Source organism: Lolium perenne, chromosome 3 (assembly GCF_019359855.2).
Source record: "Lolium perenne isolate Kyuss_39 chromosome 3, Kyuss_2.0, whole genome shotgun sequence".
In the NCBI taxonomy this organism is placed as follows: Eukaryota; Viridiplantae; Streptophyta; class Magnoliopsida; order Poales; family Poaceae; genus Lolium; species Lolium perenne.
The window spans coordinates 182,479,372-182,551,181 of NC_067246.2; the positions used below are offsets into that span (position 1 = coordinate 182,479,372).

The 71,810-nt window shown below is 45.6% G+C and overlaps 4 protein-coding genes and 1 pseudogene across 5 annotated transcripts; 2 read left to right on the top strand and 3 right to left on the bottom strand.

The window, feature by feature from the left end:
- Positions 1 to 9,169: 9,169 nt before the first annotated feature.
- LOC127342791 (protein ALP1-like) lies at positions 9,170 to 11,693 on the bottom strand (annotated as a pseudogene).
- A 2,543-nt stretch (positions 11,694 to 14,236) lies between these two features.
- On the top strand, positions 14,237 to 15,262 carry LOC139837607 (uncharacterized). The gene has a single exon (XM_071826970.1). The coding sequence runs from the start codon at positions 14,291 to 14,293 to the stop codon at positions 15,131 to 15,133; it is 843 nt and encodes a 280-aa protein (XP_071683071.1). The 5' UTR covers positions 14,237 to 14,290; the 3' UTR covers positions 15,134 to 15,262.
- A 196-nt stretch (positions 15,263 to 15,458) lies between these two features.
- Positions 15,459 to 18,137, bottom strand: LOC127342792 (uncharacterized). 2 transcript variants are annotated; one of them, XM_051368800.2, is made up of 3 exons: positions 17,931 to 18,137; positions 16,487 to 17,111; positions 15,459 to 15,997 (listed from the first exon to the last, which is right to left on the bottom strand). In XM_051368800.2, exons 2-3 carry the CDS (start codon positions 17,032 to 17,034, stop codon positions 15,931 to 15,933), a joined length of 615 nt encoding a protein of 204 aa, XP_051224760.1. In that variant the 5' UTR covers positions 17,035 to 17,111; positions 17,931 to 18,137; the 3' UTR covers positions 15,459 to 15,930. The 2 variants fall into 2 exon arrangements, with proteins under 2 accessions (XP_051224760.1, XP_051224759.1); XM_051368799.2 differs by having other exon boundaries at positions 16,487 to 17,116.
- Positions 18,138 to 33,450: 15,313 nt separating this feature from the next.
- Positions 33,451 to 34,866, top strand: LOC127342795 (uncharacterized). The gene is made up of 2 exons (XM_051368802.2): positions 33,451 to 34,047; positions 34,592 to 34,866. The coding sequence occupies exons 1-2, from the start codon at positions 33,614 to 33,616 to the stop codon at positions 34,704 to 34,706; spliced, it is 549 nt and encodes a 182-aa protein (XP_051224762.1). The 5' UTR covers positions 33,451 to 33,613; the 3' UTR covers positions 34,707 to 34,866.
- A 679-nt stretch (positions 34,867 to 35,545) lies between these two features.
- Positions 35,546 to 38,784, bottom strand: LOC127342794 (putative pentatricopeptide repeat-containing protein At5g09950). The gene has a single exon (XM_051368801.2). The coding sequence runs from the start codon at positions 38,764 to 38,766 to the stop codon at positions 35,587 to 35,589; it is 3,180 nt and encodes a 1,059-aa protein (XP_051224761.1). The 5' UTR covers positions 38,767 to 38,784; the 3' UTR covers positions 35,546 to 35,586.
- Between the last annotated feature and the right edge of the window lie 33,026 nt (positions 38,785 to 71,810).

Here is a 71,810-nt window from a genome sequence, read left to right on the forward strand (position 1 = left end):
GGGGCCCGCGCCGGCCTATGGTGGCACGCCCTCGTGCGTCTTTTCCACTCCGTTTCGATCTCGTAATTTTTCATATTTTCCAAAAACAGCAAAAATATTGTTCGGAAAGTAAATTGCGAACTTTTCATTACCGATCGTTACCTATTCAAAGTCGAGTTCTGGCGGACTGTCAATTTGTCCTTTGATGAAAGCCTCCGGTGTTTCCACTTGAATAATATCAACATCAACATTATAGGAATCACCTAAGATATAATGCTTGAGTCTTTGTCCATTCACCACTTGTGTGGCATTCCCTTGGAGAGAGCTAATTTTAATTGCTCCTGAACGATACACCTCCTCGACAACATATGGTCCTTCCCATTTCGAGAGTAATTTCCCTGCAAAGAATCTGAGACGAGACCGATACAATAGGACTTTATCCCCAATATTAAATTCTCTTTTGATAATCCTTCTATCATGCCATTTCTTAACTTTCTCTTTAAAGAGTTTAGCATTTTCATAAGCTTCACTTCTCCATTCATCTAGAGAACTCAATTGCAACAACCTCTTATTACCGGCAAGTTTAGGATCTTTATTTAATTCTCTAACAGCCTAATAAGCTTTGTGCTCTAGTTCTAAAGGTAAATGACAAGCTTTCCCATAAACCATTTTATAAGGTGACATTCCCATGGGATTTTTATAAGCAGTTCTATAAGCCCATAGTGCATCCTTCAATTTACTAGCCCAATTCTTTCTAGTTTTATTAACAGTCTTTTGCAAGATAGATTTAATCTCTCTATTTGATAATTCTACTTGCCCACTAGTTTGAGGATGATAAGCGGAAGCAATTCTATGATTAATACCATATTTAGCAAGAGTTTTCCTAAAACCACCATGAATAAAATGAGAACCTCCATCAGTCATAATATATCTAGGAACTCCAAATCTAGGAAAAATAATATCTAAGAGCATTCTTAAAGAGGTCTCACCATCAGCACTTTTTGTAGGTATGTCTTCCACCCATTTAGTAACATAATCAACAGCAACAAGTATATGAGTGTTACCTTCTGAAGAGGGAAAAGGTCCCATGAAGTCAAATCCCCAACAATCGAACGGTTCAATAACAAGAGTATAATTCATAGGCATTTCATTGCGTCTGGAGATATTACCAACCCTTTGGCATTCATCACAAGATAAAATAAACTTCCTTGCATCTTTGAAGAGAGTTGGCCAATAAAAACCTGATTGTAAAACCTTTTGCGCGGTTCTTTCTCCGGCGTGATGTCCTCCATAAGCACTACCATGACATTTACTCAATATCTCCAGTTGTTCATATTCGGGAACACATCTTCGCAGAATACCATCTACTCCTTCTTTATATAAGTGTGGGTCATCCCAGAAATAATGCCTCAAGTCATAAGAGAATTTCCTCCTTTGCTGAGCTGAAAAGGTTGGAGGCAAGTACTTGGAAACAATAAATTTAGCATAATCAGCATACCAAGGACTGTCTCGCGAACTCACCTTTATTGCAGCCAATTGTTCATTTGGAAAACTATCATTAACAGGAACAGGATCATAAGCAATATTTTCCAATCTAGACAAATTATCAGCAACGGGATTATCAGCACCTTTCCTATCTACAATATGTAAATCAAATTCTTGCAACAGAAGTACCCATCTAATAAGCCTTGGCTTAGCATCTTTCTTTTGCATAAGGTATCTGATTGCAGCATGATCAGTATGAATAGTAACTTTTGAATCAACAATATAGGATCTAAACTCATCACAAGCAAAGACTACAGCTAACAATTCCTTTTCAGTAGTAGCATAATTTCTTTGAGCAGCATCAAGAGTTTTACTAGCATAATGAATAACATTCAATTTTTTGTTTACCCGCTGTCCAAGAACAGCGCCTACAGCAAAGTCACTAGCATCACACATAATTTCAAATGGTAAATTCCAATCAGGAGGTTCAACTATAGGAGCGGTTGTTAAGACTTTCTTTAGAGTTTCAAAAGCTTCCTTACAATCAACATCAAAAACAAAAGGTACATCTTTTTGAAGAAGATTAGTAAGAGGCTTTGAAATCTTGGAGAAATCTTTAATAAACCTCCTATAAAACCCAGCATGACCAAGAACACTACGAATACCTTTAACATCCCTAGGATAGGGCATCTTCTCAATTGCTTCAACTTTAGCTCTATCAACTTCAATACCTCTCTCGGAAATTTTATGTCCCAATACAATTCCTTCATTAACCATAAAGTGGCATTTCTCCCAGTTAAGAACAAGGTTAGTTTCTTCACATCTCTGCAAAACTTTATCAAGGTTCCGCAAGCAATTATCAAAAGAATTCCCATAGACAGAAAAATCATCCATGAATACTTCCACAATACTCTCGCAAAAACCATGAAAAATAGCAGACATGCATCTTTGAAAAGTAGCAGGAGCATTACATAAACCAAAAGGCATACGTCTATAAGCATAAGTTCCATAGGGACAAGTGAAAGTGGTTTTCTCTTGATCCTTAGTTTTAACAGCAATTTGTGAAAATCCAGAATAACCATCAAGAAAACAAAAATGAGTATTTTTAGATAACCTTTCTAACATTTGATCAATAAAAGGCAAAGGGTAATGATCTTTTTTAGTAACCTTATAAACTTTTCGATAAACAATGCACATTCTATATCCTACAACTACTCTTTGAGGTATGAGCTCATCATTATCATTAGGCACAACAGTCATTCCTCCTTTCTTAGGAACACAATGCACAGGACTAACCCATCTACTATCAGCAATAGGATATATAATACCAGCTTCAAGAAGTCGTAATACCTCATTTCTTACCACATCCTTCATCTTGGGAATTAGACGACGCTGAGGTTCAACAACAGGCTTCGCATCATCTTCCATATTAATGGCGTGTTGGCAAATAGAGGGAGAAATCCCCTTCAAATCATCAAGAGTGTAGCCAATAGCGCCTCGGTGTTTCTTCAATATTTCCAATAGCCTTTCTTCTTCAAACTCTGTAAGTTTAGAACTAATAATAACAGGATATATTTTCTTATCATCAATATGAGCATATTTAAGATTGTCAGGCAAAGGTTTTAAATCAAAGACAGGATCTTCCTTTGGTGGCGGTGTTGTACCCAGATCTTCCACCGGTAAATCATGCTTAAGAATAGGTTGGCGAAGAAAAATTTCCTCAAGCTCATCTCTTTCTTTCCTGAAAACATCACTCTCGCTATTCTCCAAATGTTGCTGCAAAGGATTATTAGGAACAAGAACAATAGATGCACACTGTTCCATTTTAAAATCATTATTAGGCAAATCAGCTTTATAAGGAGTTTTGGTAAATTTAGAGAAGTTAAACTCATATGATTCACCAGCAAATTTAGTCAAATTTTTCTCTTTCTTGCAATCTATAATAGCTCCACAAGTATTTAGAAAAGGTCTACCAAAAATAATAGGACAATAATCACTAGCAGCAGAACCAAGTACCAAAAAGTCAGCAGGATATTTAATCTTACCACATAGAACTTCCACATCTTGAACAATACCAATTGGAGAAATAGTTTCTCTATTGGCCAGCTGAATAACCACATCAATATCTTCAAGTTCACAAGAACCAATTTCGTGCATAATCTCCGTATAAAGCTCACAAGGAATAGCACTAATACTTGCACCAATATCACATAAACCATAATAGCAATGATCACCAATTCTAACAGATAGCATAGGAACACTAGCTTGCTTGGGTTTATTAGGATGTGAAACAATATTAGAAGCATCTTCACAGAAAATAATATGACCTTCCTCCAAATTTTCAGTCACAAGATCTTTAACTATTGCAACAGCAGGTTCAACTTTTATTTGTTCTTCAGGTTCTATAGGTTTCTTTTCACTTTCATGAACCGCACTATTTATAACAGAGTACTCCTTCATTTTAGCAGGGAAAGGAGTTTTTTCAATATAAGCTTCAGGAATAACATGATCAACAGTTTCAACTACAACGCATTTATTAATAGATGAATCAATTTTATCTTTATACGGTTCATGATACTTATCAAAATTCTTCTTAGGCAATTCATAATGAGAGGCAAAAGCTTTATAAAGATTTGCAGCAACTTGAGAATCAAGACCATAAGTAGCACTCATATTACGAAATTTATCAGTATCCATAAAAGATTCAATGCATTTGTAATCATAATTTATACCTGATTCTCTATCTTTGTCGATCTCCCATCCTTCGATTTTCCCGGATCCGATTGAGAAGGTCCCTTTTAAACTCTTCCTTATTGCGCGTGAATGATCCAGAACAAGAAGTATCCAGCAAGGTCTTGTCTTCAAAAGAAAGTCTTGCATAGAAATTATCAATAATAACATTACCAGGAAGCTCATGAATGGGGAATTTGAGCATTAAAGACTTCAATCTCCCCCAAGCTTGGGCAATACTCTCTCCATCACGAGGCCAAAAATTATATATGCGGTTCCGATCCTTGTGAATTTCACTTGGAGGATAGAACTTAGAATAAAACCGGGGCACAATATCATTCCATTCAAGAGAATCCCCATTATCCAGTAATTTATACCAATGCGCCGCTTTGCCGCATAATGATATAGAGAATAATTTCTTCCTCACTTCATCCATAGCAATACCTGCACACTTGAATAAACCGCATAATTCATGCAAGAACAATAAATGATCTCCAGGGTGGACAGTTCCATCCCCTGTATAACGGTTATTCACTACGCGTTCAATAATTTTCATAGGTATTTTGTATGGTATTTCCTCCTCACCTGGCGCCTCATACACTACCTTTGCAGTAGTAGCAGATTTTCCAAATAAACATTCTAGAGGAGATCTCTCCATAATGAATTATGGCAGCAGGCAGAAATAAAATCAGCACAAATAGTAGAAGTTTCCCTTACCAATTCCACTTACCAATAGCGCTTCACTCCCCGGCAACGGCGCCAGAAAATAGTCTTGATGACCCACAAGTATAGGGGGTGTATCGTAGTATCTTTGATAAGTAAGAATGTCGATCCCAACGAGGAGCAGAAGGTGTTGACAAGCAGTTTCGATGAAGGATTCACTGTAAATGCTCACAGACAAGTATTCAGGGGGTTTTGATGTAGCAGTTGAATAAAGTACGAGTAAGTAAAGTGCGAGAGTAACAATTGCAGCGAGTGGCCCAATCCTTTTTAGCACAAAGGACAAGCCGGTTTGATTACTTATAATGACCAAGCGTTCTCGAGGACACACGGGATTTTAGTCTAGTGCTTTCGCTACATACGGCTAAATAATCTTCATTGTTATGATAAGTGTTGTGTGGGTGAACCTATGCTAATGTACCGCCCTTCCTAGGACTAATACATACTTGTGATTATCCCCTTGCAAGCATCCGCAACTACAAGAAAGTAATTAAGAATAAATCTAACCACAGCCTTAAACTCTGAGATCCTGCTATCCCTCCTGCATCGATATACCAACGGGGGTTTAGGTTTCTGTCACTCCGGCAACCCCGCAATTGGCAAACGAGTACAAGATGCATTCCCCTAGGCCCATAAAGGTGAAGTGTCATGTAGTCGACGTTCACATGACACCACTAGAAGAATAACACCACAACTTAAATATCATAACATTGAATATTACTCAACCATGTTTCACTACTAACATTTAGACTTCACCCATGTCCTCAAGAACTAAACGAACTACTCACGAGACATCATATGGAACATGATCAGAGGTGATATGATGATGAATAACAGTCTGAACATAAACCTTGATTCAATGGTTTCACTCAATAGCATCAACAACAAGTAGAAATCGATACCGGGAGAGTTTCCCCTATCAAACAATCAAGATCAAACCCAAATTGCTACGGCGGTGACGATGTCCAGCGGTGGAGACGGCGGTGATGATGGTGGAGATGATGATGATGGTGATGGAGATGATGTCCAGCTCGATGACGGTGACGATGGCGTCGATTTCCCCCTCCCGGAGGGAATTTCCCCGACGGATCTCAGCCGCCGGAGAGCTCTTTTCTCTCTGGTGTTCTCCGCCCCGCAGAGGCGGCTGTAACTCTTCGCGGGGTACCCTCTGTGGCTTAGGTCTTCGGGACGAAGGATTTCGCGAAGAAAAGGAGGCGAAAGGGGCTGTGGGGCCCCCTCACCACCAGGTGGCGCGGCCAGGCCATGGGCCGCGCCGCCCTATGGTCTGGGCCCACCTTGGGTCCAGCTGGGTCCCCCTTCTGGCTTCCTTCGTCATCTGGGAAAATAGGATTTTTGGTATAATTTCCTTCCACAGTTGATCTTCCGAAATATTGCGTTCTAACGGTGCTTTTTCCAGCAGAATCCTGGCTCCGGTGCTTGATCCTCCAATAATGATGAAATATGCAAAATAGATGAAATAACATAAGTATTGTGTCCAAATATGAAATATATCAATGAATAACAGCAAATTATGATATAAAATAGTGATGCAAATTGGACGTATCGACTACAACTGAAATAAAAATGTTTTCTTCATTCCTTGGTCATGGTGTATTAATTGTCTCTCTTGATATTGTATGAAGTCGACCATGAAATATTTTCCTTTAAGGACAAGAGAGGGGATTACCCTTGGACATGTGGTAGAGAGGAGGCGTCAAGTGACACCCTCATGTGCTCATCCCCTATCACATGGTCTAGGGGAATTAGAGGATATTCATAGACCTTTCATCCATAGCCATGGGATCCGAGATGAACCCTTAATAGTAATGTACTGAGGTGATTTGCCCTTTGCATTCACTATGGTAAGTAGAGGACGGTTGGATAAATGGCTGGTCTGCCACCGCCCTATTTGGAGCACCTCCCATACACATGCATAAAATAATGAATAGAACATCCTAATCTCTAACAGTCCAAACACTAGAGGTGAATCCAAGATTTCCCAAGAACACCTTAGCCCACTGAAGTTTCAAACACCTTTACAGCAAGTTATTCTCCTTTCCATTAAGTTACTTTCAACACTTTACTTTTACTCTTCAAAACACTCATTTAAACCCTTTTCACCTTTTACTTGGAATTACATGCATCCTTGGAATTACATGCATCCTTGTGCACCCTTAAATAAGTTGTAACAAAGAACAAATATTTGACCATAGCAAATAGGCTCTCTCTGGGATCGATACTCTTATTTCGAAACTATCTACACATACTTGTGCACTTGCAGTCATTAGTGAACATACCAAACTCCGCGAAGAAAACCCGATAATTCACCAACAACCAGAAGGTTTAACGACCGGTGGTACGGGTGCACCAATCCGTACCAAGCGGTCGTACCAGAGAGCGGAAAACTGAACATGTCTGCAAAATACTTAACGAGCACCGCTACAGGGGTGTCCACCCGTACCGTGTGCCCGTACTACATTGAGGAGCTGCCAGTACATGGCGACCAACACATAAGAAGAACTGGTATTGGAAAGCCTGCCCGTACCATATCTGGAGCAACTTAAGTTGCACGGTAGAGGTAACCTTAGATCACAAAAACTTCATTCTAGCATGACATGAATTTTATCGAGTGGTGTTCTTCAATGGAGATGTCTACGTCCGCTCTGCAAACCGATGTTTGAACCCTTCTCCTCACAGTCATTCTAGCAAAATGAGCATATATGAGAATAGCCCTAAGGGAACTCAAGTTGAAATTCCTGCTATTCGATTTTTGTACTATGTTATAGCTAACACCTTGCAGGCATGTGGTAAACTCACAATGGTCAATGAGGTTGGCATGATCATCTCGCCAAAGCTAGTATTCTTGACTGCAATGTGGCGCCAAACTTGAGTACCATTCTTCTTTGCCACTTGGAACGCCAAGCTTATCAAACCTGCCGGGACATCACTTTCGGAGGTATTGCAACCGTTCTCTCCACCTCCATTGCTTTCAATGTAAGCGGACATCAACTGTTGGATGGTGAGTGACGTGTTTCTTATACTACCCTTCGAGCTGTTGGCATGCTTTACAAAAAAACGAGGTTCATTCTATGTTTATATTCCTAGAGTTGGGTGTTTGTTCCCCACTCCTTTACCTGACAGTCTATTCTCCCTCAAGAATGGACAACTGCATTATGTTGTGAAGGAAAAAACAAGAACACCCGTACCTTGACGAAGCTAAGGAGGAAGACATGGAGGCTCCACCACCGCACATATACGCCACGTACAACAACTTCTACTTGCTTGGAGACTCCATCAACAACATGAGCAACCTCGCCAACTCCCTTCACGACACTGCGCTTAAATTTTCACAAAACTTTGATCAATGGAGTCAAGGTTGGGGCCCCGCGAACTACCCGCCCACCACCACAATGATCTAGCAAGCCAGTTTGCAAGAACCTAAACTTGAGGAGGTTGTTGACACTTCTACATCAAGAGGTGGTATTTTTAATTTATCTTGTAATAATTGAGGTTTTGCTACAACTCATGAGAGATTTGAAACACTTGTGTTGGCTTCGTTGCAACACTTTGCTTTTTCATTTGCCTTCTTTTGTTGTTGTAGTTTTTAGCCTTGTCTTTGTCGCCTTTCTTTCTATTCTGTCTACCTCATACAGAAAAATCCAAAAAGAATTATCCTTTCATATTTTTCTTTTAGTGTTCCTATGCCAGTTCTATGTTGCCCAAGGATTATTGCAGGAAGGTTGAGCCTCTCGAGTTTTGAAGGAACACATCATATGGAAGACATTTGTGAGCTCATGAACTTGAGGTATATATGCCTTGTCAGCCCTATGTAATTTTGAAATGCCCATGCTATATTAGTACTAGTTCTAAGTATTATATTGGTGGAGGCATGTCTTGACAATTATAGTGAAGTTTATATCGACTCGTATGATTGGTTAACTAGTTGTTACTATGTGTTTCTTTAGAGAACCAACTCTTGCCATTGGAAACATATGAAAATTAAATAGGACGTGAGAAATTCTCTTTTAACGATGACTTAGGTGTTGTAGTAATTGTCTTAGAGCAATGGCAATAGCATAGCCAGCTGCTGGCTATATAGCCATGCCATGTCAGCAAAAGCCATCTTAGAGCCCAACTCATACAATGGGCTGACTATGAGGCTGGTTGTTAAGTTGTATTTAATATAAAAAATGGCATATCACCTGTTGTGATCCAGTGTGGCGTGCATCTTTGTAGCAATTCAAACAACATACAGTATACCAGCCACACCATGAATATATAACAAGGCAAACTGATTCATAAGAAACAACAAACATATGTTTCATAGACCATACCAACTCTTCAACATTGAGTATATCCAAACATAATACTTAGCACCATTGACATTGACAATTAAACAGTACATGACTCTTTAGAAGAAAGCATGGACCAAACAAAATAACAGATACGGTGTCCAGCAAACAAGACATCAATTTGATCTTGAAGATGATAAAGCCACAAAGCCATAGTTGGAGCATCGGTAGAAGGAACAGCAACAACAACAACCTTCAGCCACAATGTGGAAAAAAAGTAAACATGAACAAGTGTATATATTGAAACAATAGAGTAGAATTTGTTGACCAGATTGCTGAAACAAGGTATATAATACTAATCTAGCAGAATTTGTTCAATGAGAGAAATAAATATCAATAATGAACAAAGCAAGTCCAGATTAGAGAATGCACCTGTAGGTAGAACCTGCAGCAATCACCACATCATGGCATAGTCCTGAAATAAATAACATGTAAGATATCATGATGATCACTAGTGTTACAGAGAAAAAAAGAATAGCAACATGCATATATCAGTATATCTCACCATGACTAATTATGATGGTTATTTCAAAACTTATGCCAAATATGCTGAATCAAATCATTTTTAAGCTGGGTATGTTGTGGACGAGCACGGATTTTGGCTTTTCTACGTAGCACATCAGCGAAACATAGATTACCACCAACATTAACTTCAGGAGGTAGAGCAATTGGTGCTCCTGGATTCTCATTCAAGTCAATATGAATGGTAGCCTGCTCTTTCTCATCTTCGACTATCATATTGTGAAGAATAACACAAGCTAGCATGATCCTTCCAACACTCTTTCTCTTCCATAGACATGCAGGCCGCCGGACAACGGTAAAACGGGACTGCAATACCCCGAAAGCACGCTCCACATCTTTCCTCGGCGCTTCTTGGAACTGGGCAAACAACTTGTGCTCCTCTGTTTGGGGAAGTGGTATAGTCTTCATGAAGGCAGCCCACTCTGGGTATATACCATCAGCAAGGTAGTAACCCGTGGTATACTCATTCCCATTTACAGAAAACTGAACTTGAGGGGCTTCTCCTTTCAATGCATCGAAAAACAACGAGGACTAGTTGAGCACATTAAGATCGTTGTTTGACCCAGCAACTCCAAAGAAAGCATGCCAAATATGAAGGTCCTGGGAAGCAACGGCTTCTAGGACCATTGTTGGAACTCCATAATCCCCACGGGTGAATTGCCCCCTCCATGCTAGAGGACACTTTTCCCATCGCCAGTGCATGCAATCAATACTTCCTAGAATTCCAGGGAACCCACGAGACTCGTTAACCTGAAGTAGACGCTCGACATCCTCCTGTGTGGGGCGTCGCAAGTAGCAACCTCTTTCCAATATTGCTCGTTCTTCCTATAATTTGATTGGATTGGGTCGTTTGAATTATTCAACCAAGCACTGACCTACAATATTATCAGAATGGGCTTGTTATTGTGCTAGTAATGTAACACACAGAGAAAGCATGCAAAAAAATCTTACCAATCTAAGATCCTCCTCTTTTGTCCATAGCAAATGTTTTTCAGTCCTTGCACGGTTGTCACCATTGGTGTCATCACTAACTTTGATTGGCTGCGATGAAGTCCCATTTTCCACATTTTGTTTGTGGCTTGATGTGTTTGTAAAGAAACCAAGGAAATCACCAGGCGGGTGAGAATCCAATCCCCTGCTAAAACAATAGATGATCAAACCATCAAATTCATATCATTTATTTTACTCGCTACTGCAGGTAATTTGTACGACAGTTCACTATTTCAGAGAATACAATTCGTACATGATATACTGACTATTTCAGAGAATACATTTTAATGCATGTAATACTTCATATGGTTTGTGCCATATAATATGCAGATACAGTCTGTTCAGTATTTCCTTGCCGTTTCTTGGTGCTAAAACATATATACTAGTTCAGTCCATTCATGCTCAATACGGAAATAATCAACCATCATGTGGCAACCAGAAGAAAAATCCCCAACACTCTTACTCGTCAGTCCTATACAACTTGCGTGTATTAGGTTCAGTAAGCCAACAGCAGCAGCAAATTAGTACACGAGATTAACTAACCAAGATGGGAGGAGATAGCACATACCAAGCTTGCAGATTGTACGCATCAAGATTCCCAGCCGTGGGTGTAGATTGTGCTGAGACTCCAATTCCAGTGGGCGGTGTCCACCATGGGCCTTGAGCTTACAAATCGCCCGGTTGAGGTACCCCAGGGAGCCAACACGGTGGAGTGGTGGCCGCCATGGACTGTGGTGGTTGCGCTGGTAACCATGACCCAGTTGCAAACATGGAAGGGATGGCCGGCAGTGGAGCGCCAGATTGAGCGGCCGGAGGCGGGACGGGGTGAGCTGCTGGCAGCGGGACGGGCTGAGCCGTCGGCCATGGGAACTCCAGAGGCACCGGTGCAGTTGTCCTCTTGGATTTTCCGGTCATCTCGCAGAGGGCGGTGGCGGGCTGGGCCTCTAGGGTTCTTGAGTGGGGGCTCGATTTTTGGGGAATTGGGGGATTTGACGCGGGGCGCTCGATTTTTAGAGGAGGTTCAGGAATTTGGCTCTGGCGCGGGAAGAAGTTGATTTGGCGCGAAGGAAAGGGGACTCACGGGATCCAGGCGAAGAGAAAAGCGCCGGCCTAGCCCTAGCACGCGGGCTGCAAGCGAGCTTTTTTTTGACAATCAATACCACATATATTCATAGTAACAAATAGTACATGGTAGAGATACATGAACTAACTACAACGATTACAAAATAAAGTCTAAAAGATAGTAACAAATCTTCGAGGTCTTCAATTTCTTTCTTCTTCCAGAACACAATCTTGTACTCTTGTGAAGGCAGCCAAAGATACATAACGAACCATAGACCTGTAGATACCGACGAAAGTTCTCCCATAATTTTTTGAGCCGCAATGCCAAGACTGCGTGCACGCACGCAACCATTAAAGCAGTCATACACCATCGGCAAGAGTACCAACACCAGTATATCAGGGAATAATAACCAACTAGCTTTGTCGTCGTCGATGGAGAGCCGAGAGTACGAATCACCATTGTCGAGGACGTAGCAGCTGGGACAAAAACTGCGAGGATAATCCTCCTCGCGGCAACAACGACAAAAGATCCAAAATCGATCTGGCGAAGCAAGATCCGAAGACTCATACCTAGAAAATTGTGATTGTTCAACACCACCATTGACGCCGGGAAGAAGATCTCGTCGCCGAACGAAAGTCCGAAGATCACTTATTGCACACGATGCCATCTCCATTGAGGAGAAACCAACAAGAAGGCGGCTACCAAAATCCTAACATAATCTAATGAAAACAATACTTTTATTCAAAACTCCACGCATAGATCGGGTTCCCCACTCCTCCTGACGCCGGCGAAGCCGACCGGAGGAGGGGGAACCAATCTATGGAGGAGGATGAACTGGAGGCGGCTAGGGTTAGGGCGGCGGCTGAGAGGAGAGACCACGGGAGGAAAAGAATTCTTAAGGGTCGCCGGCTAAAAATTTGATCCTATCCAGCGATGTTCCGCAGGAAAGTCGGGCTGCAAGCGAGCTATTTCCCCTCGATACGTGCGCTGTAGCCGGGTGACGAACGAAGCGCTCGCTTCCCTCTCTCTCTTCTTTTTTCTCTCTCCCACGTAGGACTTTGGTGACGTGGAAGGTCTTGTAGCCATCTGACTCAGCATTATTGTACCTACTCTTAAGAGTCTATCCTCAGAACTAAATTCAACCCCATATAGATTAATGATCCATCAACAACATGAGCAACCTCGCCAACTCCCTTCACGACACCGCGCTTAAATTTTCACAAAAATTTGATCAATGGAGTCAAGGTTGGGGCCTCGCGAACTACCCGCCACCACCACAATGATCTAGCAAGCCAGTTTGCAAGAACCTAAACTTGAGGAGGTTGTTGACACTTCTACATCAAGAGGTGGTATTTTTAATTTATCTTGTAATAATTGAGGTTTTGCTACAACTCATGAGAGATTTGAAACACTCGTGTTGGCTTCGGTGCAACACTTTGCTTTTTCATTTGCCTTCTTTTGTTGTTGTAGTTTTTAGCCTTGTCTTTGTCGCCTTTCTTTCTATTCTGTCTACCTCATACAGAAAAATCCAAAAAGATTTATCTTTTCATATTTTTCTTTTGGTGTTCCCATGCCAGTTCTATGTTGCCCAAGGATTATTGCGGGAAGGTTGAGCCTCTCGAGTTTTAAAGGAACACATCATACGGAAGAAATTTGTGAGGTGATGAACTTGAGGTATATATGCCTTGTCAGCCCTATGTAATTTTGAAATGCCAGTACTAGTTCTAAGTATTATATTGGTGGAAGCATGTCTTGACAATTATAGTGAAGTTTATATCGACTCGTATGATTGGTTAACTAGTTGTTACTATATGTGTTTCTTTAGAGAACCAACTCTTGTCATTGGAAACATATGAAAATTAAATAGTCTTGAGAGTCTATCCTCAGAAGTAAATTCAACCCCATATAGATTAATGATCCACGTGAAGATACTTTTTGAAGTAAGTTGTTTAATGGAACTTGTTTAGTGGTAATTAAGATCCATGCCAAAAAAATTATTAAATTAAAGTGAGATATTGCTTTACCTGTGTCTTACACCACTAGAATATACCATGGACAACTTCGTTGGATATGTCAATATGTCTTTTTTTTTGCAGAAATGGAAGTATTCCAGAGAAATCAAAGACAACTAATGAAGAACTATAAGCTGGAGATGTCACCAAGTCAACCAGAGTTCAGAGCTGAATCGCAGAAGGTTTAAGGAACTCTGGTACGGCCAGCCCATAAAACCTAGTCGGATTACTGAAGTGAGATCGGGATACGGAACCACAAGCGTGCAACGGATTTCTACACAAGCGTCCAACGGATTTCCGGTCCGAGTCGCAGTCCTCCTCCTTGCTATTTATACCAAGGATCAATCAGCAGTACCACCTCCAAGAATCAATCAACCAGCAGCACAAACGCAGCTCTTGCCCGATCGATCGATCAGTCGTACGGTACCACGGAGGCCATGGCTGCGCTGCGCACCTGCTTGTTTTCGCCGGCGTTTTCCACGGCATCCTCGAGCGGCAGGCCACGCGTCCCCAACGCCCCGTCCATCGTCTCGGTGGTGGGCCGTCGTGAGCACCGCTTCCCGGTTCTGAAGTCGACCACCGCTCCCCGGCCGCGCCTGGCGGTCGTCCGGGCTCAGAACCGCGACGCACAGTCAAAGGCCAACCAACCGCCGGCCGCCGGCGGCCACTTTCACGAGGAGATTAAGCGGATCACGCAGCACCACCGGGACATAATCTCCACCGACGGCGGCTTCCTCTACGCCGAGGCGACAGCGATGTCGGCGCGCGTATGCATCTCTGCCCTGGAGGCGCTCGACATGGCCTCCCTTGTTCTGGACAGCGCGCGGCTCAACCTCGGCGAGGCGGGCGAGATCTCCGCGGAGACCATCCACGGGACCGTCCGGCCGTACGCGGCCCTCTTCTCCGCCGCGGCCGAGGACGCGTACTGCAGGAAGGTGAACAGGAACACGGTGGTCCGGTTCCTCGGCGCCCTGCGGGGCGTGGCCGCCGTGAGCCACATCATGCTCGAGGGCGCCTTGGAGGCCCTCTCCCACAGGAGGCCGAGGGAGGCCGTGTCGGAGTACGCTTTCAACTCGGACGTGGAGGACATGTACCGCGAGTTCGAGCAGGGGATGCGCCAGGTGGAAGACGACATTCGGAACGCTAGCGCTGTGGCGACGTGCAAGCTGGCGGTGCCGGTGATCCTTTCAGGCACCAAGTTTGCAGGGTCGTTCGTGGGACTCATGGTGGACCGGCGTAGGAGAGTGGTGGAGAAGGCGCGAAGCAAGTCACCAGTATGATTTTGTAACAAGAGACGCAGTAGCTAGCTGTTCCATGAGAAGGAACTCTGTTTTTGTTAAGCGCCTTATGGCAATAGGTTTGTAGGGATTAAACTCGTTCTATTATTCAAAACTGAACTACTCCTTTCGATCCATAATAAGTGTCACGGTTTAATTTCATTTCGTTCAAATTTTAACTAAAACCACGACACTTGTTATGGACCGGAGGGAGTAGTAAAACAATGGACATAGTTGCATTTGTAAATTGTTTGGTTAGCAAATCTTGTCCAAATTGCAGAAGGTAACACTTGGTCCTTGTAAAGATGTTGGGGGAACACAGACCAAATTCAGAGGAATATAAATTTACTTAAAAGTAAATGATCTTTCTTTTCAGTCGCATCATAATGCATATGTAGCCATCAATAAACGAACATAGCATCTTGACAGAAAAATGTCAGCAGGGCCAGGGAAGCACTTAACAGTGATGAGAAACAAAGATGGTGAATCAACATCCATGCCAACACTAACTGGACAGCCTTATATGTTACAACCTAGAGCTCACCAACACCAAGAGGAAGAAAAAAAGGCGAAGCAGAAACAAATGAGTCAAATTTTGGTATGGTACAGTGGGCATCAAAACTGTAACCGTAGCATGCAGACTAGCTATCAGGAACACAAACAGACAGTTCAGCACCATATAGGATGGATTATCGTTGTTTGCTTAGCGTCAAAAGCCACATGTACCATCATGAATTCTTGATGGATGAGAAGTTGCCAATAAGCATATCCTAGCAGAAAGGCTGCAGCTGAAGTGAATTCTACTGAATCACACACTCGCATTTCCTGAAACCCTCGTTTTCTTCATCATCAGACAAACTTTCATCACTGTGGAAACACAATTATTCAGCAGTCAGAAAATATTATGACTATAACAACTGGGTACAAGACTTTACAACAAAACAGTAATACAGCAGACATTATTGCACTCATGCTCAATACAGATTGCAGTTTGAGAACTAATGAGCTTGAAGACTTCGTAATTAGCAATCGAACTAGTAAACAATTAAACTGACTTTTACGTTAATTTCAACACACATAAATAACTGATCAGCTCTGATTAACATGCAGGGGGTTCATCAAATGAATAAATGAGTGCAAATCAGAACAAACAAGAATGTGATTTCAGATAGTTGATGTAAAATATTTAATAGAAAGGTTCAGTTCCACCAAACTAGATAACATATAGCGCTAATGGTGCACCTGTTTCTTGAAATGTGCTAACAATTTGTGTTCTTCTACGAATAAGACAAACAACAATGCACTGTTCCTGTGCTAAAAATCACCAAAGGGAAAAATTTAGTTTTAAGACTGTACCTGGCTTCGAACTCCCTTATCTCAAAAAGCTCCTTTCCGCACGTATCTGTCCACTGAACTTTTCTTCGTTCCATACCCGATTTCAAGGTTTGCACCTCTTCCAGTGACTCGCGCGGTTCCTCGCCTTCACTCACCACTATACAATGCTCTGACGAATCCCTTTTTGAGTTGCTCTTAAGACAACCCTTTATCTCATCTCCAGTGATGGGATCATTAGTTGTTACTTTCTTCTTTGTTAAACCCGATGAGTCTTCCAAAGAGTTCAATGTGTTGCTTGAACTCACTTTAGGAGGAGATGCAGCTTCAAGCTCCGAAGCTGCGCGACCAAAGCAGATGAAGGGAGCACATTTGCGGGGAGCTTGGTTTTTCCCGGGAGCCAGATTATACACCTTCTCAGCTTCCCCGTCGACTAGTCGGTACTGATTCCAGGGTGATACTTTGACAGGCTTATCTTCTTCTTTCCGTCCAAGCAGCAAAAGAGCAAGGCCATGGCTGTACCCTGAAGCTGATGACGAGAAAAACCCTCCTCCTTCCACAGCCAGTAGCATTTCCAATTCTCATCCAGGCACCATAAACTATATTCTTCTGCTCTGCTTAATAAACTTCCTCTTCATTGGCTAGTCTACTGTGCTACAAGGGAAAGCAAAATCAGACCCAATGCTCTCTATTCTTGCAATCGAGATATATCTCATGAATGTAGTAAACAAGTAGAAGAAGGTGAGCCGCACACCGCTTAGTAGTAGTCAATGACATCAATTCAATAAGTATCTCATTCGACAGGTCATAGACATCTTTACGGCAGTAGGCATTCTGGGTTGAACCAAGACCCTCCAATTATTGGTTGCCGTGCACAGTCAAGAAAAAGAAAGATTCCAATTATATCCACAGTTCCAGTTTTAGTTGAGCCAATTATTGGAGGGTTCAGCCGAGTCACCTGAACATGATCACATGCCTAATGTACTCCAAATCGCATCAAATAATAAAGGGATCTTGATTCACTCGTACCTCTAATAAACAGATAAAAACATTTTTAAAAACTGCAGTACAGGTTGACAATAAGTGGCTAATGAGCTAATCCTAATGAGATTTATTCCAAAGTTACCAACAATTGCTCACTGTAAACTTAATTCAGACGCCAAAAAACCGGCGCAGCTTCCTGACTAAAGCTTTAGACTGCAGAAGAAAATCCGCAATATCGAAGTAATGCCCAAGTTAAGATCCCATTGATGCTTAACGGACTGAAGAGGGGCCTTGACACGGATCTAGCACCCAAGAACCAACCCAGATTACTAATCGAGCTCAGGAAAGCAACGCATTTGCTAATACCCAAACTAGAACCGGCACAACTCGGATCACGCCAAGCAATAGTTAAACAACAACAACGAAAAATCGGGAAAGGTCAAGTCAGTTGGGAAACAAAATGCTGCGGTTGAACGGATCGTACCTGGGGGAGAACTACATTCCGATTGGGCGCGGCAGGGTGGGATGCGGGCGAGGTATCGGATCTGAGCCTTGATTTGAGAAGCGAAGAGGAGAGGAGAGGAGAGCGGTGGCGGAACAAAATCGTAAGAATAAAAATAAGAAAAAGGGGGGGAAACGAAAGGCAAGTAGGAAAGGGCTCAGTGGCAGTTGGTGCTGTGCTGCGCTGCGCTGTCCTAGTGAGACTTGCGCTGTAGATGATCAGTAACTGACATACTGGGCCCCGCGTCGGAGTTGACCTCATGGGCCCGGATCGTAAGCGGGACGGCCAAGACGAGCGATAGTGGCAAGTGGTCGGCCGTCGGATGATGGAGCAACGATGGCGATCGGCGGTCAATTTGGCAACATGCCAAGCCAAGGTTTAGGCAATTCATACTACCTCCGTTTGGAAGAAAGTTAGAAACAAATTAGCAACAAAATATTAATTATATTATACATAATTTGTATTTTGGATTTGTATACAAAAAACACTTTCCAATGATGCTAATATTATATACCAAAAACTTTTATATATTCAGAGTAATTCTTGGTTAAAGAAAAAACACAGAAAACAAGGACATTCATTGGAATGCAGAAAGTAATACTCTCTCTTCTAAAATAACATTCTCAACCTTTTCTATGTATCTATAACTAAATATATCTAGATAAAGTTGAGCAAATTATTTTGAGATAAAGCAAGTAATAGGTAGAAATTAATTGGTTTATCGCCAAATTTAGAAGACTTTTTTTTATAGTATGATAGGGTATTTAGGAAGATACTTCGGCTGAAATCTAGAGCACATGTAGATGTAATGATGCTATCTTTGCAATAGCCCAAAAGGTAAGTAAGAGCATCTCCACCGAAAACTGCAAATGGAGGCCGAGCTACATGTAGCCCTTTATTTTTTTTAAACTCGAAATCATACTTTTAAGTTTCAAAAAAATCTGAAAAATATCCTGGATGTAGGCAATGATGAAATCTGTAAACGTGCAAAATCTCAATGTGAAATTCTTTGTATTGCAGACTATACAAAAATGACAAAATCTGATAGGTTTATAGTTTTGAAATGTGCACTATTCATTATTCTCAGATCCACACATTTTTTTATTTTTTGTGTAGCCTAAACTATTAATAATTTCATATTGAGATTTTACATGTTTGTAGATACCATCATTAGCTACATCTAGGATTTTTTTTCAGATTTTTTTGAAATTCAAAACTATGATTTACGAAATTTTAAAAATAAAGGGCTACATGTAGCCCGGCCTCCATTCGTCCACTCTCCATCTCCACAAGATTCTTGGGGTTCGGACACAAAATTAATCCTCACCGATGCTCCCATCTGTCGGGGCCACCTTTTACTCCGGCGCAATTACGCACAACATGGAGGATGGCGATGGTAGCTAGAAGCGCAAGCTCACTATCGACAAGGCCAAGAAGTTCGTTGAATACGCGGTCGCCGAACAGGAGGGTGTTGAAACAATGGGTCGTCAGCGCGGGTGGCCTGGTGCTGTGCCTTGGATGAAGAATAGGGTTAGGGTAGTTTAAATTTTAGTTAAATTTCTTTCTAATTTGGTTGTAAATATTCCAAATTTGAATGAAAACATTTAAATCTGAGTGAATAGGGTTTGGGTCTTCGTTGAACATCTGTTGATATGTTCTAACACGATTCTTCAGTTAAAAGAGAGAAACGCGTCAGTCGCCAGCCAGAAGGGAGATGAAGGAAGGCGAGTAAAAAGGTTTTAGACCAATACCAAGTAGAGGGGCGCTGCTGAAGGCCCTTGTTAAGTTGAATACACTACCACCGTTCTAAACTTCTAATGTAAGGCAGTATTTCGCACAATCTTCAGTGCAAGACTTGAACCATTAGTATACATACCAAAATATATGGAGTAGCTCATAGATTGTCGTAAAATAACAGGATAAATCCACGTGCACGTGCACCCGTTTTCTTGAATATTAAAACAATGCTATTTGAAAATCTTAAAAAAAATCATGTACATATTGTTTGATACTCCCTCCGTTCTTTTTTAATTGACTTAAATTTAGTACAAAGTTGTACTAAATCTGAGTCAATTAAAAGAGAACGGAGGAAGTACTTGTGTAAGTTTTCATGGAAATATTCGATTGTATGTGGCCCACACAAAAATGACAAAATGTCCAAATGACACTATAATGATTGGTTGTGTACTGTTCATGGAAATAAGGAATTCTATTTTCACATTTATGTGTAGGTCACACATAGTCTTTTTTTATGCCAAAATCTGCACAAAAAAGTGTCAACATAGGATATAAATGCGTGCAATTTTTCAATTTTTTCTGAAACTTTGGAATTGCTTTTTTTGGATTTTTTTTCATAATGGGGTGCACGTGCACCCGGGTTCACATGCTTCGCGTCCATGGATTGTCCTCTTTTCTACAACCTCCATTCTATATTAACTATTGCGGATTTGTTAAAATTTGCATGTATATACACGCTAAAACGTGTCTAATGTATGAGTAGTGAGATAAATCTGCGACCATTGATATGGAACCGAGGGAGTATGCAGGGACGGAGCCAGGAAAGTGATATAAGGGGAGCCAACCACATGTAAAAATTCTTGAAGGGGGCCATATAGCTAAATTTAGGTAAAACTGCAGGTCAAATCGCCATACTAACAAGGGTATTTTCAGAAAAATTTCCATCATGAGGGGTTCATGGCCCCAGCCAGCCCCTGCTGGCTCCGTCCCTGGGAGTATGTATGTTTGTTATCACCAGAATTTGACCGGATTAGAGGTGGGCCGCGATCAAGATTGGGCTTGAAGAATATACATGGAAGAAATACGTGAACCGGCCTTGTACACGAAGTCTGGGCAGTTTGCCCTTGTATCTGTAAATATAGTAGGATACGTGTCGGTTAGTTAGAGTTTGGCTCATGCACGGTTGGGATTATTCCCACGTTAGAAAGTCCACGGACTATAAATATGTATCTAGGGTTATCAAGAAAAACAACAATCACGTTCATCACAAACCAATCTTGGCGCATCGCCGACCCCTTGTTTCGAGGGTTTCTTCCGGGTAAGCATCATGCTGCCTAGATCGCATCTTGCGATCTAGGCAGATACGTTATTAAATCGTTCATGCGTTGCTCGTACTGAAGCCTTTTTGATGGCGAGCAACGTAGTTATCATAGATGTGTTAGGGTTAGCATTGTTCTACCGTGCTACATGCTTCCGTCCATGCAACCCTTAGACGTCTAGCCGTCCTTACGTCTTTCTTAGATGTAAGGGCGGCACCGTGCTTGATCATTGTTTAGTAGATCCGATCCGTTATGATTGCTCCTTGATTCTTCAAGGATTAGTTTAATATCTGCATAGTTAGGCCTTACAAACGGGTTGAATGATCCAGTGGTACGTAGGGTGTAGTTTGCTAACCCTAAACAAGATGTTCTGGGGATCAACTTAATGTTGGTTTTTAGGCCTTGTCTAGGGTCGGTTTATTATCACTGTGCGTAGCTGCCAGGCTCAATCACGAGTAGGATGTTCCGATTATGTGGTGAAAACCCTAAATCGTCGTAGGTCGTTTTAGCTACATGTTGATCAAGCAGGACCACCATGTGATCGTAGACCTCATACGAACCATGGGTGGATCGGCTCCTTGAGCCGATCCACAGGACAACCTGAGAGCCGATCGAGGCTCGTATTTAATGTTTACGTGTATGCCATGCAGGAAACTTAGCGAAGCAAATCCATCACCTTCCTGATCAGGTATAGATCAGGTGGCACGCCCTTGCACCAGCATCGGGACGTGTGTACCAGGAGCTTTGCGGGCCGTCGCTCGGAGGGACCAGGGCCAGCCGCAGCCCTAAGGTTGTTCCCGGCTCTTCGTGTTGCCAGCCGTAGCTCGCCGGTGGGTTTCGGACGCCAACACATTCTGGCACGCCCGGTGGGACGGTCTTCGACATCAACTGCATCGCCATCTACATCTGAGATGGCGGAAGGTACTCCAGTCACGTACGAGGATCTGCCTGAGGAGCTCAAGAAGAAGTATGACGATGTCAAAGCTATCCTCGAAGCCGACCTCATCGGCTCTTTCCACAGGACCCGCTCGCACGGCATCAGGTGGAGAGGGTTCACACCCGAAGGCGCGCTCGATGGAGTGGACCTGTCTACCCCTTCAGAAGAACGCACCAGGTCCTTGCGTCAGGAGATCAATTTCATGGTAGCTCATTCGCTACACCGCCATTCTGAGAGCCTGGTGAACACTTTGGAGCGTGTCGCCCTTCGGGTGCTCCATGAAATCTTGAGGCATCGTACTCTCCGTCAGGACCTGCTCTAGGGACTCACCAAGGAGAGCTGCCACTCCAGAGCCGACCACCGCTGCCGTTCGCGCTGGCAGCACCAGAGGTGCCGAGTACGCCGGCATTCGTCGTCTACAAGATCGGTGGCGATCCTAGCGACTACCAGTTCTTGTATGAGGCGCCTAAGGAAATCCCTCACGGATACACGTGCACATACGTGCCAGACAGCAGTAACTGGGTACTCACGAACCAGGCTGCAACAACAGGGACTTCCGGAACCGCAGGAGGAGCCTCTGGATCAGATCTTGAGAAGCAGACGTGGCTAGCTAAGTATGCCACTCCGACGACCGTCCAGAGCTCAACTCCTGCAGCTAGCTCAGATCTTGAGAAGCAAGCGTGGCTAGCTAAGTATGCCACGCCAGCGAATCTTCAGAGCTCCACTCCTGCAGCTAGCACCGCGGATCAGATCAGCACGATCTTGAGAGACCAGTTCGGCATGGTGCCGAAAAGGAGGGAAATCGGCTATTCCAAGCCATACCCCAACGACTACGATTTGATCCCACTACCACCCAAGTATCGGCTCCCTGAATTCTCCAAGTTTAGTGGGTCAGATGGCTCCAGCTCCATCGAGCATGTAAGCCGATACTTGGCGCAGCTGGGCACGATCTCAGCTGCAGATGCACTACGCGTGAGGTTCTTTGCACAGTCCCTCACAGGATCGGCTTTTGGGTGGTACACATCACTGCCACCAGACTCGATCCGGACTTGGAAGCAGTTGGAAGAACAGTTCCACATGCAGTATCACTCAGAAGCTTCCGAGGCTGGCATTGCCGATTTAGCACAAGTACGTCAGAAGCGCGGGGAAACAGTGTCAGAGTACATCCAGCGCTTCAGGACCGTTAGGAACCGATGTTATTCGGCTCGTTTGACTGAAAAAGAAGCAGTCGAGTTAGCGGTGGTGGGTCTCGCATCACCGATCAAGGATATGGCTTCCCAAGCAGACTACCCTTCACTGGCGCACATGGTTCAGAAACTGTCATTATATGAACAGCGCCACCCAGAGCTGTACCAGGATAAGTTCAAGCGTGCAGTAGTCCTGGTTGAGACAGAGGAAGATGAAGGGTCTGCGGGAGATCAAGAGGTAGCAGTGGCTGAATGGACTCGGGGGGCAACCCCCGTGTCCTGCAAATGGGTTAAGCCACAAGGTCCGCCCAGAGGGTTTGATTTTGACGTAACTAAAGCTGAGCAAATTTTTGACCTCTTACTTAAGGAGAAGCAGCTGAAGTTACCCGAAGGCCTCAAAATCCCCACGGTACAGGAGCTGAATGGAAAGCCATACTGCAAATGGCATAACACGTTCTCCCATACCACCAACGACTGCAGGGTGTGGCGTCAGCAGATCCAAATGGCGATAGAACAAGGACGTCTAATTTTCAACCAGTACGCCATGAAAGTCGACACACACCCCTTTCCCGCCGTTAACATGGTGGAATTCGCTTACCCCGAGGGGTGCCAGCCAGGTTTCTCGTTGAGCATTAACATGGTCGAGCCTGGGCACCACTCTGGTAAGGACAAAGGCGAGGGCAGCCGCTCTCGTAGCAAGGACAAGGAGAAAGCCGCTCCACGCGATCGGCTCCGGCACGATGGCAAACGCTACATCACGGAGGGAGAAGTAAAGAATGTGCGATATCAACGACCTCTCTCTGATCATCTCCTCAACAAATATGTAAGTCAGTACGACCAGCGCCAGCGGTACAACAGCGACGATGAAAGGGGTCGTCTAGCTAGCAGGGACGCCAGGAGACATCGTCGGCATGATCGCGATGAGGAGAGATACGAGCGCCGTGCCAAGGAAAGGTCAAGAGAACAAGACGACGTGGACAAGCACTGGGACTGTCCTTTCTTCAAACACTGCTGGGATTCAGGAATGAGCCGATTGCCTACAATCGGCAATTGCCCAGAATGTAGACAGAAGAAGAAGGGTGCAACAGACGTGTCAGTGTTCAAACGTCTAGGGCCTCTCCCATCTAGGAACAAGCAAACTGAGTCCTCTCGGGAAGAAGACCTCGAGGAGTTAGAAGATGACTACGAAGAAGAAGAGGACAGGTACCACCGGCCAAGATGGTGCCCTGATGGACTCAGCCGTTCCCAAAAGCGTAGGGTTCAGCGACTGCGTGGCTTGGAGGAAGCCGAAAGGTTGTACCTGCACACGCTAAGGAAGGCGCGGCCTGATCTGGCCGCGAAAATTCAACGAACCCTGGACGAAGAGGGTCGACCACAAAAGATGGAGTGGCGCCCCAAGCAAAGGAAAGCCGATGATGAGACATCGGCTAGTACAAACATGGTGTTCATTCTTCCAGCAGAGTTTTGTGCTCCTGGAATAGACGAAGCACCTGTGGCACAACTCGACTGTGGCCCACGGCCAGTTATCTTTGAGAAGCCACGTGAAACAAGCTACAGACACCTAAAGGCCCTATACTTACGAGGTTATATCAATGGGCAGCCTGTTAATAGGATGCTGGTGGACACCGGAGCGGCAGTCAACATCATGCCATACTCCATGCTACGTCGGTTGGGACGCTCTAGCTCAGATCTGATTAAGACCAACATTACATTGAGCGATTTCAACGGCCAAGCATCTGATGCACAAGGTGTTCTGAACGTGGATCTGACCGTAGGGAGGAAAACCATCCCTACGACATTCTTCATCGTCGATAGCAAAAGCACTTACGCTGTCCTACTAGGGAGAGATTGGATCCACGCCAACTGTTGCATTCCATCTACGATGCACCAATGCCTAATACAGTGGGATGGAGATAAAGTAGAAGTCGTCCATGCAGACGATACAGCCGAGGTTTCAACGGCTGGCATGAACGTTTGGGAGACGGAAGGCCAAGAGCCACTCTCAGGCATCACTTTGGACGACTGCGAGTACATCGACGTGTCAAAAAACGGGGTGAGGCTGGTCTTATCCACTGGCCTGACCGTGTAACAAGAGCAAAGTCTATGGACGTACATGGGAAGGCCGATCCTTGTGATCGGCCCCAAAAAATAAAAAGTAATGATCTTGTCTCAAGCATGTCACGTAGTCATAGTGAAGCACGAACAAGATGTAAACCTCTTTTGAGCGATGCAATCAAGATGGGGGCCGATCCCAGCAATCGGCCCATATTATCCTTACCACACGTTTTCCCTGTGTTCAGTGTCGATCTAACAGGTGACGAAAAGCTAGGGTATGGGTTTACATCGGCTGATGAGCTAGAAGAAGTCGACATTGGTCCTGGGGATAAGCCACGACCAACCTTCATCAGCAAGAAGTTAGATCCACACCTCAGGAGCCAGATGATAGCTCTGTTAAAAGAGTACCCAGATTGCTTCGCATGGGATTACACAGAGATGCATGGGCTAGACAGGAGCATCATCGAGCATCGGCTCCCTCTCAAAAAAAGGATTTCGGCCATTCCAACAACGAGCACGTCAGATGAAGGCCGAAATTCTCGAAGAAGTCAAGAAAGAGATCGAGAAAATGTTAGCCGCCGGGTTCATCAGGCCATGCAGGTATGCTGAATGGATCTCCAGTATTGTACCTGTGGAGAAAAAGGACGGCCGATGGCGTGTTGCTATAGATTTCCGAGATCTCAACAGAGCCACTCCAAAGGATGAATATCCAATGCCTGTGGCGGAAACATTGATCAATGCAGCTGCTGGCCACAAGGTGTTGAGTTTCATGGATGGCAATGCCGGCTACAACCAGATTTTCATGGCCCCAGAAGATATAGACAAGACTGCATTCCGAGTACCAGGATCAGTAGGCTTGTTCGAATATGTGGTCATGACTTTTGGTTTGAAGAATGCCGGTGCAACGTACCAACGAGCCATGAATTATATTTTTCATGATCTGATCGGCAAGTTGGTGGAAATCTACATCGATGACGTGGTGGTCAAGTCTATCTCCATGGAAGGACACTTGGATGATTTGCGATGCATCCTAGACCGAACTCGGAAGTTCGAACTCAGAATGAATCCAAAGAAGTGTGCCTTTGGTGTGACAGCCGGTCAGTTCCTAGGGTTTCTTGTTCATGAATGAGGAATTGAGATCGGCCTGAAAAGTCAGGAGGCAGTACATACCATGCAGCCACCTACCACGAAGAAGGAGCTCCAACGTCTGATCGGCAAGATCAATTTCGTCCGGCGATTTATCTCTAATCTCTCAGGACGAATTGAGCCGTTCATGGCATTGGTCAAGATTAAATCTGATGACGAGTTTCATCAAAGGGGGCGTAACAAAGACAGCGTTTGATGAGATTAAGCGGTATCTAACAACACCGCCTCGTGCTAGTTCCGCCTCACAGACAGCCGTTCTACATCTACCTATCGCAGTCGACACGTCCATTGCTTCGGTGGTGGTGCAACTCTACGAGGGCGTTGAAAAGGTTGTGTTCTACCTCGGCGAAGGATGTTGGATGCAGAGACAAGGTATCCCGAGGTCGAGAAGTTATGCCTCTGCTCGTTCTTCACCTCGCACCAAGCTCCATCACATCCTTTTGACGGCAGAAATCATCGTCATATGCAAGTCGACGTTGTCAAGCACATGTCGGCTCCCTCGTTTTGAAAGGCCGACTTGGTAAGTGGATGTTTGCGTTATCGGAGTTTGATCTCCGGTATCACCGCAAAAGCGATCAAGGGACAAGCGTTGGCCGATCTCATAGCTGAACGGATCAATACTAATATAGCAGCACTATCTATACGTGCATGGGCTATGTTCTTCGATGGATCGGCTTGTGACGATGGTTGTGGCATCGGCATTCTGCTCGTGTCGCCTCGGGGGGCAACATACTCCTTCTCCATCAGACTATCTACCCCTTGCACAAACAATGTCGCTGATTATGAGGCAAAGACGCAAGGGATCGGAGTTGCCGCCGGAAGCCGGGCGTGCGGTGGAGCTTTTTGGAGACTCGAAGTTGGTGATTTCCCAGCTCACGGACGAATACAAGTGCGAGAGTGAGTCGCTCTTCCCATATTGGATGGAATGTCGTGAGCTGATGACACATTTTCGGTACATCAATTTCAATTGGGTCCCAAGATCTCAGAATACCAACGCCAATGATCTCGCGCAAATGGCGTCGGTGGTACAAGGACATACCAGATGGGTCGAAGTTCAGGTGCGGTTCTGGAACAGGATGATTGGAGAGCCGATATCTTCAATTACTTGAAGGATTCGGCTCGGGGGGCACCTAAACGGATAAGATACAAGGCCATGAAATATGTCCTTATAGGAGATGACATGTTCTACAGGACGTTGGAAGGGTTACTACTTAAGTGCCTGGGACCAACTGAGTCTAATCGGCTTTTACATGAGGTGCACGAAGGCGCCTGTGGAACTCACCAATCGGCTCATAAGATGAAGTGGCTGATTAGACGATCAGGGTTTTATTGGCCCACTATGCTTGAAGATTGCTTCAAGTATTACAAGGGATGCCAAGCGTGTCAGATGTTCGGGAAAATTCAGATGGTACCTGCATCGGCAATGAATCCCATCATCAAGCCTTGGCCATTCCGAGGTTGGGGCATGGATATGATCGGCAAAATCCATCCTGCGTCAAGCAAAGGCCACGAGTGGATCCTGGCCATTACAGATTACTTCACCAAATGGGTGGAGGCCGTCCCTATGAAGAAGGTAAAATCAGAAGACGTTATCAAATTTGTGAAAGAACACGTCATTCATAGGTTCGGGATTCCCCAAACAATCACGACCGATGGAGGTTCGGTCTTTATTTCTAAAGAATTCAGAAAATTTTGCGATGACATGGGGATTAAGCTGATCCGATCATCTCCATACTATGCTCAAGCCAACGGGCAAGCTAAAGCGTCTAATCAGAACCTGATCAAGCTGATCAAGAGGAAGATTGACGAGAACCCTAGGGTTTGGCATGAAACATTGTCAGAAGCTTTGTGGGCCTACCGCATGTCATGCCATAGCCATAAAGACTTCACCTTACCAGCTTGTCTATGGGCAGGAAGCCGTATTGCCTTGGAAAATTACGGCTGGATCAAGACGTGACACGTTTCAGAATGATCTAACAGCTGAAGAATATGCAGCTCTGATGAGTGACACTATTGAGGATGCAACGGAACTTAGACTTTGGTCGTTGGAAAAGATTAAAGAGAATAAAGCCAGGGTAGCTCGTGCATACAATAAGAAGGTGAGACCAAAGGAGTTCCAAGTTGGTGATCTAGTGTGGGAAGCCGTGTTGCCATTAGGAACCAAAGATAAAGCATATGGCAAATGGTCTCCTAATTGGCACGGTCCATACAAAGTCGTTCAAGCCTTGAAGGGTAATGCATACATGCTAGAGCAGCTGGACGGTGCTAAGTTCCCAGTAGCTATCAACGGTCAACATCTCAAGAAATATTTCCCAAGCATGTGGGATGACCAGTAAATAAAATATGGGGGCCGATTCATGAAATCGGCCAGTAAAAAAAAATTATATACAAATCATAGCCGATGCGCAGACATCGATTTGAGAAATATAGATATCAGTACAGCCGATGCATAGCCAGAACCCATGGCATTTGAGGTGATTCTCTCGTTGGATTTCTTGAATCTGTGCGCTTGCGATTTGAGGATGGCATGGACACGGATGGGATCTGTTTGACTGCATAAGCAACCGATTTGGGCCTTGAAATGCGTGTTATGGTAGGAGTCGATGCTCTGCCATCGGCTCTTTGTGCAGCAACTTCGTTTTGACAATCGGCAAAATCAACAAGGAAGCAAAGTTAATGGGGAAATATTTTCTTCATTAATAAGAGATTTCTTACAAGGAAAGAGCCGATTGCTCAAGTGAGGAAGAACAAAAGAAGGGCCTATTGGCCAATCTATTACTACTACTAGGCCTATACTAGTAGATCCTAGTCTACGGGCCGTTGCTGCCCTCGTCGTCGTCGGAGCTCTCGTCGGCGCTGCTGCCGGCGGGCTCCTCGTCACTGCTCCAGCGGCCCCCAGGGGGGGCCTCGTCATCTTCATCGTCGACGTCATCGTCGTCGTCGTCGTCATCATCATCTGACCCGGCGCGGAACCGCTTCGCCGGCGGGTAATCCTCGAGGGAGTCGGTGTCGTCGTCTTCCTCCTCCTCTTCCTCGGAGAAGGTGTACCCGTCCCAGGAGAACGAGTCGTCCTCGCTCTCCGATTCCAGTTCCCCGTCGGCGAGGAACTGGAGCTCTTCGTCTCCGCTGGTCAAGGACTTGTCGTCCTCGGACCAAACGGAGGAGGCGTGGTCCTCCTGGTCCCACTCTTCTGGGGCGCGCTTGTTGTGCGCCGCCATCTGAGCAGCCACCGGGTCCCACTCCGGCGTCGGCTCACGAGATGAGGAAGAATCGAAGAATACCGACGAGCTGGAGGAGGACGAGGAGGAGTAGGACTGGGAGGAGAGGTCCGATGAGGCGGAGGAGGAAGAGGAGGAAGACATTGCTCTGGATTGGGGTTTTTTGGGTGCCGATGGCCAGAACAGAGGAAGGGGATGAAGTGGCGAACTGTTCAGAGCGGTTAAATAAAGGGGATATAGTGGAGATTCAATGCCACATCAGTTTCCGAGGAGGTGGTGCCCAAAGAAAAAAAGAAAACAACGGTCAAATCACGAGGAGAAGTTGAGAAGGCAGGGCTTCATGATGAAGGATACTGCGACGGTTTTGCCCTGCCACGACATGACCCGACGAAGAAAAAAGCAGAGTGATTTTGGAATTATCAATTCCAAAACCAGGGGGGCATGTGTTATCACCAGAATTTGACCGGATTAGAGGTGGGCCACGATCAAGATTGGGCTTGAAGAATATACATGGAAGAAATACGTGAACCGGCCTTGTACACGAAGTCTGGGCAGTTTGCCCTTGTATCTGTAAATATAGTAGGATACGTGTCGGTTAGTTAGAGTTTGGCTCGTGCACGGTTGGGATTATTCCCACGTTAGAAAGTAACGGACTATAAATATGTATCTAGGGTTATCAAGAAAAACAACAATCACGTTCATCACAAACCAATCTTGGCGCATCGCCGACCCCTTGTTTCGAGGGTTTCTTCCGGGTAAGCATCATGCTGCCTAGATCGCATCTTGCGATCTAGGCGATACGTTTATTAAATCGTTCATGCGTTGCTCGTACTGAAGCCTTTTTGATGGCGAGCAACGTAGTTATCATAGATGTGTTAGGGTTAGCATTGTTCTACCGTGCTACATGCTTCCGTCCATGCAACCCTTAGACGTCTAGCCGTCCTTACGCCTTTCTTAGGTGTAAGGGCGGCACCGTGCTTGATCATTGTTTAGTAGATCCGATCCGTTATGATTGCTCCTTGATTCTTCAAGGATTAGTTTAATATCTGCATAGTTAGGCCTTACAAACGGGTTGAATGATCCAGTGGTACGTAGGGTGTAGTTTGCTAACCCTAGACAAGATGTTCCGGGGATCAACTTAATGTTGGTTTTTAGGCCTTGTCTAGGGTCGGTTTATTATCACTGTGCGTAGCTGCCAGGCTCAATCACGAGTAGGATGTTCCGATTATGTGGTGAAAACCCTAAATCGTCGTAGGTCGTTTTAGCTACATGTTGATCAAGCAGGACCACCATGTGATCGTAGACCTCATACGAACCATGGGTGGATCGGCTCCTTGAGCCGATCCACAGGACAACCTGAGAGCCGATCGAGGCTCGTATTTAATGTTTACGTGTATGCCATGCAGGAAACTTAGCGAAGCAAATCCATCACCTTCCTGATCAGGTATAGATCAGGTGGCACGCCCTTGCACCAGCATCGGGACGTGTGTACCAGGAGCTTTGCGGGCCGTCGCTCGGAGGGACCAGGGCCAGCCGCAGCCCTAAGGTTGTTCCCGGCTCTTCGTGTTGCCAGCCGTAGCTCGCGTGTGGGTTTCGGACGCCAACAATGTTACATACTCAGGCTGTCTCAAGACGAGCGTTCTTAAAGGGAACCGCTCCCACGAAACAGGAACCCCTGCCGGCAAACTACACTGGCCAGCCGCCGGTCCCTGCCTCCTCCGTCGGCCGTTCCGGCGACGGGAGGGGGTGGGGACCCCGGAGTATCGGCTCCGGCCAGTAGTTATTGGCAAGTGTTTTTTGGGGCGCCGTTCTATGGAGAAGATCGCGTCGCGTCAGAATAATTTGCCTCTGCTCTTTCTCCATCTCGGCGTCGCTCTAACCTGTGACGTCGGAGGGCAGGTGGCCTGGTCTTCTTGCCGGTCTTCGGATCTGGTAAGATTTGTGTCTGGCGGTTGGCGTTCGGCACTCTCGCGGGTGACGGTTGTGTTGGCTGCTGCAGTTATGTCTGGCGTCTTGCAGTTGGGTGTGAGGATGATGGCATGCGGCAGCGTTTGTCTTCTTCGACTGAGTCTGGAGATGATGACGGTGTTGGGATCTGGTGACCATGGGGAAGATCCCCGGCCGACGTGCCACAAAGTCTCGGGCTCGTCCTCTGCAACGACCCAATTCATCGGCTTAAAAAGCATCATTGAATGCGATGGTGCTCTCCCAGATCTAGGTGTGGTGGTTGTTCGCCTCTTTTTCCAGTGCTACCATGGTGGTAGTGGAGGAAGATGGACGATGTTTCGGCGAGGCACAGGTTTCTTCAAGGGTGAACTTGTAGTTTTACTTCTTGTGAGTTTTCTTGTGCAAAGTTGCTCGATGCAAATGTTTGTCTTGTGTGGTGACTATATGTGTAATCTCTGTAAACAAATTGTCTAATGAAATATATGGTTACATAAAAAAAAAGAACGAGCGTTCTTTTATGTAAAGAGCATTTTCTCTTAGACACTAGACAACACATTTCTATCTCCCTCCTACACCTCTCTAGACTTTCTTCGTTTATTCACCTTAGTCTCCTTGATCGCACTCTCACAACATTGTTACCACCTCCACGTAGCTCGTGTGATGATCACACCCTCAAAGGCAAAAAACAAAAACCAGTGACCCTAGTACACGTCTACACGCAGGCCTCGCGTCCAGAAAAGTGGAAAAAAAAAGTCTGCGCAAGTCTCCAACCAACAAGTTGTACGGGGCAACGAAGATGTACAGGTACAGTTCAGGCTCCCGTCCTTATCTCTTTGCTCCAGGCGATAAGGCAGGAGACCGGGAAAGTTCTTGTTCCTCGCTCCGCCGCCGGCCAGACCGCTGGTCTCTCCCCTCTCCGGCTGCTTCGGCGGCGGGAGGGTGGGGAGACCGCGGCTCTGTGCTGCCGGTGTGTGTATAGTAGGATAGGTTCGTGCGTTCAGCTGCTGCTTTGGTGGGTGATGGCGGCAGCGGTGGCGCGAATAAGTCCGTCCCGGCTCTCCCCACGCCGAGATTGTTCTTTGGATCGGTTTCGGCGAGCCGGTGGCGGGTGGTGCTCCTGGTGTGGTCGCCGGTGCGAAGACGGTGGCCAACTGATGGAGCTTTTGTCCCCTGCCTTCTTCTTCGTCGGCGTTGAGCTCCTCCTGGCTCGACGACGGAGGTGCTGGGGGTGCGCCGGCGTGGGCTCGGAGCTGGCCGACGGGTTTCGCCGGTGCTTGTACAGGAGTCTGGTTGTCTTGCAGCTGTTCCCCAAGCTGTTGTGTGGGCGGATGCAGGTCGGAGTGTTGGTTTTTGCCAGCTTCTCTGCCCTGACCGCCGGAGAGGACCGGGGCGTCGCCCCCGCCGACGTGCTTTCAACCTTCTTCAGATCCCGGCGGCTGCGCCGGGTGGCTACTGCGGCGACTTCTACGAGGCTTTGTCCTCTAAAGGTTCTTTCCGGCGACCTAGCTGCGGCCATGGATGTCTTCGCCTCTACATCTGGCGAGGTGACGGTGTCGGCGATGGTGGTGGCTGATCTTCGTCTCAGAAGAGCCCGAGGGCTTGATTGCTTTTTTGCTATTTCTTCCAGGGTTCTTTCTGTAATTTGGGGACAGTTGTCCCAGTTTCTGGTTGGTTCTTGTAATAGCTTGTTTCCTTACTAAATATAATCAGATATCTGGTTTCAAAAAAAAAAAAAAAAAAAAAAACAAGTTGTACGGGGCGTCCGGGCCTGACGGGGACAATCGCAACACGCAGCAGGAGGCAGGAATGTCTGAACGTGCTGCGCCCATGTCGAGTCCCTGAAAACCTCACAATCTAATCCGCAACTCGCCATCGAAGATCGAACACCTGCTGCTCCTTCTCCTCTCACGCATCTCCAACTCCAACTACTTGGCACTGCCCCTGTTCCCTCCTGTCCCGAGAGGGGAAGAGACTTTGCACCACACACCCTTATCCACAACGAGCGCGCCCCAGTGTAGTGTGTGTCCAAACCTTCTCCACGCCTTCCCTCCCATTCCCTTCTCCTCTGTCTCTCTGCTCTTTCCAAGAGCCAACAACGCCAACCTGCTCAAACGAAGCAATGTCTTTGGCACCCTCCATCCCTTCCATCAAGGTGAAGGTGGGACGTGTCGTCCCGCCGTCTTCGTACCGGGCATGCAGGTCCTTCGCCGTGATCCGGAGCTCCAGCGCGGAGGGGCCCAGGAGACCGTCTGCGCCCCCGCTGTCGCCGCCGCCGCCCATGCCTCCCAAGGGGCCATCTCTGTCCAGCCCTCCGAGCCTGTCCAAGCCACCCACCCCGGTGAAGCCAGCAGCGCCGTCACCTCCTCCTCCTGAGACGAAGCCGGCAGCCTCGGTGGCTGCTGGGCCGCCACCGGTGGGAGGGGTTGTGACGTTCGAGTACCAGAGGAAGGTGGCCAAGGAACTGCAGGAGTACTTCAAGAAGAAGAAGCTGGAGGAGACCAACCAGGGGCCCTTCTTCGGGTGGCTAGCCAAGAACGAGATTTCCAATGGAAGGTATGGCTGCCCCTCTGCAACTGCAACTTGCATCAAGTTTAAGCAGTACATGTTTTGTTAGATTTTCTAAATACTGTGATGAAATGGTAGGAGTAGTAGCAATCAGGTGATGAAATGGAATACAGTTTCTTAAATAACAATATTTCATAACCTACTGGATTGCAAATTAATGGTGCAGAATGATCATGGTTTAAGCTTGTAACAGACATCAATACAGCATGCCCTGAAACAAACAGCTGACCTCTAATTAGTTTTTGGGCATGTGTACGAGTAATCAAGAGCGGGGATCATAGAAAAGTTACTGCAAATTATAGTGTTCTTTTCTCCTAATGTGACTTACCTATAATAAGTAATAAGCCACAGAAGCTACTAGTAATAACGATAAGCATGCTGAAATAGGCTTCCCCTACCGTAATAAGGCCGAAAATAAAAAACAAGCATGCTGAAATGCAGGATGATGTGCACCTTAAGGTTAACTGTTCCGTCAAATCGTTTAAGATTGCTTGTTCCTGTATGGTGATTCTGATTATATAAACTCTTGCAGATGGGCTATGTTTGGGTTTGCAGTAGGGATGCTAACAGAGTATGCAACAGGCTCAGATTTCGTCGAGCAAATGAAGATCCTTCTCTCGAATTTTGGGATTGTGGATTTGGACTGAGAGCTGATGTTTGGTGTTGTTGCTATGTATAAGTCTGAAGTATAATCTATCTTCTTTTATCCAACGTATAGAAGGATCAATCTTGCGCACTGTTATACCCTTGACTTCATTTGTACTGTCTTGTCAGTTTTGATGAATGTAAAATCCACCTTCCAGCTTTCTTCTTTGCTAATAAGGGATTTCACCGAGAAGAATAAAACGGATATTCCATTTGGATGCCCGTACGTGGTAATTTTTTATCTGGAATAAATGCATGCATCATTCGGAAACTAAGAAACAGATGGATCTGCATGCATGTTAGGCCTTCCTTCAAAAGATTAGAAGGCTCTTTTTTTTTAGCAAGACATCTCATAAACAATCTACGGACCTACTACCGAGTTTGTTTCCTTGCTTTGTACATATCCTTGTCAATACTTTGTAAATTTTGGCAAAGAATACAGTAGGGGGATCCCCTACTATCATTGTAAAAAAAATGCATAATTACAGGGTTTCAATCCAAAATTCAGCTTTCCAGCCAAAGAAGAACTCATGTAGTTAGAGTGACATGAGTTTGTTGGAGCCACAATGTACTAAACACACAATGAGGCTTACACACTGGTTACAAAAAGAGCTTACTAGGTCGGATTGTGGAACAACAAAAAAAGTTATGCCGTGTGCTATCCACATATACTCACCGAAGAATACCTACAGATAAGTAGAAATATCACCTTTTATGGAGTGTGCTATCCACATATACTCTGTGAAGAATGCCTACAGATCAGTAGAAACAACAATTTACCTGAACCTTTCAACAGCAACAACGACCTCAAATGGTTGTTTGGTGCCACAAAATCCGAAGATGTTAACAAATACCCTGTCCAGATACCACCTCATAAACATGCTACCAGTAATCTCCACAAGAACACTTTCCATCCTCAAAATGATGGAATCGGATGGAATCCCTTAAAATGATTTGCCGGCCAATAATCTGAGATATGTATCTAAAAGCTGTGTGACAATCTCCACAAACCCGAAGGTTCTTCATGATTCTTATGGGGACACCTGAGGAGGAACGAGTTAAAACAAAGGCAACTGCAAGCTTTTCACTATGATAGCTTAGCAACTCCTCTTTGTTCTCTTCTTCAAGATCATACAAGGCAAATTCTGTCATTGGAACATAACCTGCGCTCCTTATCTTTTGGATCAAAACACTTAGTTTTTCATATATTTCTACGGTATTCGGATGTGATCTGTCTCCGGCAATGAAAGTATGAACTCCATCACCTAGGGTTACCCAACTGCGACCAGCCTCTTTTTTCTCTGCTGCTCCCCCAATTGCAGCTCGTGCTTTGGCTGTATCCTCCCACCTTCCTGTTGCTGCATAAAAGTTAGATGCGAGAACATAGTTTACAGGATTTTGAGGTTCTAATTCCAAAAGCATCCTTGAAGCTTCTCTCCCCAGATCTAACTTGTCCCTGTCCTTCGATTGCCGAGAAGCAACTAATACGGTCCTCCATATAAGAGCATTTGGTTTCATTGGCATTCTCTTGATGTATTCCCGTATCTTAGTGAGCTTACCAGCTCGACCAAGAAGGTCTATAACACAAGAATAATGTTCAATCTGAGGTAGTATACCATGGTCCTCCATCATTTCAAAGTAGTCTAGACCTCTATCTACCAATCCAGCATGACTACAGGCAGACAGAACACTGATAAATGTGACATGATCTGGATTTGCTCCACTTTGCTGCATTTCTTCAAAGATATCCAAAGCTTTTCTTCCAAGACCATGTCTCGCATAACCAGAAATCATAGAGTTCCATGAGAACTCATTTTTCTGATTCATGGAATTGAACACCTTTGAAGCATAGTCTATCCTTCCACACTTGGAGTACATATCAACAAGAGCACTCTCAACCACAACATCTGATTCCAACTGTGACCTAATACCGAAAGCATGCATCTCCATCCCACGTTCCAATGCTGCAACAGAGGCACATGCATTCAGTACAATGGAGAGGGTGCAACAGTCCATCATTTGGTCACTGTGCATCATAAGCCAAACACAGTCCATAGCCTCCTGCAGATGGCCATTGTAGATGTAACCTGAAATCATTGAATTCCACGAGACAGCATCCCTTCTGCCCGACATTTCAGAGAACAGCTTCTCACAAGAATCCATGTCTCCTGACTTAGCATAACATGACATCAGAGCATTATCCACTGCATTATCTTCTATAGCTCCATGCTTCAGCACCACAGCATGAACCTGCTTTCCCAATTCAAGCACAGACAACGGCGACAATGCAGCCAGTAAGTTAACAAATGTTACTTTATTTGGGGCCAAACCACTCCTCATCATATTGGAGAATACTTGTACGGATTCAGCAATATGTGCTTGCGAATTGGCCATGACACCCATGATAGAATTCCAGGAAACAACATCATGTTCAGCCATAGAGTTGAAAACTTCCCAGCACGCGGACCTAGCTCCACATTCTCCATACATTTTAACCAGCGCATTTGAAACAGAGGTATCTAAATCCAGTCCCAACTTTACAGCATCACAATGCAGTTGCTGGCCTGCAGCCAAAAGTCCCAAACTTGCACATGAGCTCAAGCCGCTAATTGCTGCAAAATTCGATGGACTTATGCAACCTTGCCTCATTGTACAGTAATTCATCATTGCACCTTCACAGTAACCATTCTGATCAAGAACCGAGATAATGGTGTTCCATGAAACCCGGTCTCTTGCAGAAAGCAACTGGAAAACTCTAGAGGCTTTTTCAATGGCACCACATTTGGCGTACATATTAACCAGACTATTACTGACAGCGATTTTCAAATCGATAAGTCCAGTTCTAAGAAGATGTCCGTGGACTTCCCTACCTTTGATCAAGCCATCCTCCGGCACAGAAAACTCAGCTATCGCACCGAGCAACACGACATACGTGTCTGCATTGACAACCACTGAGTCCCTAGTCCCCATGAAAATCCGAACTGCTTCTTCACTGCAGTGCTGCTTGACCAAACCTACGATCAGACCATTCAATGTAACTGCGTTCCTCTGCTCCAAACTGAGAAAAATGTCCTTAGCTTCATCGAGCATGCCATGCCTCGCGAATGCACTGACGAGAGCGCTTCCCACATAGAGGTCATTTGAGATGCCAGAACTGAGCACCCTGGCGAACACTTGCTCAAGAACTCCTGAGCTGCACGAGGGCACAGATGCCGCAGTGACCAGGCTCCCAAAGGTATGCTCATTTGGCCTCAACTCAGCTGCTGGGTCATCACGCAGCATCGCCACGAACAAGGAAAACGTGGACGCCACATACCCTTTCTTAGCATACACAGACATCAAGGCGTTCCACGTGATGAGGTCCCTAACCAGTGTGGTATCAAACACCCGCTGCGCCTGGAGCGGCAGACCAACAGAGCAGCTACCGTACATCGAGATCAGCGCATTGCAAACCGTCGTGTTCGACGCATACGTAGTCTTGGAGACCAATCCATGGACCTGCACCGCGAATCCGAACCGGTCCGGGCCGGCGTCCTGGCACGCGCAGAGCACGCTCCCGAAGGTGAACGACGTGGGCCTGCTGCGGTCTGAAGAGCCAGCCCGCAGCATCGCGCGGAACGTCCGGAAGGCCTCGTCGGTGCACCCCGACAGCACGTACCCGGACACGAGGCAGGTCCAGGAAACGGCGTTCCGGTCCGGCATACCGTCGAACACCCGGCGCGCGCAGGCGAGGCGCGAGCCCTTGCCGTAGGAGTTGACGAGGTGGTTTGAGAGGAAGAGGTCATGGGTGAGGCCGCGCTTGACGAGCTCGAGGTGGAGGCTCTCCGGGGCGGGGTCTCCACCGCGGCGGCGGAGGAGGGAGAGGAGGTCGGCGTGAGGGTGCAGTGGCGGCGGCGAGCGAGGAGGCGGCGATTGCGGAGGCGGGAGGCGGTGGGCGAGGAGGTCGCGTAGCGGCACTGGAGGTGGGAGGCGGCGAGGCGGCGGCGGGGAATGGGATGCGGAGCTGGAGCTGGAGGAGGAGCGGAGCGCGAAGTGGGGCAATGGCGGGAGCTTGCGCTGCATGTGTCTCGTAAAAGAGCGTCAAATGGGAAGGATTTGACTTGTGCTAAAAATGACTCCCACCGTCCCACGTCGTTAGATGAACAGAATTAACAAATAACCTGAGATACTTGAGGAAGACTCAACTTTTTCGATAAAGGATGTTTTATTACTTGTGATAAGCAATTACATCCAGCCTCTGCATAACCAGGATGCACACAGCTGTTCAAGTGTCTCGAAAGAACAATATATGAAAAAAAGCGAAATACATATCGAGACGATGAATTATATAACACCTAAGGAGAGGGTGGAGCTTCAATCCGTAGACTATGCTGCCACTCATGTAGGGAAAAGTATCCATCGCCGTAGTCTCCAACCGTGTACAGACCTCCGTAAATAGGTCTCGGTTCTCCGCCCGCTGAAGAGGTAACCATGAACGGAGAATAACTGTACATCTGTAGATGACCTGCAACAAAGAACAGTTTTTATCGTTAAAAATCTTGTCATTTCTACTTAGCCAAATCGCCCAGATAACTGCTAGCGCCCCCACCCTAAGAAGCAACTTAAACCTTGAATCAACACCGTGAAGCCAATTGCCAAAGACATTAGCCACACTAGTCGGGGATACAGGGTAGACGCTACTTGGATGACTGACCATATAGATCTCGCAAAACTGCACTGGAAGAATAGGTGTTTGATGGTTTCATCATGATGACAGAAAACACACCGTGAACTTCCGTGCCAATTCCGCTTAACAAGATTATCTTTAGTAAGAATAACTCCTCGACGAAGGTACCATCCAAAAATCTTAATTTTTAATGCTATCTTCATCTTCCAAATTTTCTTATTATTATCAACTGGTAAATCAGAATGAAGGATTGCATTGTATAAATATTTAACTGAGAAAGAGCCATCTACATGAAGATTCCATCTAAATTCATCCGGTTCAGGGGATAATTGAATATCACCCAATCGTTGAACTAGAGTATTCCATGCTATTAGCCTTTGTCCAAGTAAAACCCGTCTGAACGTTACATTCGGTGGTGAGGTAGCCATAACGGTAGCAATGTGTTATCGCCAGATTTTAACCAAGTCAGGAGATGGGCCGTGATTGAGATGGGCTTAGAGAATATGCACGGAAAATATTCCTGAATCGGCCTCGTATGAGAGTTTGGGCTAGATTGCCCGTGTATCTGTATATTATGGTAGATTTAGAATTAAGAGATAGAGTTTAGCTCGTACACGGTTAGGTTTATTCCTAAGATAGAAAGTCCACGGACTATAAATATGTACCTAGGGTTATCGAGAAAAGAGGACGATCACGTTCACAACAAACCAATCTAGGCGCATCGCCACCCCTTGTTTCGAGGGTTTCTTCCGGGTAAGCGCCATGCTGCGTAGATCGCGTCTTGCGATCTAAGCAGCATCTTGTTTATTCGTTGTTTATGTGTTGCTCGTACTGAAGCCTTGTTGATGGCGAGTAACACCCTTATCATAGATGTGTTAGGGCTAGCATCGATACTTTTTTGACGTATTCGCTTGGTTATGCTATCCCTAGATATCTAGCTGCCTTTGCACCTGGTTTAGGTGTAAGGGAAGCACCTTGCTTAGTCTTTATTTAGTAGATTCGATCCGTTATGGTTGTTCCTTGTTCTTCAAGGATTAGTTTGATATCCATATGGTTAGGCCTTGCAAACGGGTTGAATGATCCAGTAGTGCGTAAGGTACGGTTAGCCGATCCTAAAGGAGATGATCCGGGAATCAACTCTATGTTGGTTTTTAGGCCTTTTCTAGGGCTGGTTTTCTGTTATCTTTCGTATCTGCCAGGCTCAACTGCGTGTAGGACGTTCCGGTTATGTGGTGAAAACCCTAAATCGTCGTAGATCGTTTTAACTTAGTATTGATCAAGCAGGACCACCATGTTATCGTAGATCCAATACGAATCATGGGTGGATCGGCTCCTTGAGCCGATTCACGGGATACCTGAGAGCCGATCGAGGCTCGTATTTAATGTTTACGTGTTTGCCATGCAGGAAATTAATCGAAGCAATCCATCACCTTCGTGACCAGGTATAGGTCAGGTGGCACGCTGATACGTCTCCGATGTATCGATAATTTCTTATATTCCATGCCACATTATTGATGTTATCTACATGTTTTATGCACACTTTATGTCATATTCGTGCATTTTCTGGAACTAACCTATTAACAAGATGCCGAAGTGCCAGTTGCTGTTTTCTGCTGTTTTTGGTTTCAGAAATCCTAGTAACGAAATATTCTCGGAATTGGACGAAATCAACGCCCAGGGTCCTATTTTGCCACGAAGCTTCCAGAAGTCCGAAGAGGAGACGAAGAGGGGCCACGAGGGGGCCACACCCTAGGACGGCGCGGCCCCCCCTTGGCCGCGCGGCCCTGTGGTGTGGGGCCCCCGTGCCGCCTCTTGACCTACCCTTCCGCCTACAAATAGCCTCCGTCGCGAAACCCCCAGTACCGAGAGCCACGATACGGAAAACCTTCCAGAGACGCCGCCAACGCCGATCCCATCTCGGGGGATCCAGGAGATCGCCTCCGGCACCCTGCCGGAGAGGGGAATCATCTCCCGGAGGACTCTACGCCGCCATGGTCGCCTCCGGAGTGATGTGTGAGTAGTCTACCCCTGGACTATGGGTCCATAGCAGTAGCTAGATGGTTGTCTTCTCCCCATTGTGCTATCATTGTCGGATCTTGTGAGCTGCCTAACATGATCAAGATCATCTATCTGTAATTCTATATGTTGCGTTTGTTGGGATCCGATGAATAGAGAATACTTGTTATGTTGATTATCAAAGTTATATCTATGTGTTGTTTATGATCTTGCATGCTCTCCGTTACTAGTAGATGCTCTGGCCAAGTAGATGCTTGTAACTCCAAGAGGGAGTATTTATGCTCGATAGTGGGTTCATGCCTGCATTGACACCTGGGACAAAGGATGTAAAGTTCTAAGGTTGTGTTGTGCTGTTGCCACTAGGGATAAAACATTGATGCTATGTCTAAGGATGTAGTTGTTGATTACATTACGCACCATACTTAATGCAATTGTCTGTTGCTTTGCAACTTAATACTGGAGGGGGTTCGGATGATAACCTGAAGGTGGACTTTTTTAGGCATAGATGCATGCTGGATGGCGGTCTATGTACTTTGTCGTAATGCCCAATTAAATCTCACTATACTCATCATGATATGTATGTGCATGGTCATGCCCTCTTTATTTGTCAATTGCCCAACTGTAATTTGTTCACCCAACATGCTGTTTATCTTATGGGAGAGACACCTCTAGTGAACTGTGGACCCCGGTCCAATTCTCTTTCTTGAAATACAATCATCGCAATATTGTTCTACTGTTTTCTGCAAACAATCATCTTCCACACAATACGGTTAATCCTTTGTTACAGCAAGCCGGTGAGATTGACAACCTCACTGTTTCGTTGGGGCAAAGTACTTTGGTTGTGTTGTGCAGGTTCCACATTGGCGCCGGAATCTCTGGTGTTACGCCGCACTACATCCCGCCGCCATCAACCTTCAACGTGCTTCTTGGCTCCTACTGGTTCGATAATCTTGGTTTCATACTGAGGGAAACTTGCCGCTGTACGCATCACACCTTCCTCTTGGGGTTCCCAACGGACGCGTGTTGAACGCGTATCAAGCAGCTTTTTCTGGCGCCGTTGCCGGGGAGATCAAGACACGCTGCAAGGGGAGTCTCCACTTCTCAATCTCTTTACTTTGTTTTTGTCTTGCTTAGTTTTATTTACTACTTTGTTTGCTGCACTAAATCAAAATACAAAAAAATTAGTTGCTAGTTTTACTTTATTTGTTATCTTGTTTGCTATATTGAAAACACAAAAAAATTAGTTACTTGCATTTACTTTATCTAGTTTGCTTTATTTACTGTTGCTAAAATGGCCAACCCTGAAAATACTAAGTTGTGTGACTTCACAACCACAAATAATAATGATTTCTTATGCACACCTATTGCTCCACCTGCTACTACAGCAGAATTCTTTGAAATTAAACCTGCTTTACTGAATCTTGTTATGCGAGAGCAATTTTCTGGTGTTAGTTCTGATGATGCTGCTGCCCATCTCAATAATTTTGTTGAATTATGTGAAATGCAAAAGTATAAAGATGTAGATGGTGATATTATTAAACTAAAATTGTTCCCTTTCTCATTAAGAGGAAGAGCTAAAGATTGGTTGCTATCTCTGCCTAAGAATAGTATTGATTCATGGACTAAATGCAAGGATGCTTTTATTGGTAGATATTATCCCCCTGCTAAAATTATATCTTTGAGGAGTAGCATAATGAATTTTAAACAATTAGATACTGAACATGTTGCTCAAGCTTGGGAAAGAGTGAAATCTTTGGTTAAAAATTGCCCAACCCATGGACTGACTACTTGGATGATCATCCAAACCTTCTATGCAGGACTAAATTTTTCTTCACGGAATTTATTGGATTCAGCTGCTGGAGGTACCTTTATGTCCATCACTCTTGGTGAAGCAACAAAGCTTCTTGATAATATGATGATCAACTACTCTGAATGGCACACGGAAAGAGCTCCACAAGGTAAGAAGGTAAATTCTGTCGAAGAAACCTCTTCCTTGAGTGATAAGATTGATGCTATTATGTCTATGCTTGTGAATGATAGGACTAATATTGATCCTAATAATGTTCCTTTAGCTTCATTGGTTGCACAAGAAGAACATGTTGATGTAAACTTCATTAAAAATAATAATTTCAACAACAATGCTTACCGGAATAATTCTAGTAACAACTATAGGCCATATCCTTATAATAATGGCAACGGCTATGGTAATTCTTATGGGAATTCTTACAACAATAATAGGAATTCACCCCCTGGACTTGAAGCCATGCTTAAAGAATTTATTAGTACGCAAACTGCTTTTAACAAATCTGTTGAAGAAAAGCTTGGGAAAATTGATATACTTGCTTCTAAAGTCGATAGTCTTGCTGCTGATGTTGATCTTTTGAAATCGAAAGTTTTGCCTAATGAGAATCATCATGATAAAATTACTACTACAGCAAATGCCATTCAAGTTAGAATTAATGAGAATATAAGATTAATGGCTGAACTGCGTGCTAGGTGGGATAGAGAAGAAAATAAAAAACTAGCTAAAGAGAAGAATGTAGCTAAACTTTGGACTATTACCACCACTAGTAATGCTAATGCTACACATGTTGCTGCACCTCCTACTATTAATAATAAAAGAATTGGTGTTAGCAATGTTTCCACTTCTAATGCAAAGCGCGAGAAACTGCCTGAAACTGCTAAAACTGCTTTAAATGCCTCGTGATAAAGCTGCTGAAATTTTTTCCAACATTGGGGATGATGATCCCATTGCTTTAGATTATAATGGTTTGAATTTTGATGATTGCCACATCTCTGAAGTTATAAAGTTCTTGCAAAAACTTGCTAAAAGTCCTAATGCTAGTGCTATAAATTTGGCTTTCACACATCATATTACAAATGCTCTCATAAAAGCTAGAGAAGAGAAACTAGAGCGCGAAGCCTCTATTCCTAGAAAGCTAGAGGATGGTTGGGAGCCCATCATTAAGATGAAGGTTAAAGATTTTGATTGTAATGCTTTATGTGATCTTGGTGCAAGTATTTCTGTTATGCCTAAGAAAATTTATAATATGCTTGACTTGCCACCGCTGAAAAATTGTTATTTGGATGTTAATCTTGCTGATCATTCTACAAAGAAACCTTTGGGGAAAGTTGATAATATTCGCATTACCGTTAACAATAACCTTGTCCCCGTTGATTTTGTTGTCTTGGATATTGAATGCAATGCATCTTGTCCCATTATATTGGGAAGACCTTTTCTTCGAACTGTTGGTGCTACCATTGATATGAAGGAAGGTAATATAAAATATCAATTTCCTCTCAAGAAAGGTATGGAACACTTCCCTAGAAAGAGAATGAAGTTACCTTTTGATTCTATTATGAGAACAAATTATGATGTTGACACTTCGTCTCTTGATAATACTTGATACACACTTTCTGCGCCTAGCTGAAAGGCGTTAAAGAAAAGCGCTTATGGGAGACAACCCATGTTTTTACCTACAGTACTTTGTTTTTATTTTGTGTCTTGGAAGTTGTTTACTACTGTAGCAACCTCTCCTTATCTTAGTTTTGTGTTTTGTTGTGCCAAGTAAAGTCGTTGATAGAAAAGTTCATACTAGATTTGGATTACTGCGCAGAAACAGATTTCTTTGCTGTCACGAATCTGGGCTGTTTTCCCCTGTAGGTAACTCATAAAATTATGCCAATTTACGTGAGTGATCCTCAGATATGTACGCAACTTTCATTCAATTTGGGCATTTTCATTTGAGCAAGTCTGGTGCCATTTTAAAATTCATCAATACGAACTGTTCTGTTTTGACAGATTCTGCCTTTTATTTCGCATTGCCTCTTTTGCTATGTTGGATGAATTTCTTTGATCCATTAATGTCCAGTAGCTTTATGCAATGTCCAGAAGTGTTAAGAATGATTGTGTCACCTCTGAATATGTTAATTTTTATTGTGCACTAACCCTCTAATGAGTTGTTTCGAGTTTGGTGTGGAGGAAGTTTTCAAGGATCAAGAGAGGAGTATGATGCAACATGATCAAGGAGAGTGAAAGCTCTAAGCTTGGGGATGCCCCGGTGGTTCACCCCTGCATATATCAAGAAGACTCAAGCGTCTAAGCTTGGGGATGCCCAAGGCATCCCCTTCTTCATCGACAACATTATCAGGTTCCTCCCCTGAAACTATATTTTTATTCCATCACATCTTATGTGCTTTTCTTGGAGCGTCGGTTTGTTTTTGTTTTTTGTTTTGTTTGAATAAAATGGATCCTAGCATTCACTTTATGGGAGAGAGACACGCTCCGCTGTAGCATATGGACAAGTATGTCCTTAGTTTCTACTCATAGTATTCATGGCGAAGTTTCTCCTTCGTTAAATTGTTATATGGTTGGAATTGGAAAATGATACATGTAGTAATTGCTATTAATGTCTTGGGTAATGTGATACTTGGCAATTGTTGTGCTCATGATTAAGCTCTTGCATCATATGCTTTGCACCCATTAATGAAGAAATACATAGAGCATGCTAAAATTTGGTTTGCATATTTTGTTTCTCTAAGGTCTAGATAATTTCTAGTATTGAGTTTGAACAACAAGGAAGACGGTGTAGAGTCTTATAATGTTTTCAATATGTCTTTTATGTGAGTTTTGCTGCACCGGTTCATCCTTGTGTTTGTTTCAAATAAGCCTTGCTAGCCTAAACCTTGTATCGAGAGGGAATACTTCTCATGCATCCAAAATACTTGAGCCAACCACTATGCCATTTGTGTCCACCATACCTACCTACTACATGGTATTTTTCCGCCATTCCAAAGTAAATTGCTTGAGTGCTACCTTTAAAACTCCATCATTCACCTTTGCAATATATAGCTCATGGGACAAATAGCTTAAAAACTATTGTGGTATTGAATATGTAATTATGCACTTTATCTCTTATTAAGTTGCTTGTTGTGCGATAACCATGTTTACTGGGGACGCCATCAACTACTCTTTGTTGAATTTCATGTGAGTTGCTATGCATGTTCATCTTGTCTGAAGTAAGAGCGATCTACCACCTTATGGTTAAGCATGCATATTGTTAGAGAAGAACATTGGGCCGCTAACTAAAGCCATGATCCATGGTGGAAGTTTCAGTTTTGGACATATATCCTCAATCTCAAATGAGAAAATTATTAATTGTTGTTACATGCTTATGCATAAAAGAGGAGTCCATTATCTGTTGTCTATGTTGTCCCGGTATGGATGTCTAAGTTGAGAATAATCAATAGCGAGAAATCCAATGCGAGCTTTCTCCTTAGACCTTTGTACAGGCGGCATAGAGGTACCCCTTTGTGACACTTGGTAAAAACATGTGCATTGTGATGATCCGGTAGTCCAAGCTAATTAGGACAAGGTGCGGGCACTATTAGTACACTATGCATGAGGCTTGCAACTTGTAAGATATAATTTACATGATACATATGCTTTATTACTACCGTTGACAAAATTGTTTCATGTTTTCAAAATCAAAGCTCTAGCACAAATATAGCAATCGATGCTTTTCCTCTATGGAGGACCATTCTTTTACTTTCAATGTTGAGTCAGTTCACCTATTTCTCTCCACCTCAAGAAGCAAACACTTGTGTGAACTGTGCATTGATTCCTACATACTTGCTTATTGCACTTATTATATTACTCTATGTTGACAATATCCATGAGATATACATGTTATAAGTTGAAAGCAACCGCTGAAACTTAATCTTCTTTTGTGTTGCTTCAATGCCTTTACTATGAATTATTTCTTTATGAGTTAACTCTTATGCAAGACTTATTGATGCTTGTCTTGAAGTGCTATTCATGAAAAGTCTTTGCTATATGATTCACTTGTTTACTCATGTCATATACATTGTTTTGATCGCTGCATTCACTACATATGCTTTACAAATAGTATGATCAAGGTTATGATGGCATCACTCCAGAAATTATCTGTGTTATCGTTTTACCTGCTCGGGACGAGCAGAACTAAGCTTGGGGATGCTGATACGTCTCCGACGTATCGATAATTTCTTATGTTCCATGCCACATTATTGATGTTATCTACATGTTTTATGCACACTTTATGTCATATTCGTGCATTTTCTGGAACTAACCTATTAACAAGATGCCGAAGTGCCAATTGCTGTTTTTGGTTTCAGAAATCCTAGTAACGAAATATTCTCGGAATTGGACGAAATCAACGCCCAGGGTCCTATTTTGCCACGAAGCTTCCAGAAGTCCGAAGAGGAGACAAAGAACAGTTTTTATCGTTAAAAATCTTGTCATTTCTACTTAGCCAAAGCGCCCAGATAACTGCTAGCGCCCCCACCCTAAGAAGCAACTTAAACCTTGAATCAACACCGTGAAGCCAATTGCCAAAGACATTAGCCACACTAGTCGGGGATACAGGGTAGACGCTACTTGGATGACTGACCATATAGATCTCGCAAAACTGCACTGGAAGAATAGGTGTTTGATGGTTTCATCATGATGACAGAAAACACACCGTGAACTTCCGTGCCAATTCCGCTTAACAAGATTATCTTTAGTAAGAATAACTCCTCGACGAAGGTACCATCCAAAAATCTTAATTTTTAATGCTATCTTCATCTTCCAAATTTTCTTATTATTATCAACTGGTAAATCAGAATGAAGGATTGCATTGTATAAAGATTTAACTGAGAAAGAGCCATCTACATGAAGATTCCATCTAAATTCATCCGGTTCAGGGGATAATTGAATATCACCCAATCGTTGAACTAGAGTATTCCATGCTATTAGCCTTTGTCCAAGTAAAACCCGTCTGAACGTTACATTCGGTGGTGAGGTAGCCATAACGGTAGCAATGTGTTATCGCCAGATTTTAACCAAGTCAGGAGATGGGCCGTGATTGAGATGGGCTTAGAGAATATGCACGGAAAATATTCCTGAATCGGCCTCGTATGAGAGTTTGGGCTAGATTGCCCGTGTATCTGTATATTATGGTAGATTTAGAATTAAGAGATAGAGTTTAGCTCGTACACGGTTAGGTTTATTCCTAAGATAGAAAGTCCACGGACTATAAATATGTACCTAGGGTTATCGAGAAAAGAGGACGATCACGTTCACAACAAACCAATCTAGGCGCATCGCCACCCCTTGTTTCGAGGGTTTCTTCCGGGTAAGCGCCATGCTGCCTAGATCGCGTCTTGCGATCTAAGCAGCATCTTGTTTATTCGTTGTTTATGTGTTGCTCGTACTGAAGCCTTGTTGATGGCGAGTAACACCCTTATCATAGATGTGTTAGGGCTAGCATCGATACTTTTTTGACGTATTCGCTTGGTTATGCTATCCCTAGATATCTAGCTGCCTTTGCACCTGGTTTAGGTGTAAGGGAAGCACCTTGCTTAGTCTTTATTTAGTAGATTCGATCCGTTATGGTTGTTCCTTGTTCTTCAAGGATTAGTTTGATATCCATATGGTTAGGCCTTGCAAACGGGTTGAATGATCCAGTAGTGCGTAAGGTACGGTTAGCCGATCCTAAAGGAGATGATCCGGGAATCAACTCTATGTTGGTTTTTAGGCCTTTTCTAGGGCTGGTTTTCTGTTATCTTTCGTATCTGCCAGGCTCAACTGCGTGTAGGACGTTCCGGTTATGTGGTGAAAACCCTAAATCGTCGTAGATCGTTTTAACTTAGTATTGATCAAGCAGGACCACCATGTTATCGTAGATCCAATACGAATCATGGGTGGATCGGCTCCTTGAGCCGATTCACGGGATACCTGAGAGCCGATCGAGGCTCGTATTTAATGTTTACGTGTTTGCCATGCAGGAAATTAATCGAAGCAATCCATCACCTTCGTGACCAGGTATAGGTCAGGTGGCACGCTGATACGTCTCCGACGTATCGATAATTTCTTATGTTCCATGCCACATTATTGATGTTATCTACATGTTTTATGCACACTTTATGTCATATTCGTGCATTTTCTGGAACTAACCTATTAACAAGATGCCGAAGTGCCGATTCTTGTCATTGTTTTTGGTTTCAGAAATCCTAGTAACGAAATATTCTCGGAATTGGACGAAATCAACGCCCAGGGTCCTATTTTGCCACGAAGCTTCCAGAAGTCTGAAGAGGAGACGAAGAGGGGCCACGAGGGGGCCACACCCTAGGATGGCGCGGCCCCCCCTTGGCCGCGCGGCCCTGTGGTGTGGGGCCCCCGTGCCGCCTCTTGACCTGCCCTTCCGCCTACAAATAGCCTCCGTCGCGAAACCCCCAGTACCGAGAGCCACGATACGGAAAACCTTCCAGAGACGCCGCCAACGCCGATCCCATCTCGGGGGATCCAGGAGATCGCCTCCGGCACCCTGCCGGAGAGGGGAATCATCTCCCGGAGGACTCTATGCCGCCATGGTCGCCTCCGGAGTGATGTGTGAGTAGTCTACCCCTGGACTATGGGTCCATAGCAGTAGCTAGATGGTTGTCTTCTCCCCATTGTGCTATCATTGTCGGATCTTGTGAGCTGCCTAACATGATCAAGATCATCTATCTGTAATTCTATATGTTGCGTTTGTTGGGATCCGATGAATAGAGAATACTTGTTATGTTGATTATCAAAGTTATATCTATGTGTTGTTTATGATCTTGCATGCTCTCCGTTACTAGTAGATGCTCTGGCCAAGTAGATGCTTGTAACTCCAAGAGGGAGTATTTATGCTCGATAGTGGGTTCATGCCTGCATTGACACCGGGACAATGTGATGTAAAGTTCTAAGGTTGTGTTGTGATGTTGCCACTAGGGATAAAACATTGATGCTATGTCTAAGGATGTAGTTGTTGATTACATTACGCACCATACTTAATGCAATTGTCTGTTGCTTTGCAACTTAATACTGGAGGGGGTTCGGATGATAACCTGAAGGTGGACTTTTTAGGCATAGATGCATGCTGGATGGCGGTCTATGTACTTTGTCGTAATGCCCAATTAAATCTCACTATACTCATCATGATATGTATGTGCATGGTCATGCCCTCTTTATTTGTCAATTGCCCAACTGTAATTTGTTCACCCAACATGCTGTTTATCTTATGGGAGAGACACCTCTAGTGAACTGTGGACCCCGGTCCAATTCTCTTTACTGAAATACAATCTACTGCAATATTGTTCTACTGTTTTCTGCAAACAATCATCTTCCACACAATACGGTTAATCCTTTGTTACAGCAAGCCGGTGAGATTGACAACCTCACTGTTTCGTTGGGGCAAAGTACTTTGGTTGTGTTGTGCAGGTTCCACGTTGGCGCCGGAATCTCTGGTGTTGCGCCGCACTACATCCCGCCGCCATCAACCTTCAACGTGCTTCTTGGCTCCTACTGGTTCGATAACCTTGGTTTCATACTGAGGGAAACTTGCCGCTGTACGCATCACACCTTCCTCTTGGGGTTCCCAACGGACGCGTGTTGAACGCGTATCACACGCCCTCGCACCAGCTAGGACGTGTGCCGGAGCATTGCGGGCCGTCGCCCGAGGGACCAGGGCCCACCAGCAGTTCTGGGAGCCTCCCGGCTCTTCGTGTTGCTCGTCGCTGCTCGCCGGTGGGTTTTGGCAGGCAACACATTCTGGCACGCCCGGTGGGACATTCTACATCAACTGCGTCAACATCTACAACAACTGCGTCAGCATCTGCAGCTGAGATGGCGGACACACCAGTCACATACGAATCGCTGTCTCAGGAGCATAAGAAGAAGTATGATGAGCTTAAAGCTCTCTTCGAAGCCGATCTCATCGGCTCTTTCGAGAGGACCTGTACACATGGCATTAGGTGGAAGGGGTTCTCACCCGAAGGCGCCCTCGATGAGGTGGATCTGTCTACCTCTTCAGAAGAACGCACCAGAGCTCTGCGTCAGGAAGTTAATTACATGGTGGCTCATTCGCTACACTGTCATTCTGAGAGCCTGGTGAACGCTTTCGAGCGCGTTGCGGTTCGCGTGGTCCAGGAAATCATGAAGCATCAGTACTCTCCGTCAGGACCTACCCTAGGGACTCACCAAGGAGAAATACCGTTCCAGACCAGACCGCAGCTGCCATTCTCGCTAGCAGCTCCAGAGCCGCCGGGTTCACCGGTATACGTCGTCTACAAGATTGGAGGCGATCCTGGTGATTGCCAGTTCCTGCATGAACCACCTAAGGAAATCCCGCACGGATACATGTGCACGTACGTGTCGGACTGCAATAACTTGGCGCGCATGAACCAGATTGCAGCAGGAGGGATTTCTGGAACAGCAGGAGGGATTTCTGGAGCGGATCCCGATAAACAAGCGTGGCTAGCTAAATATGCCACCGCAACGAATCATCAAAGCTCGGCCCCTGCAACTCATACAGTGGACCAAATCAGTGCAATCTTGAGAGACCAGTTCGGCATGGTGCCAAAGAGGAGGGCAATCGGCTATTCCAAGCCGTACCCCAACGAATATGATTTGATTCCACTGCCGCCCAAGTATCGGCTCCCTGAGTTCTCAAAGTTTAGTGGATCAGAAGGCTCTAGTTCAATTGAGCATGTGAGCCGATATTTGGCACAGTTGGGCATGATTTCTGCATCAGACCCGTTACGGGTGAGGTTTTTTGCGCAATCTCTCACAGGGCCAGCTTTTGGGTGGTACACCTCGTTACCACCAGACTCAGTCCGGACGTGGAAGCAGCTGGAAGAGGAGTTTCACATGCAATATCACTCAGAAGCTACCGAGGCTGGCATTGCCGATCTGGCACAAGTGCGACAGAAGCGTGGAGAAACGGTGTCGGAATACATTCAGCGTTTCAGGACTGTTAGGAACCGATGTTATTCGGCTCGTTTGCATGAGAAAGAAGCAGTCGATTTGGCAGTGTTGGGCCTCGCGGCGCCGATCAAGGATCTGGCTTTCCAAGCGGAATACACTTCACTGGCGCATATGGTTCAGAAACTATCATTGTATGAGCAGCGCCACCCAGAATTGTATCAAGACAAGTTCAAACGCCCGATAGGCCTGGTTGAGACAGAAGAAGTTGAAGACTCTGCAGGAGACCAGGAAGTAGCTGTGGCTGAATGGGCTCGGGGGGCAAACCCCGTGTCCTGCAAATGGGTGAAGCAACAAGGGCCTGCAAAAGGGTTCGACTTCGACGTAAGCAAGGCTGAGCAGATATTTGATTTACTGCTTAAGGAGAAACAGCTGAAGTTACCCGAAGGCCATAAAATCCCTACGGTGCAAGAGCTAAACGGAAGACCGTAGTGCTAGTGGCATAACTCGTTCACCCATATCACCAACGACTGCAAAGTGTTACGTCAGCAGATCCAATTGGTGATAGAACAAGGCCGTCTGATCTTTGGTCAGTATGCCATGAAAGTAGACACGCAACCGTTTCCTGCCGTCAACATGGTGGAGTGCAATCACTCCGTGAGGCGCCAGCCAGATTTCTCGTTCAGTGTTAACATGGCAGGGCCTGTATACCACCCTGGTAGGGACAAAGAAGAGAGCAGTCGCTCTCGTGGCAAGGAAAAGGAGGAGGCCGGCCCACGCGACCGGCCCCGATATGATGACAGACGGTACATCACAGAGGAGCAAGTGAGAAACGTGCGGTACCAACGACCACTCTCCGAGCATCTCCTTAACAAGTATGAGCGTCAGTACGACCGACGCCGGCGATACGATGTAGACGACGAAAGAGATCGTCGGTCTAGTGTAGACAACAGAAAATATCGTCGGTATGATAGAGACGACGAAGGATATGAGCGCCGCGCTAAGGGAAATTCAAGAGAGCAGGAATACATGGACAGACACTGGGATTGTCCTTTCTTTAAGCACTGCTGGGATTCGGGAATGAGCCGATTGCCTACAATCGACAACTGCCCAGAATGTAGACAGAAGAAGAAGGACACAGGTGACGTGTCAGTGTTCAAACGTCTAGTACCTCTCCCATCTCGGAACAAGCAAGCTGAGTCTTCTCGGGTGGAAGATCTCGAGGAGTTAGAAGATGAAGATGAAGAAGAAGAAGAAGAAGATAGATACCACCGGCCAAGGTGGTGCCCTGATGGATTCAGTCACTCTCAAAAGCGTAGGGTTCAGCGGCTACGTAGCTTGGAAGAAGCCGAGAGGCAATACCTGCACACGTTGAGGAAAGCACGGCCCGATCTGGCCGTGAAAATTCAGCAAACTTTGGACGAGGAGAGTCGTCCACAGAAGAAAGAATGGTGCCCCAAACAAATGAAAGCCGATGAGAAGACATCGGCTGACACAAACATGGTGTTCATACTTCCGTCGGAGTTTTGTGCTCCAAGAACAGAAGAAGCACCTGTAGCACAGTTTGACTGCGGCCCACGGCCAGTTATCTTTGAAAAGCCACGAGAGAGGAGCTACAAACATCTGAAGGCCATGTACGTAAGAGGTTATATCAACGGGCATCCTGTCAACAAGATGTTGGTTGACACGGGAGCGGCAGTCAATATAATGTCGTACTCCATGCTACGGCGTTTGGGACGCTCTAAAGAAGATCTGATCAAAACCAACGTCACATTAAGCGACTTCAACGGCCAGGCATCAGAAACGCAAGGTGTTCTGAACGTGGATCTAACTGTAGGCCGAAAGACCATCCCTGACAAGGTATCAACTTGTCAATGCCTATGGATTGTAGGCTAGGGTTTAGTTGGAAGTAGAGGGTAAGTAGATCTCGAAGGTTTCAGCCGGAAAGTACTCGACGAATATGAAAACTAGGGTTTACAGACAATGATTCGATTCATTCTTTGTCCCTCGACTCCCCCTTTATATATGAGGTGGAGCCGAGGGATTCGTGCTATACAAGTTTACAGAGTCCGGGACGGTTTCTAACTCATCCCGCCAGATTACAAATAACACTTCCTATTACAGCTCTATCTTTTCCTTAAATACATCTTGGGCTCTCGAATCTTCTTATTCTTCGGGTAGTGGGCCTTCATTAAACCCCGGGTACTATATTCGGCAGGCCCATTTGGGATGCCTATGTCAGTAGCCCCCGAGATTTTGCTTGAATCATAGAGTCAGGGAAAATCTCCACTGTTTACGTTTACCCGAAAGCTTTAACTTTTTTTATATTTCTTCACATAAAATTCTATATTGTACAGGGATACTGGTAATTGGGGCTAGTTCATCTGACGGATCAGGTACTAGTTAACTGCTCTAGTGGCAATCCGCAAAAACCTACTTCAAAATCACGTCCCCGGACATGATCTCGGATATCTTGGTGTAAACTTCGACAGTGCCGCTTAAGGTCTTACCATTCTCGTCGAGTCCCGCCAAATTTATCGGGTACCTAACGCGTCCGTTAGGATTTTTCTTCGTATCTCGTTGATACGGATAAAAGTAGCAGAGCGCAGTCTTCGGCGATGCCACGCCCGCAGAACGGATCTGGGGTCTTACCTTCGCAAATTTGCGGCATTCGTAAATTGATCGCAACTTCGGCGTTCTGAGAATATATTGTCGAGTGCTTTTCCGGCTGTTGGAATGGCACATTTTATCGAGTCAAATATGACTTATACTCGTTTCCTTCCCGATGGGAGTATATGTAGAGTTAACTACAACTCGAAATATACTCTCTTGCTTTTCTATTTTTGCTTTGTTAATTTCATCGGGCACGCGAACAGCGTTCCCGATGGGAGTAGCCCCCGAGGCTACAGCCAAGAACTTGTGCTTGGTTGTAGGCTCAACATTTTAGTCCACCTTGTCGCTATATTGTCATTATTTCTCAATATGATCTTTTTCTTCTTTTTTTATCCCTCGGGTGCGCGAACAGCACTCCCGATGGGAGTAGCCCCCGAGGCTACAGCCAAGAACTTGTACTTGGTTGTAGGCTCCGCAATTTCTATATTGTCATAGTCGAATTTTTACTTTTTGTCGAAGTAGCCCCCGAGCATTTGGGGAAAAACTTGTTTTTGATCAAAGGCTCCCGAAGTATTGAATAATTCTTCCTGTCGCCAATCTTCTTTAACTTTTCTTATCGACATGCTTCCCTTAACCAAATTTACTTCATCCTTCTCGAATAGTCGTGATTTTTCTGCCCTGTGGGTCCATTGCTTCCACCACGTTGACACGTCGTGCAAGTGGGGGACACACGTCCTCCGCTTTTTCTGGCGCACGTACAGTAACGCCCATCTCAGTAAAAATACCTTTTTACCCTTGTATCTAGAAGATCTATTCTCACCATACGATTTCTTCATCCAACGGCACACTGCTTCACCCGATTCTTATATAAACCTTTCTTCAACCTCCGTTCATCCCCTCGCTTGCGCCGCTCACCTGTTCCTCTTCGCAAAACTTCTCCTGCACCCAATCTTTCTCTGATTTTCCGCACTCACACACATTGCTCTGTCATTGCCATTGATGCCACCGCGCGCGCGTCTGACTCGCCACAGCACTCCGGAATCCAAGATGGCCGCCGAGGATCTTGAGTGGGAGAGATCCAAAATCTCCAACCAAGACACCAACATGCTGAAGAGGCTTGGCCTCATGAAGAAGGAGGACGCCATCCGCTTCCCTAGCGAAGAAAGCTACCCCAAGCCTCCAATGGAGTATCGGGTTAGTTTTGTTGATCATCTCATCCGCGGCCTCTCGACCCCAATCCACGATTTCCTCCGCGGTCTTCTTTTTGTTTATGGGATTCAATTGCACCAATTGACTCCCAATTCCATCCTTCACATTTCTATTTTCATCACACTTTGCGAATGCTTCCTCGGAATCCCTCCCAATTGGGCTCGTGGAAACGCATCTTCCGCCTCCGCCGCAATGGCTCCCACAACGTCACTTATAACATAGGTGGCGTTGTTATCTCGTGTTCGCACCGATGTCGACTATTTCGACGTCAAATTTCCTGATTCTGTCCAAGGATGGCGCAAAAAGTGGCTCTACATTCACGAAGAAAGCGCCAACTCCGTTGAACACAACATAGTTCCTTTCGACGGAAGTGCCAAAATTCAGCGCCGCCGCTCCTGGGATGCCGAAGCTTCCGAGGAAGAGAAAAAGGCGACAGAGGCGCTCATGTGTCGTATTCGCCAGCTTCAAAACACTCGAGGCAAAGAGCTTTCTCGGTGTTCAAATCACCGCCTATTTCCTTAGGATTAGAGTGCAGCCTCTTCAGCTCGCAAAAATCCCCTTTGGACATACTCGGTAAAAATGACGCCAATGTAATCTCCGGTGATCTTTCCACCAAGGACTTGGAGAAGTTGATTCGAAGACTTTCTCGCCTGGGTAAAGACCCAATTCCTTCCTCTTGTCGCGTGGAACCGTACAGCGCCGCTAATCCACTCCCCGAGGTATTTTGTCTTGCCGAGTTTTTACCTTATTTTGCACTTTCTCTGCACCTCATTATATTGTCATCTCTTTTAATTTTCCTTCTGGTCACTATTTTTTACAGAACCATCCTACCATGACTTCCCTTCCTCCTCTTCCGGAGGGTGGAGAAGTCGAAGAACAAAGCCATCGTTGCCGAAGATACTCAAGGTTCTTCTATTCGTGAAAGTGAAGTCGCGGGTTCTCACAAATCTGCGGCTTCTCATGAAAAAGAAGTTGAGTCCGAAGCCGTTGAATCGACGCAATCCCTTCCTCCCGCTGTTTCTCCCAAGAACAAAAGGAAAAGGACTGATGTTGAAGATTCTGGCACTTCTAAGGCTGAAGAAGTTGTTCCTTCTCATCCGAAGGCAACTTACGATCTTTATGCTGAATCCCTCATCAGCTCGTAAGTCGTCTTTATGTCTCTCTATTTTTGTACTCGAAATATTTAGCTTGTCTTGCTTTTTATGCTGCCGATTTTTTGATTATTAGCGATGACGAGGAAGAAGTTCCAACTACTGACGTGGCTCCTCGGACAAGCACGTCACGCATCGTACTTGCCTCGTACACGCTAGTTGAAGGAGAAGAAACCTCGCCTCCTCAACAAAACGTCGTCACCACTACTCCGCCATCAAGCCCCTTGCTCCTTCACCAAAAAGGGCAAGGGTTGAAAAGATTATTGAACCTGCCCTCGGTTGGGCAGTTCGTCGACTTCTGCTCCTAGATGATGTAAGCTTGTCGACATCTATATTTTCCTTATTTTGTTTTTTCACACCTTTTCTCTTTTTCATGCCGATGTTTTTCTTTTTGTGTTCACGTTGAACAGCCTATGATCAAGGATCTTCTCCGCATCGGTTCCCAATTTATTGGGTACCGTGAATATGCTAATAGAGCCGAAGGTAACGACTTTTGTACTTGCTGTTTTTCCTTGATTTTTTACTCTTGGTGCTTGTCGCGATTTTTGATCTTTCTCCTCTCTTTTTTTCATATCTCGACAGAGAAACTTGCAGAGGCTAACGAACGCGCCGACGCACTTTCGAAAACTTGAGCAAAGTGAGGCGGCTCGCAAGAAAGCGGACCTCGCCGCTAGCAAAGCCAAGACCGAAGCCGATGAAGCCAAGGCGAAAGCTGCCGGTGTCGAGGAACCGCAAAAAGCTTAAGGATGCTACAGCTGCTTTAGATGAGCACAAAGCTGCGCAAGCTTCTCGTGAAGAAGGAATCCTCAAGCGCCCGAAGACTCGCAGTCGCCGTACTTTCGGTAATTTTATCGCTCCCTTCTATTTTTAGGAGAATCTTTGTTTCTTGTCTTTTCACTAATACTTTGTTTCCTTGATGTCCAAACAAACCAGGATTTTGACCTCGACGAACTCGTCGATGATCCGGTCCTTGACGCACTTTCCTATCCGGAGCTTCATGGGTCCGAGATTCGTGAAGGTGTATCGAACGCTAACGCAGATTGTCGGCATTGTTCCCCTACTTCTTCCCGAAGAAGGAGGAGCCTGCGACTTTCCTCAACCTTGCCAAGATGTTCAATACACCGGAAGACCTTGGACTGAAGATGCGCCAAGAGAATATGAAGGTTGCCGTTGAAAACACTGTCGCCTTGGTTGTCGATCGACGTACTATCGACTGGATGAAAGTTGGCGACACCGAGCAAATAGAACAATCAAGGTGGAAGTCGCTGATCAAGGCAGCCTAGCCCAACACGAAGAAGATCTTGGCCTATCTCGGGATTAAGCCAGCGTCGACTCCTAGCTCGTCAAGGCCGGAGGTCTAGTTGCATGCCTCTGTTTTTCTTTGTTTCTTTTGCTGTTGTCGCCAAAGTAGTCGTTTAGCGACACGTATTTCCTTAGCTCCACTGTAATGCCCTTGTAATTATTCCAAGAGATTAATGAAAAATTCTATCTTTGCTTGTCGTTTGATTTTATCCTGTTTATATTTCAGTTGATATTTGATAACTATACTCCAACTTCCGCTCCTTCCAATGTGTCGCCTTCTTCTTCTCACGCGAGGAGAGCTTTTGCTGATACTGCACCTGTCGACGATACCTTGTCGCAAGAACTGGACGATCTTCGACAGCAGCTTCAGTATGCAAAGAAGCAAACACTTGTGATGATGGAACAATCTCGCAAGTCATCTGAAGCCGAAAAAGTTGCTCTCCAGCAAGCTCGCGAGGCCGTGGCTGCCAAGGAATTTGCTGCTTCCGAGGCTGAAAAGGCGACTACTCGAGAAAATTTCATGCTCGAATTAATGAATGAAGCCAGTGCAGATATGTCGGGTATGCCTGTTTCATCCTCTGATATCTTTCATCTTCATGCTATTGTCTCTTAAAGGTTTCCACTTCTTTGTTTTGATAGGAGCCTTTACTGATGCTGCTGCCGAGGAAGAGAGAGTAAGTGCTAGGACAAATCTCCTTGTTAATCTTTCCCTGGATCATGGTTCTTTGTTTTGGGCTACCCCGGAAAGGACCCGCCAAATTGTCAGATTTCAAGATCGCACCTCTCAAACTCGCGATTTCCTTGACTTCTGTACCAAGACCTTGTCCATGGTTTACAACTCCATGTTTCCTCGGAACGTCCAACCGAAAACTCTTCCTGAATTGATGGAAAGGTTTAAGGATGCTCGCAGTATCCATGATTTTGTCAAAGCTCAACTAGTAGCTGGCGCCGCATTTGCTCTTATCATGCTCCAGATCTGCCACTCGAAACTTGACCTTACCCAGGTTGTCGAGAAGGTTCACCAAAAGGTAAAACGTCGGAGAGTTGGTGTTGATAGGATTAACACGAAGGTTACGCCCATAGCCGAAGAAATGATTGGGGACCTGCTTCGGATGGATGCCGACTTTTTTGCCGATGGCCATTATGCCGATTTTCTTGGTGCTGCTCCTGAGGAAAATGGTTACTCTTGATGACATACTGAATCAAGACTAGTTATTTTCTTCTTGTAGATATTTCTTCTTTGTAATCCATGACTATATTGTAAAGCAATCATTATATTTCTCTGTTTGTCTAGCCCCCGAGTGTTTCGGTGACTCTTTACTATATTTGTATATTTGCGAGGTTTTAAACCAAGGCATATATATATTTAAGGTGAATATGAGCCCCCGAGCTTTTTACTGAGTACTATTTTGTATTTTTATTGACTCACGAGGTATTTGAATACCAAGGCAAGGTTTTTCTTTTGTCGATGAACTATATTGAAATTCGTCGGAGCAAAGATTTTGGTCATGTCGATAAAGAAGAAAAGTTATATTGTCACTATCTTTATTATATTGCAGCACCGCGAGCCCGCCTCATTAAAAACCTTCTCCGGCCCCACTCGGTGCCCCGAAAAAGGAAAAGAGTGCGTCTGAAAACTCGCAGGCGTTCCAGTACATTGAAGTTTTACAAGGACTATATTTCGACTCTAGGCGTAGAACCGCCTAAGTTGCGCCACGTTCCAGGGGTTTGGCTCCTCCACCCCTGTCTTCTTGTCCTTTATCCTATATGCTCCTCCTCCGATTACTTCCGTGACGATGTAAGGGCCAAGCCATGGTGACTCGAGTTTTTCATGACTTTTTTGCGTGAGCCGAAGAACTAGGTCGCCCACCTGAAAAGATCTTGGCCGCAAACGTCGACCGTGGTAATTCTTCAAGTCCCGTTGATATTTGGTTACCCGAGATAATACTTCATCTCGAGCTTCATCAAGTGCGTCGACGTCGTCCTCTAGCGCTCTTCTCGATGTTTCTTCATCATATTCATCGACACGTGGAGAGTTGTGCTCTATCTCGATTGGTAGTACCGCTTCGCTCCATGAACCGTAAAAACGGAGTTTCTGCGTTGCTGTGTTTGGTGTTGTTCGGATGCTCCACAACACGCTTGGTAGTTCTTCCGGCCAGGTATGTCGAGCTTTTTCCAAAGTGGTCCTAACAAGCGCTTCTTGATGCCATTGCAGATGATACCATTGGCTTTCTCGACTGGCCCATTGGTTTGAGGATGTGCAACTGACGCAAAGTTCAGCTTGATACCCACCACTACGCAATAATCTTTGAATTCATGGGATGTGAAGTTATCGCCGTTGTCTGTGACGATGCTATGGGGCACTCCAAATCTGAAGACGAGGCCTTTTACGAATTTTATCGCGGATGCTCCATCTCGGTGAATTTATCGGCTTCGCTTCTATCCATTTTGTAAACTTGTCGACGCCTACTAGCATGTACTCCTTTCCTCCTGGCCAGGATTTGTGTAACTTACCCACCATATCAAGTCCCCATTGAGCAAAGGGCCATGACAATGGTATTGGTGCTAGCTCACCGCCGGAGAGTGAGGTTTTGCGGCAAACCTTTGACACGCGTCGCAAGTTCTTACTATGTCCTTGGCGTCCTCGATTGCTGTCAACCAAGAGAATCCTGCTCGAAAAACTTTCGCCGCGATAGCTCGACTACTTGCGTGGTGGCCACATATTCCCTCGTGTACATCCTTCAGAATTATTCTTCCTTCCTCGGTGTGACGCACCTTTGCAAGACGCCTGAAATACTTCGCTTATACAATTCTCCCTTGACCACCGTGAAAGCTTTGGAGCGTCGAATTACTCGCCTTGCCTCAACTGGATCGTCGGGTATTTCTTTCCTCAGGATGTATGATATGTACGGCTGCATCCACGGTATCTGTATCACCATGACCAGGTCCTGATCTTCTTCGTCCTCTTGCTTTTCCTTGGTAGCCCCCGAGGGTTTCTTCTCCTTCTTTTTTGATTTTGTCGACTTAGTGGATCTCTCTGTTATTTCTTCCCAGAATACACCTGGCGGGACTGCAAGGCATTGTGACCCGATGTTTGCAAGAACATCGGCTTCGTCGTTGCTCAATCTGCTAATATGGTTTACTTCGCATCCATCGAACAACTTCTCGAGTTCGTTGTATACCTCCTTGTATGCCATCATGCTATCATTGACTGCATCACATTGGTTCATAACTTGCTGTGCCACCAGCTGTGAGTCGCCAAAGATTTTTAGTCGAGTTGCTCCGCAGGCTTTCGCCATCTTCATTCCATGTATGAGAGCCTCATATTCTGCTTCATTGTTAGATGCGTTAGGGAACGTCATCCGGAGGATGTACTTCAACTTGTCGCCTTCAGGTGATATGAGTACTACTCCTGCGCCAGCTCTCCTTCCGCCTTTTGGACCCGTCGAAGTTCATGGTCCAAGTTCTCGATAAATCTGGAGGTCCTGTATTTTGCAACTCCATCCACTCTGCGATGAAGTCCGGCAAGATTTGCGATTTTATTGCTTTTCTTTTTCATACGTGATGTCCCGAGGGGAAAGTTCTATTCCCCAAAGGGAGACACGACCCGTAGCTTCTGGGTTGTTCAGTATATTTGACAAGGGAGCTTCATTGACCACTATGATCGGATGTGCCGAAAAATAGTGGCGCAATTTTCGTGCTGTCATGAATACTCCATATGCTATCTTTTGGTACTGCGGGTACCTTTGTTTAGATGGCGATAAAACTTCGCTGACGAAGTATACTGGCCTCTGCACGCCGTGGAGTTTTCCTTCTTCTTCCCTTTCGACAACTAGCACCGTGCTCACCACTTGGGGTGTGGCTGCGATATATAGCAGGAGGGGTTCCCTTTCTTTTGGTGCCACCAGAATTGGCGGTGTCGAAATTGTGCGCTTCAAATCCTCGAAAGCTCTGTCGGCTTCTTCGTTCCACCGAAATTTATCTCCTTGTTTTATCAAAGCGTAGAACGGCAAGTGCCTTTTCTCCCAGCCTAGCGACGAATCTACTCAAAGCTGCGACTCGCCCCGTTAGTCGTTGTATCTCCTTCAACTTTGTTGGCTTCCTCATTGTTACGATAGCTCGTATTTTGTCGGGATTTGCTTCAATCCCTCTTGCTGAGACTAGAAACCCCAAAAGTTCTCCCGCTGGGACGCCAAAGGAACACTTCGTCGGGTTCGGCTTTGAGGCGTAACTTATCAAGGTTGTCGAAGGTTTCCTTGAGATCCTCGATCAGCGTTGCCCCCTTTTTTGATGTTATGACGACATCATCAATGTATACTTGCACGTTCTTCCCAATCTGTGTCGCCAAACACTTCTGCATCATCCTTTGATATGTTGCTCCCGCATTTTTTAGACCAAAGGGCATTGTTCTGTAACAAAACACGCCGTAAGGTGTAATAAATGCGGTCTTTACTTCATCTTCTTCTTTCAATCTGATCTGGTTATAACCGTAATATGCATCCAGGAAGGAAAGACGTTCACATCCAGCCGTGGAGTCGATAATTTGATCGATCCTGGAGGGGAAAATGATCCTTTGGACAATGTTTATTGACACACGTAAAGTCGACGCACATGCGAAGGACCTTAGTGTTTTTCTTCGGCACCAAAGACAGGATTTGCTACCCATGTGGCTTCGTGAATATCTCTTTGATAAAACCAGCTTCTTGTAGTCGATTAATTTCGACAGCATGGCTTTGCGGTTTGGTTCCGAAAACGCCGCAAAGGTTGTTTGATTGGTCTTGCTAGTGGATCCAAGTTTAGGTGGTGCTCGGCAAGTTCCCCGGGTACTCCCGGCATGTCACTGGACACCATGCGAAGATTTTCCGGTGCTCACGGAGGAACTCGACGAGCGCGCTTTCCTATGCGATATCCATGTCGTTTGCGATAGATGTCGTCTTTTTTGGGTCTCTGTCGGGTGAATCTGCACCTCTTTTGAATTTTTCTCGCATCGAAAGTTGATTCTTTGTTTGGCCTTCCAACGTCCTGGCAAGACGTCGTAATCAGTCATGTTTTTTGACGCCAAGTACTCAGCTTGCATCCCGAAGGTTTCGACAACCGGTGGAAATCCTTGTCGCACTTATCGGCTAAGGCAAAGCTTCCTTTAATCGTGATTGGTCCCTTTGGTCCAGGCAACCTCCACAACAAGTATGTATAGTGTGGCACCGCCATAAATCTAGCATATGCCGGTCGTCCCAACAGAGCGTGATATTGCGACGGAAAATCCACGACTTCAAACTCGAGCCTCTCGATTCTATAATTTTCTCGGGTCCCAAACCGAACGTCGAGATTGATCTTTCCCAATGGATAACTTGGTTTCTCCGGTGTGATGCCGTGGAACCTTGTGTCTGTTGGTTTCAAGTTTGCTAAGGATATGTTCATCTTCCTCAATGTATCTCGCATACATAAGGTTTAAGCTGCTGCCGCCGTCTATGAACACTCGAGAGACATCAAATCCCGCGATAACTATCGCGTAATAAGTGCCGATCGCCTGGTCGAGGAACTTGCTGCGGATGATCTGCTATTGTGAAGCCGATATCTTGTCCTCGACCAATTAAGGTACTCAATCGTTGGTGGAGGCATTTTCTCCGCCATAAACACCGTCGTGAGATTACTTTCTCGAGCTCTATTGGACGGTCTTCCCTTCGGATCATCAACACCGCTCCATTGGAATTAGGATCAACATAAGGTGGTGGTGCAAAGCCGCCGCTATTCTCGAGCCGATGCCGATTGTCGTCCTTAATCGCGGGAGGAGGCGGCAAGTGAATCTCGCTTCGGGTTCTCGAGGATTTCTGTGCTGCCCGCGCATTAGCGTTCTCTCGCATACCGCAACATTGCTTGAAAATTTCGACAATCCTTCCGCAAGTGCCCCGACCGTCTTTTTCCGTTCCGTCGAGAAAAATGCATCCGGCACGGTCCATTCATCATCTCTTCAGGGGACACGAAAGGTCTTGGGAACCTAGGCCCGCTATTTTGCCTGTTGCGTGAATCATCCCCGTTATCACCTCGCTGCTCATCGCTTCTCGGTAATCGTCTCGTTGCTTCCTCCTGTATTTGTCCGAAAACCTGCCGAAATTTGTCCCGGAGCGTCGTAGTTCGGTACGTCCGAGGAAATCTTCGCCTCGGTTGATAGTTTCGACCGCGGTCCTCCTCTCGCGACTGTGTCGTTTGTTGTGGACAGCGTCTTCTCCATCTGCCCATTTATTTGCTATCTCCATTAACGCGGATACCGTCTTTGGATTGGTCCTTCCCAAGTCTTCGACGAAATCTCCACGCTCGACTCCTGCGACAAACGCATCTATTGCTCTCTCGTCGATATATTTTCTCGCCGAGTTTTTAATGATATTCCACCTCGGATGTACTTCCTCATTGGCTCATCTCGCTTTTGTCGACACGCTCTCAACTCCTCTAACGACGCGGGTTTTTTGCACGTGGATCTAAAGTTCTTGACGAACACATCCTCGAAACTTTCCCAGCTGTCGATGGATCCCGGAGCGAGTTTCTTTATCCAAGATCGTGCGGCTCCACTCAAATGCACCTGGATACTTTGCATGGCTGTTGCCCTAGTTCCTCCCGTGAGCTTCACCGTCTCTAGATAGTCGACTAGCCAATCCTCCGGATCTTGAAGGCCGTCGAACTTCTTGAAATTATCGGGTAACTTGAATCCCGAGGGGACTCGAGTTTTCCGGACTCTCCTCGTAAAGCATGGCAAGCCACACATATCTTCGTCGGTCAATTCCGGAGATTGCCGATGATCCCTTCGCTTTGCCGCGCTCCGTCGACTCTTGCCTCGTGCCGCCGTGTCTCTTGCTCCACTTGGCCCTTCAAAGCCGCCGCTGTTGCCGCCGCAGTCGTGGACTATTTTGCCTTGCCGCTCCTTCGGGAGGCGTTGATACAAACGCCGTCCCCATAGCTCCAACTCCTGCTACCGCCATATTGTACAATGTTTCCCTTGGATCACCCGGAGGTGGTTTAGACGCAAGGATAAAAGCATGTGTCGCCATATACCCAGCCTCTCGGTGTCTTAGGGATGATGTTTCCTCTTGTATCTATCGACATGAAGGACATGTCGAGGTTCGACCAAGTGTTCTCTTTCGCTTCAGGTATGTGTTGCAGCCTTGATCTTGCTCTGTTCCGCGCCTCCCGATGGCTATCACCCGTAGTTCTAGATTGTCGACTTAAATCTGCCCTTCTCCCGCTCGGATGCGTAAGCTGCCTCCTTTCTCCCGTTCAACTCAGCCGTCTGTTTTTCCAATTCCCCGGCAGCTCGTGCGAGCCTATATTGATATGCTTGCAGTTCTTCCGGTGTGGCCGTGGTAGCCATTGGTTCTCGTGCCGTTCATAGCTCTCGCGGCTCGTCCCACGCCGCTTGTGAAAGCTGAACTCTATCTCGCGGCTCGGCCCGACGTATTTGTTGCCCAGGCCTTGCCGCAGATTAGAGGGATCGACGTATGGATTTCCCAGACTGTCGAAAGCCTCGGATGTCTCCTCTTGATCTTCAATGGCGTAAATCTGATGATACTTTGTACTCAGATCTACGTTGGGTTTGGTGACATCATCGTTGAGATTGATGAAGACCTTGCCCACTGTGATAGATTTGTCGATAAAGTCATAACTGTCGACATTGCTTGAGCCATCGCTTATATATGAGTCCGCAGATGACTCGAACGACATGTCGTTGAAGATCTGGGCGAGTTTCTCTCTTGTTCTGGTGCTGACGTAACGTGTCACCGAGGTTTCTTCTCCTGACTCGGTTGACGATGCATAGCTTGAAAAATCTGAATCGATCACCGACGATCCCGACGAAATCGGAATCTCGACACGATACGATCCTTCCTTCTCGACGCGAAAGTGAAACCTTCCGAACGTCATCTCCATGGGCTCCGCCAGATACGCATATGCATCCAAACGGGAGGGTGGGTGAGGAACAAAATCGACAAGACCAGCAGCGATCTGTTTACCTCGATCCATTGTGTTGCTTGCGGTTGACGATGTCGAAGATCTTGAGCGTGCCATCGAGATCAGCTCCTTACGCCTCTAGTTCTTCATCGTTGACAGCAAAAGCACCTACGCTGTCCTGCTAGGGAGGGATTGGATCCACGCCAACTGTTGCATCCCATCTACAATGCACCAATGCCTGATACAGTGGGATGGAGATGAAGTGGAGGTCGTCCATGCAGATGACTCGGTTGAGATCTCAATAGCTGGCATGAATATTTGGGACGCGGAAGACCAAGTGCCGCTCTCTGGAGTCAGTTTGGATGGCTGTGAGCGCATCGAAGCTACAAAAACGGGGTGAGGCTGGTCTTATCCACCGGCCTAACAGAGTAGCGAAAGCAAAGTCAATGGACGTACGTGGCAAGGCCGATCCCTGTGATCGGCCCCAAAAAATAAAAAGTGATGATCTCACCTCAAGCATGTCACGTAGTCATAGTAACGGGACTCCTTCCCGTAGTAGAGCACGAACAAGTTGTAAACCTTCATTGAACAATGCAATCAAAATGGAGGCCGATTCCAGCAATCGGCCCATATTATCCTCGCCATACGTTTTGCCTGTGTTTAGCATCGATCTAGCAGGCGACGGAAAGCTAGGGTATGGGTTTACATCGGCTGATGAGCTAGAAGAGGTTGACATTGGTCTTGGGGATAAGCCACGACCAACTTTTATCAGCAAAAAGTTAGATCCGCATCTGAGGAGCCTGATGATAGCTCTGTTGAAAGAATACCCAGATTGCTTTGCATGGGAGTACACAGAGATGCCTGGGTTAGACAGGAGCATCATTGAGCATCGGCTCCCTCTCAAGAAAGGATTTCGGCCGTTCCAGCAGCGGGCACGACAGATGAAGGCCGAAATTTTAGAAGAAGTCAAGAAAGAGATCGAGAAAATGTTGATCGCCGGATTCATCAGGCCATGCAGGTACGCTGAGTGGATCTCTAGTATCGTACCTGTACAGAAAAAGGACGGCCGATGGCGCGTCGCCATAGATTTTCGAGATCTCAATAGAGCCACTCCAAAGGATGAATATCCAATGCCGGTAGCAGAGACGTTGATCAATGCAGCTGTTGGTCATAAGGTTTTGAGTTTCATGGATGGCAATGCCGGTTATAACCAAATTTTCATGGCTCCAGAAGATATACACAAGAATGCATTCAAAGTACCAGGTTCAGTGGGCTTGTTTGAATATGTAGTCATGACTTTTGGACTGAAGAATGCCGGCGCAACATACCAAAGAGCCATGAATTACATCTTTCATGATCTGATCGGCAAGTTGGTGGAAATTTACATCGATGACGTGGTGGTCAAGTCTGTCTCCGTAGAAGGACACTTGGAGGATTTGCGACGCATCCTGGACCGAACTAGAAAATTCGGGCTAAGAATGAACCCAAAGAAGTGTGCTTTTGGTGTAACGGCCGGTCAGTTTTTGGGTTTCTTGGTTCATGAACGTGGAATTGAGATCGGCCTGAAAAGTCAGGAGGCAGTGCGAACCATGCAGCCACCTACCACGAAGAAGGAACTCCAATGTCTCATCGGCAAAATCAACTTCGTCCGAAGATTCATCTCCAATCTATCAGGACGAATCGAGCCGTTCATGGGATTGGTGAAAATTAAATCTGATGACGAGTTTCGCTGGGGGCAGAGCAACAGCGAGCGTTTGACGAGATCAAAGAATATCTGACAAAGCCACCTGTGTTGGTTCCACCCCAGCAAGACAGGACATTCTATATTTACTTATCAGTAGCTGACACTTCCATCGCCTCAGTGGTGGTGCAACTTTATGATGGTCTGGAGAGAGTTACTTTCTACCTTAGCAGAAGGATGCTGGATGCAGAGACTAGGTACCCTGAGATCGAGAAGTTGTGCCTCTGCCTATTCTTTACCTGCACCAAGCTTCGTCACATCTTGCTGTCAGCTGAAATTGTCATCATATGCAAGTCAGACGTCGTCAAACATATGCTGTCGGCTCCTGTGTTGAAAGGCCGACTCGATAAGTGGATGTTTGCATTATCAGAATTTGATCTCCGGTATCAGCCCGCGAAAGCAGTCAAGGGACAAGCGTTGGCCGATCTTATTGCTGAACGAATCAACACTGATATAGCAGCACTATCTGTACGTGCATGGGCCATGTTTTTCGATGGATCGGCTTGTGATGATGGTTGCGGCATCGGCATTTTACTCGTGTCGCCCCGGGGGGCAACATATTCCTTCTCCATCAGGCTATCTACCCCTTGCACCAACAATGTCGCCGAGTATGAAGCAATACGCAAGGGAATGTAGTTGCTTATAGAAGCCGGGGCAGAAGCAGTGGAACTTTTTGGAGATTCAAAATTGGTGATTTCCCAACTCACGGAGGACTACAAGTGTGAGAGCGAGTCGCTCTTTCCATTATGGATGCAATGCCGTGAGTTGATGGCACAATTTAGGTACATAAACTTCAATTGGATCCCAAGGTCGCAAAATACAGAGGCCAACGATCTCGCACAGATGGCATCAGGCTACAAGGACGTAGCAGACGGAGCCGATGTCCAGGTACAGTTCCTGGAAGTGGATGACTGGAGAGCCGATATCTTCAATTACTTGAAAGATCCGGCTCGGGGGGCACCTAAACGGATAAGGTACAAGGCCATGAAATATGTACTTATAGGAGATGGCATGTTCTACAGGACTTTGGAAGGGTTACTTCTCAAATGTCTGGGACTAGCCGAGTCAAATCGGCTCTTACACGAGGTACACAAAGGCGCCTGTGGAACTCACCAATCGGCTCATAGATGAAATGGTTGATCAGGCGATTAGGGTTTTACTGGCCCACCATGCTTGAGGACTTCTTTAGGTACTATAAAGGGTGTCAAGCGTGTCAGATGTTTGGGAAAATTCAGATGGTGCCTGCATCAGCAATGAACCCCATCATCAAGCCTTGGCCATTTCGAGGTTGGGGCATGGATATGATCGGCAAAATCAATCCTCCATCAAGCAAAGGCCACGTGTGGATCTTGGCCATTACAGATTACTTCACTAAATGGGTGGAGGCCGTCCCTATGAAGTCAGTGAAATTGGAAGATGTTATCAATTTTGTGAAAGAACATGTCATTCATAGATTCGGGATTCCACAGACTATCACGACCGATGGAGGTTCGGTCTTCATTTCTAAGGAGTTTAGAAAGTTCTGCGAGGACACGGGAATCAAGTTGATCCGATCATCTCCATACTATGCTCAAGCAAATGGGCAAGCCGAAGCGTCCAACCAGAGCCTTATCAAGCTGATTAAGAGGAAAGTTGACGAGCACCCTAGACGCTGGCACGAGGTGCTATCAGAGGCTTTGTGGGCTTATCGCATGTCATGTCATGGGGCAATAAAAACCTCGCCATACCATCTGGTCTATGAACAAGAAGCCGTATTACCCTGGGAAATTACGGCTGGTTCAAGGCGTGTAACGTTTCAGTTAAGAGGAAAGTTGACGAGCACCCTAGATGCTGGCACGAGGTGCTATCAGAGGCTTTGTGGGCTTATCGCATGTCATGTCATGGGGCAATAAAAACCTCGCCATACCATCTGGTCTATGGACAAGAAGCCGTATTACCCTGGGAAATTACGACTGGTTCAAGGCGTGTAACGTTTCAGAATGATTTAACAACTGAAGAATATGCAGCCCTGATGAGTGATAGCATTGAGGATCTAACGGAACTCAGACTTTGGTCGTTGGAGAAGATTAAAGAGAACAAAGCCAAGGTAGCTCGTGCATACAATAAGAAGGTGAGACCAAAGGAGTTCCACGTCGGTGATCTGGTATGGGAAGTTGTACTGCCATTGGGGACTAAGGATGCAGTGTATGGTAAATGGTCTCCAAATTGGCACGGGCCGTACAGAGTCGGCCAAGTTTTAAAGGGTAACGCATACATGCTCGAGGAGCTGAACGGTGTGAAATTCCCAGTAGTTGTCAATGGTCAGCATCTCAAGAAATATTTCCCAAGCATGTGAGATGATGGACAGTGAAATATGGGGGCCGATGCATGAAATCGGCCAGTAAAAAAAATATACATACAAAGCACAGCCGATGCACAGACATCGACTTTAGAAAAATATGCAAAACAACAGGACACAAGTACAGCCGATGCACAGACATCGACTTCAGACTAAAAAGCCGATGCACAGACATCGACTCTAGAGGTACAAGCTCAATTGAGCAGTTATCAGATTACATAGAGAGGCTCTACTGAAGGAATGCCTCGAGGGCATGGAGGGCGTCAGCACGGACACGATCCACCTCGGCGATCTCGGCCTCATCATCTTCGTCCTTGCCTGTCACCAGCTGTTTGTTCAGGGCACGTATCTCGGCCAGATCGGTCTTCAGTTCAGCTTTGAGGCCTTCTGCTTCCTCGTGGGAGTGGGCAATAAGAGCTTCCTTATCTTGGATGAGCTGTTTGGTTGCTCGGACCCTCTCTTCAAGGTCCTCCAACTCCTTTCGCAAGGTCTCAAGTTCAGCAGTGCTGACAGAGGTGTCAGTTTTGGCGTCCAAGGCTGCCTTTTTCTCATTAAGCCGCTGACATTTGTCTGCAATATCGGCTTTCAACGGAAGCTGGGCGTGGCGTAGGTCGATTCTCTGACGAGCCAACTTCACCCTTGACATATAGGCAGACAGAGTCACAACCGGCCAGAGTTTCACCTGCAACGTCACCGGGAGATGGGGCTGGATGTCTTCAAGAATGCTCTTCACTTCCTCGGGATCTTCAACCAATGTCTCAATTGAGGAGGAGAGCAGGACCTTGAGACGCTGGAGTTGACCATGGGTAACGCTGGGTCCTGACTCTTCACTTGCCCTAGAAGTAGCTGGTTCGATGGATTCAGGGTCGAACGTTAGCAAGCTTGAGAGGTCATAACCCTGACAAACAACAAGAACAACGTCAGTATGCAGCAAGAGAGAAGGGTAGAGCCAAGGGAAAGGAGTGTACCTCTCCTAAGACCAGAGGAACAACCGATGATGAGGTGATCGGCTCTTGTGTTTCTGCTGTGGGCTTGGCCAAGTTGGCAACCTTGTCAGCTACACTTTTAGAGGTTGCTAGGTCCAGGGTGGCGGATGGCATCAGTACCTCCTCGACTTCTCCACTAGAGGTGTCTTCAGTCTGCAAAGGAAGTGGTTAGCCACTGCGAGCAGCGATGGGTTAGCATGAAATATGAGCCGAGGAGAGTATGTAGGGTAATTACGTTTGAAACCTCCTGGTTTGATGAAGGGGCTTGCGGTTCTTTGCGAGCTCTCTTGATGCATCGGCTCTTTGTGCGCAGACCGCCCTGCCCTGCTGTAATTGGAGCTTGTGTGGCAACAGGTTCAGGGACTGACCTTTTCTTGGAAGCCGATGGTGGCAAATCTG

Bases quoted from the DNA above. Each gene is read 5' to 3' on its own strand.
- LOC127342792 (XM_051368800.2), bottom strand. From the start codon at position 17,034: ATGCTACTGGCTGTGGAAGGAGGAGGGTTTTTCTCGTCATCAGCTTCA. The intron at 15,998-16,486 runs GTACAGTCTTAA...GTGTTTCCACAG, and splicing joins ATAAGGGAGTTCGAAGCCAG to TGATGAAAGTTTGTCTGATG.
- LOC127342795 (XM_051368802.2), top strand. From the start codon at position 33,614: ATGTCTTTGGCACCCTCCATCCCTTCCATCAAGGTGAAGGTGGGACGT. The intron at 34,048-34,591 runs GTATGGCTGCCC...AAACTCTTGCAG, and splicing joins AACGAGATTTCCAATGGAAG to ATGGGCTATGTTTGGGTTTG.
- LOC139837607 (XM_071826970.1), top strand. From the start codon at position 14,291: ATGGCTGCGCTGCGCACCTGCTTGTTTTCGCCGGCGTTTTCCACGGCA.
- LOC127342794 (XM_051368801.2), bottom strand. From the start codon at position 38,766: ATGCAGCGCAAGCTCCCGCCATTGCCCCACTTCGCGCTCCGCTCCTCC.